This window comes from Gossypium raimondii, chromosome 8 (assembly GCF_025698545.1).
Source record: "Gossypium raimondii isolate GPD5lz chromosome 8, ASM2569854v1, whole genome shotgun sequence".
In the NCBI taxonomy this organism is placed as follows: Eukaryota; Viridiplantae; Streptophyta; class Magnoliopsida; order Malvales; family Malvaceae; genus Gossypium; species Gossypium raimondii.
Genome location: NC_068572.1, coordinates 55301402 through 55372048, shown reverse-complemented (window position 1 = coordinate 55372048; position 70647 = coordinate 55301402). Strand labels below are relative to the sequence as shown.

At 33.0% G+C, this 70647-nt stretch overlaps 9 protein-coding genes across 11 annotated transcripts; 5 read left to right on the top strand and 4 right to left on the bottom strand.

Moving 5' to 3' along the window:
- Positions 1 to 5908: 5908 nt before the first annotated feature.
- Positions 5909 to 7702, bottom strand: LOC105792269 (hypothetical protein). Its single transcript, XM_012620763.2, has 2 exons — positions 7370 to 7702; positions 5909 to 6238 (listed from the first exon to the last, which is right to left on the bottom strand). The coding sequence occupies exons 1-2, from the start codon at positions 7633 to 7635 to the stop codon at positions 6148 to 6150; spliced, it is 357 nt and encodes a 118-aa protein (XP_012476217.1). The 5' UTR covers positions 7636 to 7702; the 3' UTR covers positions 5909 to 6147.
- Positions 7703 to 10358: 2656 nt separating this feature from the next.
- LOC105792268 (germin-like protein subfamily 2 member 1) lies at positions 10359 to 11286 on the top strand. The gene is made up of 2 exons (XM_012620759.2): positions 10359 to 10488; positions 10680 to 11286. Exons 1-2 carry the CDS (start codon positions 10380 to 10382, stop codon positions 11222 to 11224), a joined length of 654 nt encoding a protein of 217 aa, XP_012476213.1. The 5' UTR covers positions 10359 to 10379; the 3' UTR covers positions 11225 to 11286.
- A 6321-nt stretch (positions 11287 to 17607) lies between these two features.
- LOC105792267 (anamorsin homolog) lies at positions 17608 to 20484 on the top strand. 2 transcript variants are annotated; one of them, XM_012620758.2, is made up of 8 exons: positions 17608 to 17753; positions 18045 to 18189; positions 18501 to 18664; positions 18739 to 18828; positions 19481 to 19643; positions 19753 to 19889; positions 19984 to 20058; positions 20228 to 20484. In XM_012620758.2, the coding sequence occupies exons 1-8, from the start codon at positions 17751 to 17753 to the stop codon at positions 20264 to 20266; spliced, it is 816 nt and encodes a 271-aa protein (XP_012476212.1). In that variant the 5' UTR covers positions 17608 to 17750; the 3' UTR covers positions 20267 to 20484. The 2 variants fall into 2 exon arrangements, with proteins under 2 accessions (XP_012476212.1, XP_052490215.1); XM_052634255.1 differs by lacking the exon at positions 20228 to 20484 and having other exon boundaries at positions 19984 to 20160.
- A 1311-nt stretch (positions 20485 to 21795) lies between these two features.
- Positions 21796 to 22939, top strand: LOC105793432 (fatty-acid-binding protein 1). Its single transcript, XM_052634886.1, has 2 exons — positions 21796 to 22221; positions 22669 to 22939. The coding sequence occupies exons 1-2, from the start codon at positions 21944 to 21946 to the stop codon at positions 22937 to 22939; spliced, it is 549 nt and encodes a 182-aa protein (XP_052490846.1). The 5' UTR covers positions 21796 to 21943.
- A 612-nt stretch (positions 22940 to 23551) lies between these two features.
- On the top strand, positions 23552 to 25300 carry LOC105792264 (non-specific lipid transfer protein GPI-anchored 26). Its single transcript, XM_012620754.2, has 3 exons — positions 23552 to 24085; positions 24441 to 24494; positions 25026 to 25300. Exons 1-3 carry the CDS (start codon positions 23755 to 23757, stop codon positions 25160 to 25162), a joined length of 522 nt encoding a protein of 173 aa, XP_012476208.1. The 5' UTR covers positions 23552 to 23754; the 3' UTR covers positions 25163 to 25300.
- A 1645-nt stretch (positions 25301 to 26945) lies between these two features.
- Positions 26946 to 29189, bottom strand: LOC105792263 (hypothetical protein). Of its 2 annotated transcripts, XR_008198561.1 has the most exons (3): positions 28911 to 29189; positions 27247 to 28742; positions 26946 to 27144 (listed from the first exon to the last, which is right to left on the bottom strand). XR_008198561.1 is itself a non-coding variant. In XM_052634462.1 (2 exons), the coding sequence occupies exon 2, from the start codon at positions 28602 to 28604 to the stop codon at positions 28008 to 28010; it is 597 nt and encodes a 198-aa protein (XP_052490422.1). In that variant the 5' UTR covers positions 28605 to 28742; positions 28911 to 29189; the 3' UTR covers positions 26946 to 28007. The 2 variants fall into 2 exon arrangements, 1 of the variants encoding a protein (XP_052490422.1); XM_052634462.1 differs by having other exon boundaries at positions 26946 to 28742.
- A 5908-nt stretch (positions 29190 to 35097) lies between these two features.
- Positions 35098 to 39591, bottom strand: LOC105792262 (F-box protein SKIP17). Its single transcript, XM_012620751.2, has 13 exons — positions 39150 to 39591; positions 38884 to 39059; positions 38383 to 38577; positions 38179 to 38289; positions 37651 to 37736; positions 37455 to 37576; positions 36946 to 37010; positions 36769 to 36841; positions 36621 to 36683; positions 36468 to 36532; positions 36307 to 36381; positions 35882 to 36151; positions 35098 to 35519 (listed from the first exon to the last, which is right to left on the bottom strand). The coding sequence occupies exons 1-12, from the start codon at positions 39516 to 39518 to the stop codon at positions 35935 to 35937; spliced, it is 1617 nt and encodes a 538-aa protein (XP_012476205.1). The 5' UTR covers positions 39519 to 39591; the 3' UTR covers positions 35098 to 35519; positions 35882 to 35934.
- A 2639-nt stretch (positions 39592 to 42230) lies between these two features.
- LOC105792260 (uncharacterized) lies at positions 42231 to 44919 on the bottom strand. The gene is made up of 2 exons (XM_012620748.2): positions 44083 to 44919; positions 42231 to 42747 (listed from the first exon to the last, which is right to left on the bottom strand). Exons 1-2 carry the CDS (start codon positions 44917 to 44919, stop codon positions 42337 to 42339), a joined length of 1248 nt encoding a protein of 415 aa, XP_012476202.1. The 3' UTR covers positions 42231 to 42336.
- Positions 44920 to 45657: 738 nt separating this feature from the next.
- Positions 45658 to 48330, top strand: LOC105792261 (N-terminal acetyltransferase B complex catalytic subunit NAA20). The gene is made up of 6 exons (XM_012620750.2): positions 45658 to 45823; positions 45946 to 46036; positions 46608 to 46740; positions 47686 to 47755; positions 47886 to 47946; positions 48028 to 48330. Exons 1-6 carry the CDS (start codon positions 45746 to 45748, stop codon positions 48123 to 48125), a joined length of 531 nt encoding a protein of 176 aa, XP_012476204.1. The 5' UTR covers positions 45658 to 45745; the 3' UTR covers positions 48126 to 48330.
- The last annotated feature ends 22317 nt before the right edge of the window (positions 48331 to 70647 follow it).

Here is a 70647-nt window from a genome sequence, read left to right as displayed (position 1 = left end):
ATATAATGATGGCAATATATAATATAGAATAGCAAAAGTAATAATCACAATCAACATTTTAATAGGATTAGGGTTAGTTTAGCTCAGAAACACTTTTGGTCGTTCAAGCTGCCGACAATCGGCTCTTCTCCGTCTCTTACCTGATTGTTTTCTCATAAACACCACTGCTTCTCAATGGTCGTTGTCCGTGCACCGTCGTCTTTCGTTCTTTCGACGGTATTCTCCGTTCAAGCTGATGACCGTTCTCCAGTACAAATAAGGGCACCGATCAGTTCTCCTCCCCCTATCTTTTTTAGTATCTAATTTATATTTTTTAGTTATTAACAATTGTTTATTGCTAGTCTTTTTGTGGGTTGTTTCAGTGACGTGGTGTATAGTGAGCTGAGAGTTGATGGTGACTGCTGGGGTGTCTCTCGGTTTAGGGGCCTGATGGTGATGTGGTGTTGGTGGTTCGACAATGAGAAAATGGGTTCAGTATAATGATGTGGTGGCTATGATATTGGAGGTAATGGTTGAAGGTTCTGATGGAGTTTAGTGATAGTAGGGTGGTGGGAATGTTTTGAGGCTTGTCAATTGCTGCGAGAGGGAGTTTGGTTACTCATTGGATAGTTTCTTCAAAAATGAAATCTATTAAAAATATTTAAAGGTTAAGTAAAGAGATTGATTTTATTTTTAAATAATTAAAATGATAATTTTAAAATTTAAAATGAAGTTGGTTAGGTGTTTTAAGTTTTAAGATTGTCTTTTAATGTATTTTGAAATATAGTTTTTAAAACTAAATATCATTAAAAAGAAAAATCAAAAGAAAAAAAATGGGAGAACACCGATGTAATTAAATACAGGCTATGGATAAGTTTGGATGAGCGGTGGGATACGATGCGGTGCGTTTAATTTATTTTTTGTCTCACCCTATAATATTATTATAATATCAAATCTCACTATTACTATTATTTTTATAATAAGATAAATGCGCCTCTCATCCAAAACTTATAACTTACAAGTTGACGCATTTATAGGCTTTGCATGCATAATGCAAAAGCTGAAACTCGAAGCCAACAATCAAACACATCCCCTCATAAATAAAGACAAACGTAGGTGGGAAAAGGGTTAAAATATTTGGAAGGTCCTCGTATTATAATAATTAGATTAAATTAATCTTTTATTATTAAATAAATTAATTTAGTTTCTTTACAATTAAAAATAAGAAATTAAGTTCAAATTATAACATATTTAACATTTATTATATAAAAATGTCATGAAATTTATTTTTCTAATTACAATTTAATTCTAAATAAAATATTTCATTTACAAAATCATAAAAATTTAAAAATAATTAACCATATTAAATAATAAATATTAATTCTAATTTAATTTAATTTAAATTTTTAATAATATAAAAATTGAATTGGCCTTACATCATTCTACCTACGATTGATATGGGGAGCAACTACAATTTGAAGTAGAGTGGGATTAAGGCTTTTACATTGACAAAGCGTGGAAGGTACCAAATTAAGACATGGATTAGATTTTGAAATGATGTCATATTAAAACAGTACTTTGTGACACAAGAATGTTTACTTGTTAAACAAGGCTGTCAGTAAATCACTCAGTGACCAGTACTGAAAAACCAAGCAAGACAGACACAGAGAAAAAGCAAAGCAAGGCACACACTATTTGTCAATGAGGCCGCAAAATATGATATTCGTTGGCGTGGTGACACTGGTGTCACGGTCGTTTATTTATGGAATGTCCATGTGCTGATCTCTTTCACTAACTCTACACTTCTTTCTGTTTGGTCCCTTTGTTGTCTTTTTGGCTACAGTGAAAAGCTTGTTTTCTTTGGTATTGCTGATGGACTTGATTCTGGGTTTCTAAGAATCTTGGGTTCACCCTATCTATGGAAAGAAGGAAAGTGTATGTATCTGCGTATTTGAAAGAAGGTATGGTATAGGAAGATGGTGAGCGAAAGCTAAGCTAAGTCTAAACATAGGGTTAAAAGATATGGAGATAAAAGAAAGCCAACAATCAAGGAAAAGAAACTATAATGTTTTGAGTTGATGTTTGAATTAGATCAGATCAATTAGATGGAGAATTATTGGGACAGTAGATTGGAGAATGATATTAAATTTGTTGAAGCGTGAATCAATACGAATAGTTAAATCGGCTAAAAAACGAATTATCGATGGCTAAAGATCGTCAACAACCAAGCCAAAGGTCATGGCTAAAGTTAATATTACACCTTTCCTTTATTAGATTTAGGTGGGTCTTGATGGGCGGTGAGTAGAGGTGTGCATGAGCCGGGCCAGACTCAACTAAAAATTTAGGCCTGTTTTCTAGGCCCAGGGCCAGCCAGAAAAATAGGCCTAAAATTTAGCCCAAACCCAAACCGAATAAAAATGTTAAAACTCGGGCTCGACCCGGTTGGCCCATATTAATTTTTATATTAATTTTTATATAATTTTAAAAAATAAATAATTTATCAAAAATACTAAAAACATCAAAATAAATATTTCTCAACAAATTGAAAATAAATTTTAAAAAATATGTATACCGAACAATAACAACAAAATAGTAGCAACATAATAGTAAAATGGTAGTAAAATAGTAAAATGAACCTATATTTTTGCCCAAAACCTCCCACATTTTGGGCAGGCCTTCGGGTCGGGACAGGTGGCCCAACTCATGAACAGGTCTAGCGGTGAGGTGCGGTGCAGTGCGTTTAGCTTTCTTTTTGGTCTCACGCTACAGTATCTAATCTCACCACCACCGCTGTTTTTACATTAACCGCAGGTAAACGTACCGCACATCCAAACCCACCCTTAGTAACCCAAATAGATACATATACATTCTCTTCTTTAGTTCCCTTTATTATTAGTAATCCAAATATATAGTTAGACTTGAGTGAATAAACTATGTAGTTAATTTTGTATCGATTACGACCGTGTTGTCAGTGCGCACTATTCTGATAAAAAATAAAAATGTCAAAATCTCTCTTTTACAACGATGAAAAATATGACTTGTACCAATCTCATCGATTTGTTCTACCCAACTACAGTTGTACTAGCTATAATAATTTGCATCAACTTGTACATGAATAAGGTTCAAAAAAAAAATCAATTTTTACCTTTTAAACTTTAAAAATAGGAAAGTGATAAATAAATAAATAAATAAATTCCGACTAATCTTTTATATAATTGATGAGTTTTTTTTTTGTATATGTGAATGATGATATTTTATTTGTGAAATTAAGTCACTGGATATTTTATATAATTTATGGATATTTTATTTTCAAAATTATTCAATCTCATTCATTTGATATTTACAAATATCATCATATATTAAATATTTTTCACACATATTAATAAAATTGAATCAGTACACAAAATAAACAGATATCGATACATACCAATTATTATTATTGTTATTGATGACGATGCATGTTTCTTATCGGGATGGATTAATAAATATGTTTATATAATCTCTTATAACTTCAACAATTATAAAAATATAAATTGTTTTATAACAATTATATTTTAAAAAAGTTTCATTAAGTTAATTTTATTCGTTACCTTGTATGCAGTAAAAATGTTCATGAATCGAGTTAAGTTAATGTCCAATTTTGAAAAATATAATTATATGCTCGAACTCGAACCCAATTTTGCCTTAATAACTCATTTTACTGTTAAAAATAATAAAATAAATTTTATGTAATTTTAATTATAAAAATAATATAATGTTATTTCTAAACAGTAAATCAGGTAGACCGAGTTAGATCAACTCAAAAGTGGAAAATATAAACTCAAATCAGGTATAAAATAAGATAGGCTCACCAGGCCATGGGAGCAACCCAGCCCATTAAGATGTCTAGTATTCATCAATAAATGGACATGTTGAATTAGATGGGAATGAATTTGGGCTGTTAGGCTCATTCTAATGGACCATGTTGTTAGAAACTAGTTCGAACTGAACAAAAAGTATGGTACCGTATGGGAGACTATAAGTAGGGGTGTTTAAACGGTCGGTTCGATTAATGTCTGGACTGAATTACTATTAATCAAATTACTTGAAATGTAAAAGTCTTTAACTGTTAACCAAACTGAAGTATTTTTCAAATACATTAACAAAATCGAAATATTTTGGTTAATTTTGTCAGTTAACCGAATTAATCAAAATTTATATGTTATTGTCTTTAGGTTAAAATAAGTATAAAACATATAAAAAAATACATTACTAATGTTTATTTTCTTTTATTTGATAGTTAAAAAAACTTTAAATGGAGGTGAAAACAACAAATAAGACATTAGAAACACTACGTAAGTCTTGAAAGTTAACAACCAAACACTATATAAGTCTTGAAAACAACAAATATTTCGGTTAATTGGTTAATTCTGTTAATTACCCGGTTTCGAATTGAATTAACCGATAACAGAAGTTTCAAAAAATCATTAACCGATCTCTGACCGAACTAAATTCGACCATCGACCGATTAACCGAATTAGGTTAGTTCGATCAGTTAATTTAGTTTTAACCGAACCATGAACACCCCTAACTATAAGCAAAAAGATGATATAAACAAACATGGTATCGATCAAGGATATTACTAAACTTAAATTTAGCTCAACTGATAGCTTGAACTACTCAAACTCGAACTCGGCTCGATAATTATTAAATCAAGTTCAAGTTTCTTTTCGAATCAAACTTGAGTAGTTTACAAGCATAGGTGTCTCAATTACATCTCGAAGAGATAGTAAATAATAAATTTTAGGCTAATGTACAAAATAAACCCTTTTAACTTTGTAAATTTATTCAAATAAGCCCTTATACATTTGAAAACCAATTAAACTTTAAAAGGCTTAATAGGATGTAATGAAAGTGGAATGGCTTGTTTAAATAAAGTGACAAAAATTTGAAGGACTTATTATATTAACCTAAACTTTAATTAATAATTAAAATTAAAAGAAAAATATAATCCTTCATTAAACTATCCGTTTAAAATGCCGCAATTAAAGGAAATTTCTGCAACTAAGAATTACAGAATTAACAAAAAAGAAAGAAAAAAAAACCTTCATGAAAACGATTGATTCGATTTCTCTAATGCATTTATTAGACCATCAACCGTTCCGAGCCTAATGCTGCACGGTTACTTAAGCTTGCAGCTCGTAACACCTGCCCAATAATTTTAATTATAAAAATTAACATAATATCTTATTTATTTATTTCAAAATAAAAAAATATAAACTCAAAACTAATATAAAATGGGCTAAGCTGACTGGGCCATGCGAACCAGTCAGCCCAGTTTACAGCTAAGTCTTCTATTTATTAATAAATGGACATGATCTATAATTTTGGGTTGTTAAGTCCATTCTTATTGATTCTATTTTTAGAATTTAATTCCAACTGAACAAAGCAAATATACTAGGGGTAGCTTCAAACTATGAAAATGAAAATGTTCAGTTCTGCACACTAGAATTCTTGTTGATATAGCATAATATGAAATAAAAAGCAATGTTAATTCATTTTTGGTGTAAATAAGTAAACAATTTAATTTATTGTTTGGTATGTAAGGTTTTTTCTTCTCAAATTGGTACATAAAATTTAACTTCAAATTTCAATTTGATACTTAGACCAAATGGCATCATAAGCCTAATAAATATTTGTCATCCGAGCTTTTGAAAAAATTAAAAGAAAACTCATGTTAAATTGAAAAAAAATCAAATACCTAAAATATTTCATTAATATAAAATCTAATTCAAATACTGAAAGCTCCATAGATGAATGAAAGGAGTAATAAACACTTTCTTAAACTTTATATATATATATATAGATCAAACACTTTCATAATATAAAAAATGTTAACCCCAATAATTTTGAAAAAAAATTAAAATAAGTTGAAACAAGATGTCCAATCCTCAATCACCTAGATTTTTTTCTTTTTAAATTCATCTAATGCAAAACTGTACAAAGGCAGATTTTATAGGTCAACCAACCATTTACATAAAAATGCATATGCCTATCTTGAAAATTTGACAAGCTATATGCACTACCAAAAAGAAAAAGTTACTGAAACCAATAACATGACGAAAATACATGTTCTCTTTTTCAAGTTAAGTACTAGGTGGCAAGTTCAGATCGGGTTTTTGCTTTGTTTCAGTCAATTTCTTTTGAAGCTTTCTCCTTTTCTGCATCTTCAGTGATTTGCTTATGGCGGCATTCAATGGAGCAAAACGCACGAAAGTCACTGCATTTGTTATGTAAAACAAAATTCAATCCATTACCCAAAATATCACAATGGTGTGTTCATAAATGCCAATAATAATTTACTTAGAAATTTGGAGTCAGGAATAAATAAAAAATTTAGGTATTGATAGACAATTTTTTTTGTGGGAGGGGACTCCACCCTTGTCAAGCTCAATTAAAGAGATACAATTGAGCTACTCAAGCTTGAGCTAGATTAAATTCACTTATTAGTTTTTGTACACAATATCAAAATTGAGCTCAATTCAACTCACATATAACGCATGTATTTAAGTTTGAGCTCGACTTGATAATTAAGCTTAAAGATAATAATATATATTAAAGATAATAATATATATAATATTTATTATATATTAAAAATGAAAAATTGGATAAGGCTTGCAAATCTTTTGAGCTGAGTATTACTAAATTTGAATTCAGCTCGATCGATAGCTTGAACTACTCAAACTCGAGCTTGACTCGATAACTACTAAATCAAGTTCAATTTTTTTTCTGTCGAACTAGAGTAGTTTGCTAGTATCAGTGTCTCAATTACACCTATCTAGAGATGAGTAAAATAATAAATTTTAGGCTAATATACAAAATAAACCCCTGAACTTTGTTAATTTATTCAAATAAGCCCTTACACTTTTGAATACCAATTAAACTTTAAAAGGCTTGATAGGACGTAATCAAAGTATAATGGGTTGTTTAAATAAAGTGACAAACTTGAAGGACTTATTAGCATATTAACCTAAACTTTAATTCTTCATTTTTTAAAAGGGTAAGATGCCTAAAATGGTAAATTATAATTAAAAATTAAAAGAAAAATATACGCCTTCATTAACTATCTGTTTAAAATGCCGCAATTAAAGGATTAACAAACACAGGCATAAGAAGAACTTTCAGCAATTAAGAATTAAAGAATTAACCAAAGAAGAACCTTCATGAAAATGATTGATTCTCAGATAATAAAAGCAAAAAGGAGAAAAGATTCAATTTCCAGCTTTTTATTTTCCTAGCAGCCAATCAAGTATCAGTCAATGGCACCCAACAATTAACTGATTATGAAACTAAAAAGATTATTAGTAACAATAATTAAAAATAAAAAGCGAAGAGCCATAATCGAACATACCCGTACATAAATCTTATATCATTTTGGCGTAGCCCCTTCTTGCAAAGGAAGCAATTATCCAAAAAGTAACTCTCTTGCCAAACAGCCAATTTTGGCGCCGAAACGGCCAGAATCCCCACCTTTGTCATTTCCCGGGCCTTGGGCGGCGCGTGGACGGAGATTACGGTAGCGTTAGCGCGTGTATTCCATTGAAAGCCAAAAGCAGTGGGTGGCGGAGATTTAAGTACTCGGATATTGCCAAAGCTACTGGAGCGTGATCGCTTCATGTTTGATCTTCGAATTTTATTTTTTTTTAGTTTTTTAGGGGATTTTTAGGGTTAATTCGCAGCAAAAGCTAGCTGAGACTGTTTGCTATTTGGCGATGGGTGGGTTTATATAGGGTACTGTGGTCCCAGTTAACGGCCCAACCAGAAAATTTCTTTGATATATATCTTGTTAAAATGCACACAAGTCCCTATACTTTTTCATAATTTAAAATTTTAATCTAATATATATTTATTTCATAATGCCACATTAAAAAATAATTAAATTTTTTAACAAAACTTTACTATTTAGTATTTATTGTACATCAAAGCTAATAATTAAGTTATAAAAGCATTTTAATAATTAACTAATGATTTAATTAATTTTTAAAAAGAATTAATCACTTATAATGTGCAGAAGTCATGTGTAGGTTTTAGTCTAATGTATTGGTTTTGATCTGGATTGTGGTAAATCTTTGTTTGTTTATGTTGTACTAGTTTGATTTTACTTCGTGGTTATTCAGATAGTCCGTTTATAAGAGTTTGATACTTGTGGTTACTTTGATATGCATTTGTACTTTGATTTTATTTTACGTGTTAGTACTCTTCAAAAGATAAAACAAAATTAAAAAAGAAGCATATTCCTAAATTTAACTCTCGACATTTACATATTTTGTCAATTTAGTCATTATTCTTTTCAACTTAAATTTGATCATTGACCTATTAAAAGGTCAAATCACTTTTTCTAAGTAATATTTGCATGGCAACTCGTATAACAATCTACGTGTACTTCATGTTGATATTGCACTAATTAAAATTTATAAAAGATTCAAAAACTAAAATTCAAAATATACATATATAAAAAAATCATTAAAATTAGCATGAAAGTACACCGAATTTGATGTAGGTAAACATGTTTAACTACTTTTGTTTAAAAAAGATAGTAATGATGACCAAATTTAACTTTTTCTAAAAGAATAAATGATAAATTTAACGAAAAAAGAATAAGAGCAAAATTGGTAAAAGAAATATAAAACATTAAGTGTCAATGTCATGCCCCGATTTTATTGTTATCTTTACACATTAATTAATAAATGAGTTTTAGTTTGATTGTTAAGGATTAATGAATTAATTCTTCAAACTTGAGTTCGATTTCCTTCCGTCACATAATTTTTATCTTTTGTAATTTTGCTTTTAACCCTAGTATTTATTGTGCATTTCTTTTTCTTTTTAGCCTCACTTGCTCATCTCTTTGTCGTCCCCCCCTTTCCTCTTCCCTCATTTTCTCAATTATTTCCTCCATCCTCTTCATTGTGCCGCCCCCTAAAACCCTAGTTTTGACCATTGTTGTGCCACCCTTTTTCCTCCCCCTTCCTCCACTTGTGACCATCGTTTCTTCATTGCTTTTCTTCTATTCTCTTTTATTTTATTTTTCTCTCTCTTCTCTATTGGTTGAATCTCCCTTGGTTTTCTCCTTAAGCAAACCATATATCTTTCAATTTTTTTATTATAAGTAAATGTAGGGTAATGTACAAGAATAGTCACCCGACTATTCAGTTTATTTTATTTTAGTCACTTAACTATAAATGTTTTTATTTAAGTTACTCAACTTTTCAAAATTAAATATTTTAGTCACTCTTCCATTACTTGCTTAACGAAAATCTAATGTGGGCTTTGTTTTATTGGCCTAATAACAAAATTGACCTCTAATGTTTATATATTATATCAATTTGGTCCTAAATCTAAAAAATCAACAAATTTAACCCTCAATATTTATAAATTTGGTTATTTCAGCCCTAATTGTAAAAATTATAAAAAAAGTAAAAAGTAAATATAAAAATATTTTCAAGATTTTTGAACTCAAAGTAAAAAAAAGGTTAAATTATGAAATTATTTTTTAAAATAGTAATAATGATATCATCATTAGGACTATTAGTATTATAACCCTAATTTAAAGTGAAACATTAATTATTAATTAAATATACAGACTTCTAACATGTGACATGTTTTGTGTGATAAATAGAAAGAAGGGTAATAAAAGATATCAAAGAGGCCAAAGCCCAAAAACCAAGAAGAAAACCATAATTATCATTTTTTTTAATTTGTCAATGTATTTATTGAAGTGAGTCCAGTAATTAATCCTCCACATTTTGTAGGTCCATTAAGAGGATAGATGCATTTTACAGTTGCTCCATACCCAGGGTGAGGATCGAACCCTCGGCTACTGGTTAAGGTATAAAAGACTATTGTCATCTCATCTAACTCTCGTGGTTAAAACCATAGTCATCATTGCCTAAATGTCTGCAATGGTTACTTAATTTTTAGTTATCTATTACATATTTATATGGTTAGGATCGAATTGATAACGCAAAGACTAAAATAAAAATATTTCATACAGTTTGTTTGAAGTAATTATGGCATGCCCAAAAATAATGCTACAGACAAGTATTCAAACTCAAAATACTCAAAAATCATTCATTAAAAATCTGATTTCCACTTCTTTCTCTCCTTCACCCATTAGTCTTCTAATTATCTCCTTCCTTAACTCTTTCTAATTCGTTGTCCTTTCTATTCTCTTATTTATCCCTTTGTTTTGTTACATTAACCACAACCACAACAACAATAACAATAACAACAACATTCAACATTAGCTCTTTCTAATTCATTGTCCCTTCCGTTCTCTTATTTATTCATTGTCCCTTCCATTCTCTTATTTATTCCTTTGTTTTATTACATTAGCCACAACAACAATAACAATAACAATAAACATGGGGGCTTTTCGATCTATTTTTCTCATAACTTTTGCTTTAGTGTTTGGTTCTTCCCATGCTGATCCAGACTTTCTTCAAGATATATGTGTTGCCGATCTTTCTTCAGGTATTGTCAACTATGCGCTAATATGCTCTTGTATATATATAATTTCTTTTAGACACTCACCATAATAATTAGCTTATTATTTACTTGTAATCTAAAAAACATATAGGCAGCGGGCTTTTGGATACGACATTAGCTCTGTGTTTTTGTTAAATACTTGTATACATAATGATATAATGTGTCAATGTAAATAGGAGTGAAAATGAATGGGTTCCCTTGCAAGAACCCCAAAACTATAGGAGCAGATGACTTCTTCTTTGCTGGATTAGCCCAATCAAGTATCCCAAACAACACTGTGGGGTCGCTTGTCACAGCGGCTAATGTGGAAAAAATTCCAGGTCTCAACACCCTTGGCGTCTCCATGTCTCGCATTGATTATGCCCCTGGTGGGGTCAACCCTCCCCACACCCACCCACGAGCAACAGAGATAGTGTTTGTTTTGGAAGGTGAACTAGAAGTTGGCTTCTTAACTACATCCAACAAGTTGATATCAAAGGTGATTAAAAAGGGTGAAATATTTGTGTTCCCTAAAGGATTGGTGCATTTCCAGAAAAACATTGGGTGGACGCCTGCTGCTGTTGTTACTGCCTTCAATAGCCAATTCCCAGGAACACAATCCATCGCTGCCACTCTATTTGCAGCCTCGCCAACAATTCTTACTGATGTATTGAGCAAAGCGTTCCAAATTAATACCAGCGAAGTTGAGAAAATCAAGTTGAAACTGAAACCTAAAAAATAGATTAACTTAACCTTTATATTTGTTGCCAATGCCAGAAAATTAAACAAGGATCACAAAGTTGTGTTTATATTTGATACTACAAATTTTGTTTTGTTTTCTTTTTTAATAACCAAGAAAATGTTGTTATAAATGGATTTATTTGACTTGATTTGATTGCAAATAAAGGTGTACATGATCGGATCGGGCTCAAATAAAATTTTAGGCCCGACTCAATAGATAGGCCTCAAATTTTGTCCAAGCCTAGCCCAGATAAAATGCCTAAAGCCCTAGCCCGCCCGTATTACTTTTTTTATATAATTTTTAAAAAAATATAATACATCAAAAATACTAAAAACATTAAAATAAATTTTTAAAAAATATATATATACTTAAATAACACTAAGATATGTGTAACTTAACATGCAAATGCCTCTAAAATAGTAATAAAATTAACCATAAAATAAGAGTTATATAATATCCAAATAATAACAACAAAATAATAGCAACATAATTGTGAAATGGTAGCAAAATAGTGAAAAAAATAAGAAAATAGCAACAAAATAATAAAAAACAATAAAAGAACAGAAAAAGGAGCTGTAGTTTTTTTTCATATTCGGGTCGGGCCAGGCCAAGCTCGAGCAAAAAAAGTCTTACCCGAGGCCAGACTCGTTTTCTAAATGGGCCTTATTTTTTGCTTATGGACCTATGTTTTTACACAAACCCTCCCACTTTTCGAGTAGGCCGCCGACCCTTGAACGGATCTAATTGTAAACAAACCATGATGCATTATTGCAATAAATATTACATTTTGGTTGATGAAAAAGAGTAACATACACTATTATAACCAATAAATTTTTTTATTAAATATAATTTAAATAAATTAAATGAGATAAATGGAATTAGTTGTTGAAATATGGAATGTTAATTGAAATAATATGCAAAGGTAATATATTAATTAAGGAAATTTAATATTAATTGAATTAGTTAATGCGATTTACAATTATTTCGTATATTTAATTCACAATTATGAAAATGTTGTTATAAATTATTGCAATAAATGTGACATTTTAGTTGGTATAATTTATAAAGGAGTAGCATATATTATTATATGTTTTTGCCTAAGAAATAAACGGTGTGTCAAAAAAATGTGATTATATATAAATTACATGCTTTGTTTTATTTGTTAATAACACTTATCTGGCTTCAACAACTAATTTTTAGATACTAAATACTAATAAATTAGAGGTTTGCATTGACGTTATTGTAAGTGTAAGAAGGCGTGAGTTTGAATGCATTAAAGCACATCATTTTCCTATTTAAGGGTTGAGGAGGTATTATTGGTAGTACTAAATATTCTATAAAAGAGAGTAAATATAATAAGAACCTATAATGAAATTAATGTCATGCTAAAACAACATAATTTTATGGGCATTACACAATCTACTTTTGCAACTTCATTGTTCTCTTCAATTGTTACATTCATTCATTCTCTCAATATTCTCACTTTACATCAAAGATAATTTCCCCAAAAATGCTTAATTAAAAGAGTGCCAAAGTGTGCAATAAATGTACGGGTGAGCAGAACTCAATTCAACTTGAAAAAATTGAAAAAAAAAATCTCAGTTAATCGAATAGAATTATTTGGTTTCTCAAGTCAACTCAAATAATTAATATGATTTTTCGAGTTCGAGTCAAGTTGAATTTTAGAATTCAAATAACTTGAATAATTCGAATAACTCAAGTAACATGTTGATGTAAATACTCCTTTAGTAGCTGTCAATTTCGAAAATAAGCAAATTAGTCCTAAATTAGAACAAATATCAAAATAATTTTCAAAAATTTTAAAATAATTTTTCGCAATTCAAAATATTTATAAAAATCCAACATTTCATAATTTTTTTATAAAATATAAAATTAAAAATTTTAAAGAATATATAAAAGTTAAAATTAAAAAAATCTAAAACAATAATTTTAAGGACCAAAACAAGTAAATTACTAATTTATATTTATCATACTAAAGTATCTTATCTTTTTTGAAAGAGATTTTAAATATATGTAATTTCAAATTTATGTGCTCTAACATGACATTAGCTATATTGTAACAATATTTTAATTTGACATGTTTAATTTTTAAAATTTAAATTGAATAATTTCACTTGATTCGATTGATCTTGAATTTCATTTCACTTGACTTGATTCAGAAATTTTTTAAATAGATAATACAATAGGATTCATCAACTCAAAAATTTTTCACTCGATTCGAATTGATATGATTAAATATTCACCCCAAAAGCTCAAACCCGAATAAGTTCTATCATTTATGGGTGAACTTCCCTAAACCACCAAGTAGGATTCGTGTTCATTATATTTTTAAATGATTATTGTAAATATTTTATTATTTAGTATGTACCTCGTATGACTTCATTTAATTTTAATTGATGTGTATGAATAAATAATTTAATATTATTTAATTAGTTTCTCATTGAAGTTATAAAAGAATACATATAATTAATTTTTTTTAACAAAGGCTAGACATCTTTATTGAAGCAATATGACAACGTTTTACAAATGAGAAATAAAATTAAAAACAGCCAAATAAAATACAAACCTTAGCACTTAAAAAGAAAACGTGAAAAGAAAAGCATACGTTCTAGCCACACTTGAACTTTGCTCATCTAAAAACTAGAATACCAAGAAACTAAAAAGCTCCTAAATTCACCTCTGTCCACATCCGTTGCTAGTTGCAAACGGTGGCAGAAGCATCCGACAGTAAACAAACCAATGGTAAGCATCCTGACAGTTGAGATCCATTCTAATCCTCCGTCTCCCACCACCATCACCCTCAGGCCTGACCCATCTACCACATCACCTTCGTGGATATCTTTTTTCGTTCATCTTCTACAATAAAAGAACGACCGGGGTCCCCTTCTCTAACTCACATCCTGCGAAAGGGAAGATCCATGCGCATCCAACCGTTGTTTGAGTTGCCCCTTGTGCAAACTGACATTTTCACATTGATACGTACAGAGCTCTATTGATACCACATTTCTCCCGTGACAAATGAATGATGAGAGACCCCGACTCTAGCAAGGTCCACCACCATCTCTTCACCCACAATCTGCCCTCGTTCCGCTCCAATACAATAGCATCCAGCCCGTATCCACTCATTGATACAGTGGCAACATCCTCGGCGATTTGAAGTCCACTCAACCCACCACAGCGCTTAACGACAAGGCTACTCCTGCAACCCATCGCCTGATTTCCTCCTCCGCCTCGCCAGAATCCATATGCCACACGTAACCACTGAATAAATCGTCAAACCGCGATTTTACCCTCTTTCTCCCAAACGCTCAGAAAATCAAAAAAACCATACAGAAACCCAAACTACCGTGCTATAAAAGCAAACATAACCGTTCCATAAAAGCAGACAAAACTGTCGTAAGAAAACTTTAATGGAGAAACGTTACTTCCATGGACGAAAAGTTCATGAAAGCCTAAAAATAAATACGGAAGAAACATATTCTTCATTGGAAAGCGTGTAAAGAAACTATAAACAAAAGGCAGTTAACGGCACCGACAAAAATGCTTATGCTCGCTTCTATGACGGTTAACTCTCCTCCTAATTTCCCCTCTCTGTAATCAAATATTAAATCACAATTTATTTTAAAATGCTACCCTACTTAAACAATAAAGTTAAATATGTAAAATGTGATATTTGAATTTTGATTATTGTAATTATATAAATAAAATTTTGACTTTGATTCAATTAATTACATTTCATCAATTTGTTTTTATGTTTTTTTATTTGAGAAAGAGTATATGTACAACCATACCTGTTACACATGTCACATTCGCCACTAATCACCTTCGTCGAACAATAAGGGCCTTGACTCCTATTGAAAGCACTATTCACTCAGGACCTAGGGAATAAAAAGTTGCACATTAATAAGAAAGTCATCGTATTAACAGGATAGTTATTACCCATCGCTTACACACATTATAATATCACATCGTCCCCTATCTAAGGCTCATGAAAGGATCGCCAACCACTAAAGGATCACCACTGGCTCCATTAGGCTACCCATATAAAACCCTTCTCATTCTTGAAAAACGGGTAATTGACAACATTAGATTTCATCTATCTCCCTCCTTACTAACCAACCTTCTCTTCACTCTCTTTGTCCTTCTTCTTCCTTCATAGACGACTTTTCACTGTTTAGGGTGAATCGACCAATCATATCTATAGCTATCTCATCCAAGTCAGTTGTCAGTATCAACAATACCAATTGACAATTATAGATACAATACATCCAAATGATTACAAATAAAAAAAATCATTGCAAATAATAAGACTCAACATAACTTAGATCAAAATAATTCTAGACAAGACCTACACAAGTTGGGGTTTAAGTCCTAATAAATATAAATGAAGCTTACACATGATTTATATAAGGTGAAACTCGAACACTCAAAGTTTTAGAGCCTCAAACTCGCTAACACAACCAATGCCGCATTAGCATTTTATATTTGATAAATATAATTGTTCATGTATATAATTAGGAAATGTAAAATAGTGTTACATTAATAACGGTGTTAGTAATTTGTAAAAATGCAATAGATATATTTTTATTTATTAATAAAGTAATTACTTATTTTTAAAAGGGATAATATGATTTTTAGCCCCCAAACTTGGCAACTAGGTTCATTTTGGCATTTGTATTTTTTTGGTCCACTTTGACAATTGAACTTGACAACTAAGTCCATTTTGGTCCCTAAACTTGAAAAATATAGAAGCTAATGATGTAGCACTCTGAGATATTTTTTTAATTTTCAAGTAATGATGTGGTACAACCTCAGAGTGTCATTTTCGGTGTTTTAATAATCAGACAGGTGGTTGATAGACCTATTCATAGATCGAACTACCCACTCAGGCTCGAAGGCTCGCTCGAAATTTGAGAGGGTTTGGGTAAAAATATTAAGCTCGAAAAATGGGTTTGGGCTAAAAATTAGGCCCATTAAAATATGGTTGGGAGTGGGCTTGAACATTCAAGGCTCAAGCTTGACCTATTTTTTAAGTTTGTAATGCTTTATATTATGTTATTTTTATATGCTATGTAATTTGTAACACATAAAAAATAAATCTATACTAAATATATAATATTCCTACAATGTAACCATTAAAAAATGTTAAGATGGCTACATAAAATATGTAACAAATAAAAATATATAAAATTATTAACTATTAAATTAAGATAACAAAATATATATATTTTTTATTTTTAAAATAATATGGATGAGTCTAAAATAAGCTTAGGTTAACCATTTACAAATATAGGTGAGTTTGCACAAAATTTTTTAGGCTTGTATTTCAGGTCAGGCTGGGCTTAGGCAAGTATAAAGTGTGCTAATATTATATTTAAGTTCAACCCGAACTCGACCTAACCTGATCCATGAACTCCTTTTGTGGTTGAACATGTCAACTATTAGTTTTCAATTCAACTAGTTTGATCGTTAGACCAACAATTATTAAATAATTAATTCAAAATTCATAAAAATCTAAAAAATAATAAAAATTATTAAACCAATTCAACCTGTTCAATTGTCAAATTTTTCTCAATTTTTAATTTTTACCAATTTCAAACAATTTTCTAGTCAATAGATTCAACCCTTTTTTTTGAACCATTATATTCATTTAGTTCTCGATTTTTTCAATCCAGTTCTGTTCCAGTAACACTAGTCACATCATCACATGTTGACAAAATTTGAGTTCAATAACCAAAATGGGTCTAGTTACCAAGTTTAAGGATCAAAGTGGACAAAAAAATACATTTACCAAAGTAGATCTAGTTGCCAAGTTCAGGGGTCAAGAATTATTTTACTCCTTTCTAAAAATTTAAAAGGGTAAACTACCTAGTTACTCAACCAAATTTTAGGGCGCTTTCATTTTGGGTGACCAAAATAAAATTCTTGCAATTTTGGCACCCAAATTTAAAGCATTTTCAATTTAGTCACCCAAGCATTAATTCTCTAATTGCGGTTGACTGTACACGCTACCTCATGTTTACACTTTCATTTTTGTCACCCAATCAACAATTAAAAAAAAATTGGGTGACCAAAATGAAAGAGACATTGAAGTTGGGTGACAAAATGAAAGTATAAACATAATGTGTTGTGTACAGTTAACCGCCACTAGAAATATAATGATTGGGTGACTAAAATGAAAGCATCCTTAAAATTGGGTGATGAAATTGCAAGAATTTCATTTTTGGTAGCCAAAATGAAAGCTCCTGAAAAGTTGAGTGATCAACTAGGTAGTTTACCCAAATTAAAATGGTCTGTGCTAGTGTGGCTTTTGGGAACTAAGTATACATTTAGATAAAGGCCCAATTCAAAAACCAACCAGCCGTCGGCCCGCCTTTTTCCTTCTTATTTTCCGCCTTGCAAATATAAAAAGTAAAATTAGGCCAAAATAGCCGCCGAAAATTCTATAAGCAAATTCTCTAGGATTTTTATTAATTATTTTTAAAAATTTTGAACCTTGATCGACATGGTGAGTATCATTTTTTGTTTCTTCGATTTTGCTTAATGATTGATCTGCTTTTTTTTTTTTTTTGTGTGTGTGTGTGTGTGTGTTTTAAAATTTCCATCCTTAGTTTTTTCGCTTGAAGTCTCTTTGTTCGTGAAAAGTTACGTTATTTAATTTGTTAATTGCTCGTCTTCCTTGTTCGGAACTGTTCTTTTCTTTTTAAGATCGAAGTTGTGGACTGCATAACATTTTTTTGACGATTTTTTTGCTCTTTTTTTTTTCCGCTTAATTTGAACTATTTCCCCCTCTTTATAGGATTCGAAATCGGAGCGGAGCGCTGTATTGGCGATTACGGATGATACAAGTTACGCTGTTACTGCTTTAAATGCATATTGGGAGTTTGAGAATGAAAACCCCAAACGCTTCGACCCTCTAATTATCTTGCAAGCTTCTTCTTTAGGTATTTCTTTACTAATAATTTTGTAAATTTTGAATTTGATATGATATAGATAAAATGTGCTAAAATATGATACGAATTTAGTAAATTTTTTGACTTTATTTATGTATTATGACTAGATAGAATCTATGATACTACTATGAAGGGAAAATTAAGTAACAAAATCAACCATCATATTTCCGTTGTTCTCGATTGAATTGTTTTTACTACAATATGTTTGTTGTTTAATTTGTTTTTTAACCCCTTTTATTTGATAACTTCATTAGTAATTACTGATGTTTGGATGTATGTTTTGTTATTGGGGGTTTGCTCAGCTCGGTTGCCGCTCGAATCATACAATGTAGACTTGGTCATTTACATCTCTAGGTCAGTTGAATTTCCTTTTGATGAGCTGTATGCTGAAATCTTTAGAGTTTTGGTACCTGGTGGATCGTTGGTGGTTTATGGGTTGCAGTCCGGTACAAAGGAGGCTGATACGGTAAAAATTCGTGGTTTGTGACTTTGATGGGCTTAAGTTGCAATAAGACAACAACTTACTAGTGTTTCTTGCAGGCAATGTCTGCTATCGAGCACAAGTTACTATTGGCAGGATTTTTAGACGGAAAGCGTTTTCACCTAAAATCAGTTGCTCAGTCTTTTGGGGTGAGTTTCTTTTTTACTGCTTTTGTTGAATATTTCTGTTTAGCCTGGTAAATTTAATTTTGCTTTGCTGGCTTTTATCTTAAATAATATAACGAAGAAGCATCTACTGTTGTAGATGGCTGCAAAGTTCATTAAGCTTAACCCTTCCAATTGGTGCATGTATTGCCTAGTGTTCTTGAGCTGGGTTAAAATCCCTACTTCGTCATAAAAGAAATTCTGCTGAATTCTAATTAAATCGTTGTAGTATTATATTACTATGTTTGTTCTTCTCCCTACTTTTGACATGCGTGGAGGGATGCTGTGTTAGGTCATATCTTGCCAGGAACGAAACATACATCTTTATAGTTTTTAGAAGGATTAAATCAAAATTGTCATTTTTTGGGGGCCAAATTATAATTTTACCATTATTTTCTTAAAGTTTTATAAATTTTCAGGGCCTAAGAGCACAGTTTTTCTTTTTTTTCTGGGGGGGGGAGGGTGGGGGGCGCAAGGCCCCTGCCTTACCCCTCCCCTTTCCTTCATCCATGTATCATACATTATGCTATTGAAATAAGGCTTGATATTAATTCTATCGTTCATGTCCAGTTAAGCCTTATATTCCTTTTGCTGAGGATTTTATAAAGATAACTACAGAAATCATTGCCCCATTTAGGTTAAGGCTAAGAAGCCATCTTGGAAGCTTGGATCTTCTTTTGCTATTAAAAAGAAGACCGTGAAAAACCCATTGAAAATTCAGATGGATGACAATTCAGATCTCATTGATGAAGATTCGCTCTTAACTGAAGAGGATTTGAAGAAACCGCAATTACCACCTGGTATGATGGCTAGACTTGACAAGATACATGATTATTGGTTTTTTTATCTTTTATGTGGAAAGTTTTAGGCTACTATATATAACATAATTTAAAACGATTGTTTCTTCAGTTGGTGATTGTGAAGTAGGAAGCACAAGGAAAGCCTGCAAGAACTGCACGTGCGGAAGGGCCGAACAGGAGGAGAAAGTGCAGAAGCTGGAACTGACTATGGATCAAATAAACAACCCTCAATCAGCTTGTGGCAATGTATGCATTGTTAATACTCCTATGCTTTTCCTCACACTTTGAAACAACAGAGTGTGGACTAATACTTTTTTACATTTCGAGGTATCATGAACAGTGCGGACTAGGTGACGCATTTCGTTGCAGTACATGCCCGTATAAGGGTGTTCCACCATTCAAGCTTGGCGAGAAGGTATGTTTCCTCATTTCTTTTCCCTCTGCTTCAGGTATGAATTCTTGTATGTAGACCCTATCACTTTCAGTAACGTTTGGGACACCATACTCTTGTGTAGTACATCACCACATCTTTTAGCATTATATCTTTGAACAAATATGACAATAGAAATGAACTCTTTATCCAGGTATCTCTATCAGGTAACTTTCTTGCGGCCGACATTTGAACTCGAAACAGATGGTTCTTTTGGCCAAAATTTTAGGTTTTTAGATACATTAAAACAGGTTTGTCGAGTTCTTTTTATTGCATTTTATCCATCATTTGCAGATCTTTAGTTTACTAATTCGGTTCCAAAATCTAGATGTATGTAAGCGTTCATTTCGACTACTTCTAAACTGCTACAATATATGTATTTTGCCAATAAAAAAGTACTGTTTCTTTTAATTGGTATGGGAATTTTCTGTGATTATGTCTATACATGTAATTATGTGCATCATATTCGTATTTTTTTTTATTAATGAGAGGTCGGTGTTCTATAGTTTTTTCATTAAATTGTTGTTTTTATGCTTTGGGTTGCTGTTTTGTTCAACAAATTTTGTGTTATTTGTGCGTAGGGATGGCAATTGGGCGGGGCGGGTGCAGAGTGCTCCCCGCACCCATCCCTGCCAAGAATTTTCATCCCTATCCATGCTTTGCAACCCGCAAGATTAAAACCATCCCCTCCCCATCACCCACGTGGGTCCCAGACTCACCTAATCTTTACCATACCGGCCTCGTGACTCACTTAATATAATATATTTATAAGTATCACATAAATAAATATAAACCAAAATTTTTTATGAAAGAAGTATGAAATATCTCACCTCTGTACTTCCACCACATATATGACATTGTTCCAACTGTCACCATTAAAAAAATAAAAGTCGCTGCGACCCTTTAATTGGTAAATAAAATATTACTTCAACACGAGTTAAAAAAATTTAGAAAATAAAGTCCTTACTTAATATCTAAATACAAACAATGTTTCAAATACATTATAAATGTCTTCAAGTGTAAAAATTTCAAAAATCAATCAATACATGTCACTCTTGTTGCTTTTGTATCACATATGAGTAAAGTTAAATAGTCGTGAATGTGAGTTGAGTACTATTATCAAAATTAAAATTTTAAATATACTTATTATATTATGCGAGGCGGGCATGGATGATGCAGAATAGGTGGGGATGAGTCGAGTAAAAATTCATATTCAGGCATGTCTTATCACCCACGGCGGATAAAAAGTCATACTCACGCCTGCCTTACCACTCACATTGGGTCTAATTTTTGTTCCCATTCCCACTCTACCACCCGTAAAGCTTATAGCCATTCCCATCCAATTAGGTATGAAGTGGGGCGGGATATTACAAAACCTGCCCACTTACACCCTTATTTGAGCGAAAAATCTGTAAGGGGAAGTAAAGTGCAAACCTATTCTTGTATACATAAATATACACGTGAACATGTTTTAAGTTTTTATCGAAAAATGTTTTTGAAGGTATTTTTTTTAAAATTTTTATTATATATTTAAAGAACTATATTATATTTTTATATATAGAATAGAAATGTGAGCCTATAGTCTAAATACCAGGTCCACGTGCACATCACGTGATACCTTCTATTCTACAAATAGTCATTTATTAAAAAAATAAATGAAAAAAAAGTGCTTAAATTTAATATGATGAAAACAGTTCTAGGAGAGCTTTGTCTCCCGTTTTAGAGGTCCGGTCTGGCTCTACTTTGGATTTTATCGGAATTCAATACGGGTAGAGGGTCTTATACGAGAGAAAAGAAAAAACTAAATGTAGAATATAGATTGAGCTACCAAAGCAAAACACTTTTTAAGGGTGGAAAATGCAGTTTCTACATGTGGGTAATTTGGTGTTCTTTTGGAGGTGTTTATGCTAATGGGGATGATGCAAAAAAGTTTTTGAGTGAGAAATATGGGAATTTATCTGCTTTTGAACTTAAAAACAGTAAAGATTTTAATAATGATCTGATGGAAGCTGATATATCCATGACTGTTAGACTTCAAATCGTCTACAGCAAATTGAGTATCAAATCCATACGAAGCGCTTACGAAGAATCAGTCGGAAGCAGACTCCAAAAGTTTAGTGGATCAGATAATAAAGAACTACTTCAAAGGTAAACTATGCTTTTAACTGTCAACATTTTACTAATTGGTTGGGGTGGTAGCCGCCTCACCGCCATTCCATAGGAGTAAGAAAATAAGTTCAAACCTCAAGAAGTGCACTTGTTGGTTGAGAGGGCTTTACCTTATTCACTTCTAACTTGAAAGAGATTAGTTTGGAGTCTAATGTGGCTTGAGATATCTTTGATTTACACAAAGAAGGGGAAAATTCAACTATCAACATCTACCTAGTGATTGGGATATTTCGGTTTTGATTCATAACCTGAAATTCATATGTTAAATTAACAGCTTTGTTAAATTTCTGAAGTTGAACACCACAGCATTGCACTAACATCTCATTTCTTCAAAATTTTTGTTTTCCATCTGTTTTGAATCTTGTTCATTGTCCTAGTTTCTGTTTCAAAAATGTTAGCTCGGTGTCTTGTATGGCTCGATTGCAGGTTCACTTCTCAATTCAAAGATGAGTATAAACTACCAAGGGGATCTTTGGTAGAGCTCTCAAAGGAGCCAGGCTATGTAGTTAAGACAATAAGTAAGTTGTTCTTTGCATGTTTTATCTTTAAATTAGACATAAGAAGCTACCTTTTTCCAATTTTCTTGCATTCACTGGAGATTAATTCATCTGGTATTTGCATCAAGTGTCCATTCTTCCTTCTGTTTTTCCTTACACAATGCCTACGAATCTCCATTTCTTCATTTTTGTTGAAATGATTTTAACAAGAAGATAATGATTTTATCTGTTCAATACTTGTAAAAACTATAAATTACAAAATATGGTTTCAATACTTCAGAATTTTACATGAATGTTTGGTGGATTCCAGGTCTAACTTTCCATTTTAAAAATGTGTATTTATTATTAGGTCCTTTAGCCCAAAGACAGCACCAACATTTGTACTTACCATTACATTATTTATTCATGTTTTGTCTCAACTAAATTAATCATATTTAGTTTCAACTAAAATTTAAATTAAAGGGATAACAACATTTAATCTTTAAATTTGGTAGTTTTTTTATAATTTAAATCTTGAATTTTTTGGTTCACATTAATTTTGAAATTTAGTAAAAATTTCAATTTGATTCATGATTCCGTTAAAGTGTCATTACTAATTTTTTAATAAAATTATATAGAATCTAAAAATATAAAAAAAATGATAGTATGACGCAATCTTTAGAGTGTCAAGTTATTATACCTTAATAAAATCCAAGCTACGGACTAAATTGAGAAAATTTATTAATTTCTAAATTATCCCTTATTTAAAACTCATTTTCTAATGTCCCAGAGTTGGGGGTTGTTCACCAAAGAACCTTTTGATATATATATTTTGGGGGTTCATACCAAAGAATCTGTTATACAGTAGGCAAAGTACGTCAACTAAATAAACCCATAATGACCTTTTTTTGTGTCCCAATTTTCCCTTCTATAAACCAAACCCTTTGCCATTTCCCAACATTCAATCGAACCCTCCTTTTCAACATCCAAGTCTTAAAAATTCTCTAAGAGATCAAAACCCCAAAAAGCAAAATCAATGGCCGCCAAAACCATGAATGGAGCAACAATAATTGTAGCAACCTTAATGATTGCAATGTGTCTATGGAAAGGAGCATTGGCACAATCAAGTTGCACCAATGTGCTGACTAGTATGTCTCCATGCTTGGATTACATACTAGGGAACTCGTCGACCCCCTCGTCTTCGTGTTGCTCTCAGCTTGCCAACGTCGTGAGGTCGCAGCCTCAGTGTCTTTGCCAAGTCCTTAACGGCGGTGGCTCGTCGTTAGGTATCAATGTTAATCAGACTCAAGCAATGGCTCTCCCTACTGCTTGCAATGTTGAAACTCCCCCTACTAGCCGATGCAATGGTAAAAATTAACCCCAAATTAAAATATCTTTTCAATCACTATAATTGACCCCAAATTATACTTCCTTTTACATTTAGGCACCTGAATTATTTTTTTTAGTAAAAAAATGTACTTAAATTATTAATTTCGTTCCATTTATCCAAAAAAGTGTATGATGTCCAATAAAAATATGTCAGTGTCATGTTTTTAGTGGTTGGTATTGTGTTTTGAGATAAAGTCGGACGAAATTGATAGTTTAAGTACTGCATTTGATTAAAAAATCTTGCGTTTAAGCTTGAGGGCCAATTTTGCGTTTAAGCCTTATTATTAAACCTTTCCAAATTTAGATTAATTTATTTTATATGTTCATCCACAGCTTCTTCTCCCTCTGGGTCTCCATCAGGAACACCAGATTCAAATTCTCCTTCAGGTACAACTTAGAACTTAGAAGAGAGTTCTTTTAGGTTTAATTTTGGTTTTAATCCTTTTATTATGTTAAATTTTGATATTTAATCTTTCTATTTTATAATGCTATTAATATGTCCAAATTTATATTTTTGCCTTTAAAGTGAATTTTTCTTTTTAATAAATGAGTTTAAGTAAAAATGTTTATGGGTTGGGTGACTCCATCCGTTTTAAGCTAGATTTAAGCTTATGTTTTTTAATTTGGGACTGACCCAACTTAGCCTATTTTACTCTTTAGAAATAAATTAAAATATAAATATAAAATTATATTAATATTAATATTTTTATAATTAAATTTAAATAAATAATTTTATATTTATATTAATATTAATATTTTGTAATTAAATTTAAATAAAATTTATTATTCTTTTGAACAATAAAGCATAATAGGCTTGAGCTTTTTGGAATCAAAGTTGAATATAATAAAAAGGACGAAAACCAGAATTATACCGAGTTTTTATCATTGTTAGCTACTTGATTATTCTTTATATACCAGGCAGTGGTTCTAAGACGGTTCCCACGACCGACGACGGCACATCCGCCGCGAACTCCGCCAAGCTGTCGGTTCCGCTTCTGTATTCCGTGCTTTTCATCGCGTCGTGGAGGGCTTCGAGCTTTGTCGCCGATATCTAAGCAACTCTATCTGCTGCCATTAGAATAGATACATAGGGATTACAGGTTTTTTTTATTTTTTGTTGTTGGTTGTGAATGTGAATATTAAATTATTGGGAGCATTTTTTGGGGGGGAAATTGTATTGGTTTTTTTCCCTTTATTTTCTTCATATTAATTAGAGTAAATTTAAAATCTTAAATTTATTTTATGGAATTAATTTAGACAACACCACAATTTATCTCAATGATGGAATTTAGAAACAAATTTTATATAATTGACACGCGAGGCGTTCCCTAATTGCAAATGAAAAATTATGTCATTTAATTAATATTAATAATTATTATAATTTAAAACCAAAAGATAATTAAGTAATTCAACAATAATATTAATAAATATGCATAATCATCTAAATAAAATAAAATAAATCCAACATGCATAATTATCTAAAAATAATAACAATAATTGTTTTATATATTGAAAACAAAGAAACTTCAATTATTTTACAAAAATATTAGATCATATTTCATAAATAGATAAAATTTAATAACAAAAAATACCGTAAAAAAATTTTAAACTAAAATAAAATGACTTACCAGAAAAAGAACCCAAAATTGTTGATAAATATTATATCATTTTTTTTCTTCTTCTTTTTAATAAGAAACTAAAATTTCGATGAAAAATAAATGAAGATGGCATTTGGGTCTTTTGGTTTACATTGAGGGGAGTGTTGGGTTTTGGCGGGAAGAGTCGATGGGTGTTTGTGGTGGTTGGCAGGTGCGCCCGTGTCGGGGTCTGAAACCGCCATCTTACTTGGCGGTTGCAGCAGTAGAAGAAGGGGGTTTTGGCAGGAAGTGTCGGTGGGTGTCGTGTTGGTTGGGAGGTACGCCCGTGTCTGAGTCTGAAACCGCCACTTGACACGGCGGTCTCAGCGGTTTTGGCGGGAAGAGTCCGTGGGGAGGTGAGCCCGTTTCAGGGCCCGAAACAGCCAGCTGGGACAATCCCTTTCAATCGCATAATTCTTCTCTTATCAGGCAAATTAAACGCTGTCGTTTAGTCTTCCTCTCTTGGCTTTCACTTTCAGGTAGTCCCTTTTTTCCTAAGCTTTAGAATTGGAGCCTTTTTATATATTTTTCTCTACTAACCCATTCTTTTAACAGATACATATTGGCAAATTGCTTGGAATTTCGATCTAATTTCGAAATTAATGAATCCCCTTTCCTTTTGCTGGCTGAAATATGAATTGTATCCAAAGCTGAAGCAATGTTGGGTATTAGGCTATTAGCCATCTTTTTAATAGGAATTTTCTCCTCCTCCATATGGCGCCGTCGAGGCCCAGGTTGGCTCAGCGGAGGGACCTGTGTATGTACATACCCCTTTGATCTTTACCTCTATGCCAGATTTATTATCCTCTGAGGTGACACTTCAGTTAGTTCTGTCTTTTCCTCGAAGGTCAGGCACCTTGCCCGTTTCGGTTTAGTCCCATCCGGTGGAAAAGCAAGGGAGTCATGATGATGGCGAGTTTTACAACTGAACTCATCTGGTCATATATAAATCTATAATACATCGATGGGCTTAACGTGTCGTGCCATGTTTCCCTGCTGCGTTTTGAATGTAAAGATCATGGCTGCAGTGTTCTTCAAAATTGCTTGTGCTTTAGATAAATTTTGGGTACTTGAACAATGTAAATATGGTACATGCTTGAACAACTAGATCATCAAATAGAATGCCACTTGTTTCAGGGCCAAAAAGAACTTGTATTTGCACTCTGAACATTTAACATTCCAGTAATTGATACCCTCGATATTACCAGTAAACAAATGAACATATATTTGCACTTTCATCATCAACATGGTGTCCGAAACAACATAAAGCTACTGCTTACAGAAAATTCATTGAATCGAAAACACACTGATATGGTTCCTACAAAGACTTGCCTTAAAAGATTATACATATCTAGCAGGAAGAGATCCACTTTAACAAATGCCTCCTGTAATACTTACCTCTGAAAAAATATATAGATCATATAGTTAGCAAAAGTTAGCAAAGGTTTTTCTTAAACTAACATAAATAACCTAAAAAACTAAATTTCTTATAAAAGAAATACCTTGTAAGTAGCTTGGCATTGTCAACAATCTCCAAGTAAGGACTTTATGAACACTACAGATCACTAACACCCATTGGACAATCGAGACTAGCATTGGCATGGCGACAATGATACAAGCTTCAAATACAGAAATATAACTGGCTTTACTTCCCCCCCACCCCCAACCCACTTTTTCCTTTTAAAAAACAGAAAAAGATGGTGAGGAGAGAAATCATTACTAAATGAAACAAAAAGAGTATTTTTGAGGATATTTGATTGTTAAGCAGCCAATTCAGGCAATGACGGACAAAGGGAAAAGAGTTTACAAGCAAAGACCATATAGGCAAACTAAGTGAGGCTAAATCAAAGTTTGGCTTTTAGAAATAACGGACACTGATTGGGGATCAAGGAACACAAGGAGAAAAGCCTAAGAGAAAGCAATTTACCAGAGATTCTGCAAACATTATATATATACATAGTATCTGATGCTAAAAGAAGAAACTTTGATTCTAGTGTAAAGCTTCTTACAGCTTCCCGTATGGCTCGAGTCATCTTCCATTCCACCCCAAGCTTACAAAAGTCACAAAATACATATACCTTGAAGGCATCTTGTTAACGAAAAGTTATAACCAGCACAATATTCTAGCAAAGGATTGGTTCATAAAGCAAAACCTGGAGATTGTCCCTACCATTGCCAATTCTGCCATCTTTGATCCATATCACCAACCAAGTTATTCAATCTATATATACAATCTAAAACTAACTCAAAATTTGCTAACAACTTATTTACAAACACTCTTTGCTCTTTTTGAATCATCGGTGTTGTCGAGATTGAGAATGCGACGTAAAGATTTAGTCGCAGAATCTACACTAAGAAAAAGTTCCATAACAGAAGGGTCAAGTTCCCTAGTAGGAGATGCGGGTGCGGACTTAGCAGTCGGGTGAAGATCAACAACAGGGACAGCGGCAGGCAAATCAAGGGACATGGACCTCTTCGAGCAAAGTGAGAATTTGGGTATAGGCAAAGAGCTCGGTGGTGGCGAATTGGAATAGGCAGGTCCAGCCCAAAGCTCCGAGTACATAAAACCATCACCAGAGATCTCATCAAAAGACTTATCATTTCTAGGGGTTCTGTTGTTGCTATTGATAGGAATGGCAGAGCTTTTCCGGATAGTTTTTGATGGCTGTTTGGTTATAGGGATAGAACTATACTTAAACGGGGTTGGGAGTAATCCTGCTCCAGATTCAAAAGCCCTACAATTAATCCCATTGAAATTTGTAGATGGTGAAGAAGAAGACCCAAACCTAGCTAGCCCATGTGACTTCACCCTATTACAGTACTGGTTCCTATGATCAACCACCACAACAAGAGTCTCCATATTAACCCCCTTTCCACTGATTCAATGATTCAACTCAGTCTTAAGATAACCCAACTTCTAAATCCACTAAACCCTAAAGGTGACAACTTTGAGACAACCAAATATCATACCCGAAACGAAGCCGTGTAAACCCCAGACCTTCGCCATCGTAGATCCAACAAGATTCAAAGGAAAAAAAATAATCAGGTTAATAATACAAAAAACCATTACTCTTCTTAAATCAAAATCATCAAACAGTACCCAAAACCAAAAGGAAAAAAAACAGTGAACCCTAAATTAAGGAACTTGGGAAAGTGAGGAAACTACCTGGGGAAAAAAGGAAAAAGTTTGCACTTCGAGAAATAGTAAGAATGAAGTGATATGATATTTGTTAGGATCTGAAGACTGAGAGTTCTTCCTTCTTTAAACGATGGGTTTTACTTGGGGTTTTTTTTTCTTTCGATTTTGGATTTATGGAATTCTTTTGGGGAAAATTTTTGGGTTTAATTTTTGGGTTCCGCCATGAAAATGAGAGACCTTGAAGAGGGTGTAAGAGAGAGAAAAACAGAGAGAAAGGAAAAGGAACCAGAATCCCACGGATCTGATGTGACTTCCTCACAGTTGTATTTTTATATTGTTTCTTTATGTACTTCGTTTACTGTATTTTTTAGGCTTAATTTGCGATTCGACCCCTAAAGTATAACCGTTTTCCTATTTTGTATCTAATTTTTTTTGCCTCAATTTGGTACATAAAGTATGTGTTCCTTATATTTTTAGTCCATTTTTTTACTGAAGTTAAAAAAATTTCTTATAGTCAATCATAAAGTGTGTAATATCCCAAAATTACTATTGTAATACCCTAAAAATTACTACAGAAGAAAGTAGGTATCCTTGATATAGTAAAATAAGGAAATAAAGTGACAAAAAGGAAATTTTGAGTTAATGCAACATTGGAAAGTATAGTATGATATATTAATTCAAGAAAGGATTAAATTGCAAAAGTGAAAAAGTTTTGTTGATCAAAAGTAAATACTCAAAATTTGAGAGGATAAAGTGTAAATATAAAAACTTGAAGAACCAATAGTACAAATATTTTAAGGGTGGAATAATCTAGAAACTAAGAAAAATTGATGAATTAGGACCAAATTGAAAAGGTGAAGAATTTTAAGAGACTAAATCATAATTTTACCAAATTAAGTGATGACTTAAGGATGAATTTTTAAAGATTACGAAGGGCAAAATGGTCAATTAGAGAGAGAAATCTAGAAGGCAATGATGATGTTGGTGATATTTTAGATTAATTAATTAAATAAATATTAGTTTATTAATATTTTAATGAGATATTTTATTATTTTATTATTATTGTATTTAATATATAAGGAGAGAAAGATGAAGAATTATCATCATCTTTCCCATGCACCAACATGAGAAGACGAAGAAAGAATGAAAATTTTCTTTTCTTTACAATTTGGTTCTTTCCCAAATATTCACTATTTTCACTTAGAAATTAAAATAAAAATTCATATCCATCAAGAGAGAAAGATAACAAGTAGACTATGGGGAGTTAGAAGATCAAGTTAGATTCAACAAATAGAAGCTAGAGGAGAGAGAAAATCAAGTTAAAGTTTGAAACTAATAGGACAAGATAAGAACATCAAGATTTTAATATATTTTTAAGTTTGATATTATTGAAAAAACATAAAATGATGTTATAGTAGAGTTTTCTTATATAAGGTCTTATGTTTTGATATATTAGTGACGGAAATAAGTGAAAGTGATGGGAAATATTGTAGAGAAATGGAATAAGGAGTTATAAATTTAGTAATCAACATCTTGCACTAAAACAGTTTTAGGCAGTAGGTTAATTTTGAAAAATCACCATAAATCGTGAAAATCGAATTAGAGAATGAACAAAATATGGAATTAAATACTATTGAGTCTAGCTTCTCATAGAAGAAACAGTGTAAGTAATGAAATTTTAAATCATGAGATATAATAAATTTTGTGAGACAAGTTCAGAATGAATTCAAGTTCCCCTGTTCTGACTTTGTAAAATCATTAAAAATTGTATAAAAATAATTGTGGGATATAATTTATATGTTTAAAATTCTTAATGAGTCTATTTTCAATAGAAACAAACAGAAACATCATCCAAATCTCGTACGAGGAGATAATTAATTTTTAGTGAAGAAGGGTCGAAACTGTTAGACAGCAGAACATGGATGACTTTAAAGAATAAACTGTACTTATTGGCTAAACCATAAATTCTGAAAATTTTACGGTAAGAAGATACGTGAGTCTAGTTTCATAGAAATTTAGTGGATCTTAATTCGGAGTTCCGTATCTCAAGATATAAATAATTTAGTGACTATGACTCAAGTGGACAGCTTTGAATGAACATATAAATAAATAGTGAAATTATAGATAATGTTACATATAAGCATGTTATATACATTAAGGATGTGGAATGGAGAGGAGGACGAGGAGGAGGAGGAGAAAAATATATGATTATTCAACTAGCATGAGTTTTCATTAAAAATGGCTAATTTGTATGTTTTAGGTTCAGAATTAAATTGAACAAAATAAAATTTTAAGGGTAAATTTGTAAAATGTCAAAAAGTGACCAAATTGCATGAAATGAATTGTTTTATTATTTAAGTTAATAAATTGAATGAAATGTTAATTTAGATCAAGATTGGGTAGAAATTCGAGGAAAATAGAAAATTACCAAAATGTCCCTAAATTTTGGTATTTCTGCGATCTAGCCTGATAAGTTCGTATGAACTATATTCTATATAATTTTAATTAAAGTGAATGTTATTTGATGATGAATATTATATAAATATGTGTTTTATTATTGGAATTGAATTATTATTAGTAATATTTATAATTATTAGATGCATTGAAATGATTATCGGAAGCTCGATTGGGTTGGAAGCTTGTCGGAGATATATCACACTATTCATTGGTTATATCGGTAATTTTGGATGATTTGATTCAGGTTATAATGACATGTATTCGTTAAATTGGCCAACGTTAGCTCATTAATGTTTTGATTTTTATTGGTTATAAGTATGGATGCTTGATAAAATGAAATGTCTGTAAATTAATTTGTAAACTCCGGTAATGCTCTATAACCCTATTCTGGCGATGGATACGGGTTAGGGGTGTTACAAAGCGTCACTTGGTCTCATTATGTAAAAAATAAATATTTTCTTTTATTAAATGTATATACACATTAAAAAAATAAATAATAGAAATAAATATATAAAAAATTCAGAAAAATATATAATCTAGAAAAACATATACTTTATAAAAGTTTATAAATATAAAATTTAAAAATAAGATAATTGAAGAAGAAATAATTTGAAATTAATAATATCATTACAAAAATGTAAAGTTTTTAAAATTATAAAAAAATTGTAAAAATTAAAAAAAGTTTACAAATATTTTTTTATAAAATTCTAAAAAGTATTAAAATTTCAAGTTTTTTCAATTACTTTCACTTTTTAAATTTATAATTATATATTATAGAATTTATAAGAAATTAATTTTGAACTTAAAAATAATATATTATATATTATATATGATTTTTTTTTACTGTTTTAATCAATATAATATATATAATATTAAAAAATTTAAAAAGGACCCGTGAGGCCGTGACGTGTTTTAATAGCGGCACGTGGTTGGTCAATGCTCAGTCAGTGCCAGTCAATAGTTGATCAAAATCAAAAGTGTTTTTAAATATTTAATATTATAATTTTATGCTTTTTAAAATTAAAATTAATATTTTTATTTTAAATAACTTAATTGCCACATGGCATTTTTTAAATGGTCAAAGCATGCTATGCGTAGCTTTTTATTAACCAAAGTTGCCTAACAGGTTTTTTTAACGTCCATTACAAAATGAACCAAAAATAGAGGAAATTAATACTTTAGGTACTAAATTGGAACAAAAAAATTTATGTATCAAAATGGGAAAATTGGTATACTTCAAGGACTAAATCATAAATTAAGCTCTTTTTAAAAGTAAGTTTGGTATTGGTACGTTGCATGTTCCGTTTCAAATTTATTGATATTTTAAAAAATATTTAATATTAATAAATATATAGTAAATGATATTAAATAAATTTTAAATATAAAATATTTATTTATTTATTTATTATTGTAATGGTAAAAAATTAGAAATTTTTTAAGTTTTTTAATATTATTTATATATCAATCGATAGTTATTGATGCACAATGTTCCAGCCAATGCGACTGAATTGAACGGAACAATTCAACACAATTAGTACAGACCAAAATTCGCAAAAAAAAAAAAAGAGAGAGAAAAATTACACCGATTTATTACTAAAACAATGCGACAAATCAAAATCAATGCGAAACCTGAAGCAACTAAAATGCTATTTACTCTTTTGACATTTACAAGGATAAATATACGTTTGAGCTAATATAAATTAAAATCAAAAGTATAACAAATATAATAAACAAAGAATTTCCAAAATTAGAGGAAACTTATCTAATGATAAATGCTATTATTAGAATTAAAATAGGATTAATATATGATTTGATATTTAAGTTGGACTTTAATATTCAATTTAGTACTTGTGTTTTTTATTAGATAATATATATTAAACATCCATTGAGTTATACATTAAAACTAACCTCGAGTACCTAATCGAAATAAAAAAAACTCAAATACCAAAATAAATATTGAAATTAAACTTAATTATCAAATCCAACATATACTTAAAGAATCGGAATAATTGACAGATAGGAGTTATTCCATCAATGTCTGGTTTAATAGAATAATAATAATAATATTATTATTATTATTATTTGGTTTAGAAAGAAAAATTATATGGATCCAAATTGAGGTAGATTGCAATGAAGAAAATTACATAAAATAATTGTTCCTTTAATAGTACTTCACCTAAAATTAGGAATGCTTAATCGATTAACTGATTCGAACTATCATTAATTGAAATAACCGATCCTTTTAAACCTTTAACCGTTAATCAAACTGAAATTTAAAAAAAAAAATTAACCGAACCGAACTTTTTCAGTTAACCGAAATTTATATGTTTTTATTTTTTGTGGTTAAAACAAGTATAAAACATGTAAAAAAAATTAACCGAATTTAATATATGTAAAATGTATATCAAAATATAAATTTTCGATTAATTTGATTAATTAACCAATTTTCAAACTGAATCAAACGTTAACCGAACTTTCAAAAATTTATTAACCGAGGCCCGACTGAATTAATTCGATTAACCAGCTGATTAACCAAATTGAGTAAATTAACCGAATTAACCCTATATTTGGGTGTGTTGGCTTTGAATTAGAATAGAAAATAGAAATCATCATTTATCATTGCTTCGCACATGCTGGTGGGATCCCACGCACGTCACTCTAACCTTATAATATACTACTGGAATAAATTAGGATAAAATTTGCGGTAAGTATTTATATTTTTTAAAATTTGTGTTTTTATGAATTTAATCGAATTCATTTATTGATTTTAAAATTTAAATCCAGTAATTAATACTGTTAAATTTATTAATATTACATCTTGAAATAAAAAGAAAATATTCACTTAAAAACAAATAATAAACCTCAATTTAACAAATCAATTTTAACAGTATTAATATTTAATTTAAAATTAGAGATCTAAAAACGAAACTACTAAATCTTTAAGAATAAAAATATAAAGACTGAATTTTAAATTTACGAAAACTATAAGAACTTGTGGCGTGTTTTAACCAAAATTTCAGATCCGTCCCAATTCAATGTATCCAGTTAGCTCACTTCATTATTTTAAAAGTAATAAAATATTAAAATGTGATTTCATGTTAATATTCTAGGTGAATTACATTATAAGACACTTATTTATGCTTAAGTTTTTGCTTCTATTATAAGCATTCTCCGCCTTCTTTATCCAATTTTGTTAGCGCTAATCATGCAGTGATAATGTAATAGTTTTAAGCTATCACAACAAACTTTTAACTTTTAATAATCACATATAATATTAAATTGATTCTGATTCTATATACATACACCAAATCAAAAGACGATATAATTCTTCTTAATATTAATTTCATTACATATTTTATCATATTTACTCTTTTAATATAATATATCAATTACAACTCAATCTAACAAAACTCTAAATTGTCAATGAAAAATTTAAAATATTAAAAGGAAAGTTTTCAGCACCAAATTAAAATCGATGAAATTACTTTTTTCCGCTTCATCGGATTTTATGAATTAAGTTATAAAAATTTAATATAATTTAAGAATAAAAAATAAATCAATTCAACTCCTATCCAACTGGCCGAATTTTCAAACTTCTAAACAAACTTCAAAAGTAGTTTTAAGTGTTCTGGGTTTAAAATTCTTATTTTAGCAGCATCAAACTCGAAAATATTGATCTCCTTACTACACCCAACAAATGTTCGTGTACAGTACTGAAACTCAGCAGAAGATTGACTTATCAAAGTAAACCCCAAGGTAAATGTTAAATCTGTATACGTTTATAATCGTCGGATTTAACGAATGACCCCCACCCCCCTGAAGATGTAAATTTTCACTGCTTTGGTTTCACCAAAGTCAATCGTGCCTGCCTGCACAGCATACAAGCCTTACAATTGCTACTGGCTATTTTGCCAAAAACCAAATATAATCAGCAAAAACCATTTTCACTACAAAATTACAAATAGCAATAAACTCTTGAACCATTTGGCTGCCACTTTCATGATCTGAAAACATATTAGCTTCTAAGAGTAATGAGAGAATGAGGGAAACAAAAAAAAAGGTGTTCCCCAGAGAAGCTTTTCTTTTTATGATTACAGAGCTCCGTAAGGGCCCCACGGCTGCATCTGCAACGAATTATCAGCTTCAGTTATGGGGAAAAAAAGCCTCCTTCCTGGTTATCTGTGTTGTGAATAAATTGCTTAGTCAGAAACTCCACACCGTGTAAAAACAAAACATTCAATTTGCGAATATCAAATCACTATTTCTATTAGTACCCCGGAAATTCTACCCGAGAATCCGAGATCAACAGAAGGAAACTAGCGGCAATGTTTTGGCAAATATAATCGCCACTACACTTGGAGATAACTGAATTAAATACTTGTCAAGCGTGGCAGTTTCGAATTATAACCTTCCCTTGGTTGTGTATATGTACAGCTATGGATTCGGGTATTTATGAACATAGAAGCGTCAAGCACCCTTCTCAATGCTAAGAAAATACTTGGCCAATCCCAAAATAAAAATTAAGGATGAGATAACAATACCCGATCATTTAGTGGCTGCAAGTTTCAGAACTCGTCAGCTCTGGTAGATTTTTTTAGACGATCAGAAAATCCACCTCATCTGAGCTTTCCTCGTAAATTACAAAACCTGAATCTTGATACTCCTCATTACCGCTACCCTGATCACTATTATAACTGCTCTCTAATGAACTCGTAACCAATGCACCGTCAGAAGTTTGGCCACTCTGCTGGAATGGCAGGCTGAGCTCACTGTTAATATCACTATCAATCATGTGGTCTATGTCAAGGAAGCTGCAAAGCCAAGAAAAACAAGTCAAAATGCGATATACATTTCCCAGAAACTTCCAATTTCTGATCTTAGAATGTTTATTTGAGGAGGGGAAAAAAGGAAACACTAACAACAATGATGCGACTACCAACTAATTAGGTTTAAGAGTAAACTGTACCATCCTTCCGATGGAAACTCAGCTAGCAGACAAATATCAGGTCTTACTTCCAAAACCTGCTGTAAAGGAATCAAACTGCAGAATATACGACCACGTTAGACCTTTGTAAAAAATAAAGCAATCTCGGCAGTATAGCAGAATCTCACGAAGGATTTATTTACCTGGAGTTGTAAGATCTCTGATACCAGTCACCTTCTGAAGCTAAACCTTCCCTATTAGATATGTCCTATGAATAATGGAAATAGTCAATCAAAAGAGGATTCAGAAAAAGATCAAGGACTATGAAATGATATTAACATATCAATTTGACTCACAAGATGTTTAAGGAACTTAAAATCTCCTGCAATAACAGCTGTCAAGAACCGAGCAACTTCCATCTGCATGAGAATTGAGAAGTCGGACTGGAGTGAGAGAGAGACAGAGAAGGCTTTCTCTAGGAGGAAGAGCTGGTTTAGACCTCACCTCTTTGAGATGCATGCAATCCCTTAATATTAAAACCTCTAGTAGACTCCCACCACCGCCATTTCCCAAATTCCTGATCAAAGAGAAAGAAAACTACTGAGTAATGCATAAAAGCGTTGAAAAAAAACACGACTTTAAAGGATTCTCGTAGGCATGGTTGACATGGGCTGCATGGACCTCAAAAAGGTTCCAGTGATCGAGTATGACGTTGAAAAATCAGCATATTCAAGTTTACGGAATCCCTGCAAGTGATCAGACCACCACTCAGTGCAGTATATTAAAGAGAATCACCATTCTTCCAGCATACAACAAAATATTTACGCAAATCCACCCTTCCTAATATTTTCAAACCATCGATACTATGTTTCAACCATTGAATCTTATCAAGTAACCAATTCAGAATTTCTGATTTTATTAGGAGAGGCTGAATTTGTCTGTCAAAAACTACTAAAAAATTTGCGATATTAATTGAATGCAAGCAAAAAATTTCAAGAATAAGATATTTTCAAGAAAAAAATGTTAGCAGCAAAGACCATGAATATATAGTAATATGAAACGCAGTTCATCCACTATCAATTTATTCATGAGATTTTAAATGTTTGGCAAGATTTCAATCCATTAAGCATGAACTTGAAGTGCAAACCAAAACAGAGGCTATGTTGAACAAACATTAAATGAGAGCACACCTTAACAAGTATGCGAACTTTATTATCATGCAGTTTAAAACCTCTCAGCGACAAAGATGAAAGATTAGGACAATTGTTCACTAACTCAAAACAAGTTGGCGATTTCAAGCTGTCATCCCTCCCTGCATTATCATAACAGCTTTAAGAATATATTTTGAGCATTTAGAACAGACATACTCATGAAGTGACTCCATACCAGTTTTGGAAGACTCAAAGAATAATCGCTCTATGAAGCGACAATGAGAGCTCACTGACATCAAAGTTTGCCTCAGCTCAACATGACTGCATCAAGAAAGAGAGTGAACAAACAACTTAGAAGGTTAAACAGAAAAAAAAAAATCAGCTACTCTGCTAAAGCAATTACTATCTATATCAGTATCATCATCATAAATTGCACATTAGGCTGGGTTAAAAACTAACAAAATTGAATGGTTCGGACAACAGCAAAGTGCTTCTTTAATTAATGCCATAATGATATATTTACTATTCCCTCAGCTCAACTCTTTATGAGTCTACTGATTATTGACCGTGCATTAGCAAATCAATCTCTCTGTGAATTTTTGTTATATGATTAATCATTCCATGCTTATAAACAACTTTAAATTTTTGAGCTTTTACCGCTTATTATATCATCCAGCTGCTGTAGCTTAAGGCAAGTTCAAGCAGACAGAAACAAAAGACAAAAAGATAAGTACTGAAAACCAGCTTGAATAAGGAAACTCACAGGCCAACAATCTCCAAATCAAGTAAAGAAGGGCATGCTGCTAATGCCACACAAAGTGATGCATTGTCCATTCTTTCGATATTGTAAAGATGCAACCTCCTCAGAAGAATTCTTACAATAGGAAAAAAGACAACTAATAAGAACAAAAAGAACTTGTTCCACATCATTGATTCTAAAAAAAGAAGCTAATGCATTGAACCATACCCAGTGGCACCATTGTCCCCACTTAATGGATATAAGCAGGACCTTGTAAGAATGGATGATTCCTTTCCTTGCCTCGTCCTTTTCTCGTTCCACGAAAAGCTCGATACATCTCCAGAGTTCCTGATGGTATACACCAATGGTTGACAGGAACCAGGAGACCCGGTCGGGCCAGGTACTATACCAAGCTTAAGAGATCTAAATAATCATTCAAAAGATAGTAACTAAAAAGAAACTACAAATTAGAAAAAAAAACCATATGCAAATATAATTCAATACTAAATCACACTAATCTTTTCTCTAAAAGATATAGTAATATAAACGAACCGGCTAAAACAACCTAAATGTGTGTGTGTGTGTGTGTGTGTCAAGAGAGCTTGTTACCGATAGTTATATCACGCGAAAGACAAATCAAGCACTGAAAAAAGTTCGGATTGGGCTAATATTACTAAAATTAAATGCTGAACTGTGATGGAAAAAGGAAAATAAGAAGGCGAATCTTACTGGAGTGATTTGCCAGCTCGTTGGATCATGGTGGAAACAACGGCATTATTAACCTTAGGCACGATAGTAGTAAGGTCAATATTGGCATAGCACAAAGGATCCATAGCACACTTGTTAAACATCGAACACGTCGCCGCTGCGTAGCAAAGACTCTGCGAATCCAGCATCGAAAACACCTGCAATAATAATTTTTAAAAAAATCAGAAAGAAAGAACAAAATCACAGCCGTAGATCAAAAAACAGAGTTGAAGGCTTGAAACATTTACCTTGATAGTGAGATCAGGCGGGAGGACCCAAGCAACGGAGTTATGAATCGAAGCACGTTTCCGAGCGGAACGATTGGCAGCACGCAGGAGGAGGCAACCTAGCCGGTGAGCACGATCGATGAGGATAGATTGATCGGCGTCGGAAGGGGAGGAATCGAGAAGGCGGTCAAAGGAAAGGTCAAGGGAAATAGGAGGAGATGAATCGGGGAAAGAAAGGAAAGAGTGGAGGAGATGGTCCATTTGAGAGAAGTGAGGAGGAAGCCTAGGGTTTTGAGATGAAGAAGAAGAGCAAGGGCGTTTGGCCATGGAAGTTGAGGAACTACTCGGCGGAGGAGTGGGGCGGTGGTGGTGGTGGTGGAGGGTATCCATAGCCTGTGGTGGAGCTAGACGAGAGAGATAGATAGAGAGAGTAGCGTTAGTGAATTTTTATTTTATTTTGTGTTTTTTTTGTACGGAATGTAAATTGATGAAACGTGGCATGCACGTGGAAGAATTTCTGGGTTTTAACGTTTTTTTATTATCAAGGTCGATGATGACGTGATGTATTATTGTGTTGTGTCTTTATTAGGCGGAATTTTAATGATTGCTTAATATTTTTATTATGTTTAAATACAAAAATTATATTAAGGTTAAAATATACACTAAGTCCCTGTATTTTAACACATTTAAGATTCAGTCTATCCTAGTCTCTTAACGTCATATCGTCGAATTTAATAGAAAAATCTTAGCTGGGATAATAATTGGACTTGCTTTTTTTAATCTGAAAAGTAAAATGATTACTTTTCTTAAAATAAAAGGACCAAATTTTAAACATACAAATAGTGTAAGGATCAGCTTAGAATCTAACCATAGATTAAAGATATATGATGAAATTAATCCAAAATTAAAGATTATATTAGATATGAGTTTAATATTTTTTTTTCTAATGTGGTACTTGTGTTTAGGGGTGTGTAAATTTCGGGTAAAATCAAATTAATTCGGTTAACCGACCGAATTCGGTTAATTGGTAAGTTAACCGAATTAATTCGGTCGGGGGTTGGTTAATAATTTTTTGGAAGTTCAGTTAATGGTTAATTTGGTTCGAAATTGATTAATTAACCAAAAATTTATATTTTTTATATACATTTTACATATATTAAATTCGGTTAATTTTTTATATGTTTTAACCAAAAAAACATAAAAATTTTGGTTAATTCTGTTAACCGACTAAATTAACAGGAAAAAGTTCGGTTCGATTCGGTTAACGGTTAAGAGTTTAAAATGGTCGGTTAACGATAGTTCAAGTCGGATAACCGATTGAACATCCCTACTTGTGTTATATTTTGGCCCAATGTGGTACCTATATTTAACAAAAGTTATACATTTTGATACTTGAAGCTAGTGTTGTTAACTTTTTAGTGTTCAATTCGATTTTGGGAGCTAATTTGATGAAAAATCCTAATTAGCTAATAATATTAACAATTATCTTTCATCAAGTCAACCCTAAACCCCTAATTAATTCACATTCTTCACACAAATTAAACATAGAATCCAATAAATGGGTAAATTACATAGATAGTCACCTAACTATAGAAATTTTTTATTTTAGGCACTCAAAATAAAAAGTTTACAATTTAAGCATTCATGTTATATAGTTCAGCCATTTTGGTCACTCCCGCTAAAATCACAAACGACAAGCTATCGTGGTAGTTAAAAAATTGGTATAATAACAAATTAAGCCATTAACTTTTACATATTATATAGATTTAGTCATAATTTAAAAAATTAACCCTCAAAATTTACAAATATTCTCAATTTGATCCTAATTCTAAAAAATTCAAAGAAATATATAAGAATACATAAATATTTTCAAAAAAATATAATAATAAATTTAAATATTATATTTATATTAATAATTAAAATTATAATAATATTAAAATTTCATTTTAGGAATAATATTTGTAAATTTTGAGGCCGAATTTTTTTTAAATTATGACCAAATCGATATAATATGTAAAAATTAAGGGCTAAATTTGTTATTATAGCAATTTTTTAACTACCGCGTCAGCTTGTCGTTTGTGATCTTAGCGGGAGTGACCAAAATAACCAAACTATGTAACATAGATGTTTAAATTGTAAAATTCTTATTTTGGGTGGCTAAACTGAAAAAAAAATTATAATTGGGTAATTATCTGTGTAGTTTACCCTAAATAAATTCACAATTAACACTAATTTTATTCTATTAACAAAATCATGAAAAACTCAAACCTAATAATATTAGCAATTAACTTTCATCAAATAAACTTTAAAACTCAATTAAATACTAAAAATTAACACTGTTACTTTCAAGTACCAAAATATATAACTTTTATCAAATATATATACCACATTTGATAAAGAACAATATAAATATCATATTAGAAAAGTGTGTCAAATTTATATTAAGTCATTTTATTATCATTCATTTAAATAGTATCAATTTTCTCTTAAATTAAAAAAATGAAGAGAAAATTTTTGTTGGGAGGGTGCATTTGTATTGATTGGAAGCTTGAATATAGAATCTTGTATATATCAACATATATATATATATAAAATAAAGAACAGAAGAGTGGCTGTTTGCATCAGTCACGGGACACTTTGATTGTATTTATTTATTTTTTAAAATTCAGATATTTTGATTTATTGGTGACTTCTTAATTATTCTTTTCTAATTTTATATAATTTTATTTCAATTCGTTGCCACATCATTCATAGATGATATTATTATTATTATTATTATTATTATTTCATTTTTTACATACTAGGGCCAGGATACAATCAATAAATTTTAGTTGGGAATGAACAAAAATTGTGTTAAAAAACTTAATATATTTTTATTTGAATCGATTACTTAGTTTGATTAAATAAAACATTAAAAATTCATAAAAATATTAAAATTCAATTCAAAATGTTTTGATCCATTCCGATTTTTAAATTAATCAATCTAATGCTTTTCTTCGAACCAATATCCAAAAAGTTCCTAACCCAACAAGTTCTAGCGGAGTTTCAAACAACAGAGATAAGCGAAACTTATGAAGCAGCAGATTTGTTTTGGTCAAGACATGAGAACGCAATAATATGGAATTTAAGTTAATATCAATGTCAGTTAAAACATTGGAGTATATAATATAATGTTACATATAACATCAAACATTATGTAAATTGATATCTAGTTTTCCTTTGGAGCAGGCATTAACCTAAGCCTTTCCTCTGAAGAATAACCCCCAGAAAACTTCTCTTCTGCGAGCAGTGACTGTAAGTCACTACCGTTGGCCAAGCTGTTGAACTCGACTGCTTTAGATGGGAGTGTAGGGTAACGGCGTTGACAAAAGGTCATCAATCTTTTGATTGATTGCAAGTATTTCCGAGTTGTCTCGTCATTCATTATGTGTGCAACACTGTTGGTGTAGATCTTCTCACGAGCTGAACGTTCGTGGATACCAACCATAGTGACACCAATTGGCCAGGGTGCATTACCGATAGCCAATTTAATGTACTGGTCCATTGCGGCTAGGTAGTCCCGCTTCATGCAACACTCAACCACCACCAATAATGCTTGACGGATATCATCGGGAAGAACCTGTAATTAGAACATAACAGGCAAATACTTAGTTTCATAAATGCAAAGTTTTTCGAGTGAAGCCTTAAACAAATGAATTTAAACATAGGCACACACACAAAGAGAGGATACCCACAGATATGCTTCGATGTCTCACTTTGTCCCGAGTTAAAGGCCATTTAAAGGTTGTCAACTAAAAATACAGGAATAGCAGATCACTATATCGGTTACCAAGTTAACTAAGGTGCATCTTCCCTAGTTTTCATGCCTAGAGTGGAGAAGACATGGAAAAAGAGTCTCCCGTTTTTACTATTGTGAACTGTTGTAAGAAAAATTATCTAAGGGTGATGAAATAAGTAAACTTCCCGACCATTAACAAAGCATTAAACCACAAGGAACTCTAATGGTTTTGAGTAAAACGACTTCAAACAAGAAAACGGGGATTTAGAGTAACTTCATAACATCTAGCACAGCATCAGAGACAAACTCGTGGCATCATACTGAGGCAGTATTTAAACAGAGCTTCGATTATTGAAGAGAAGATGCAAGTTTGCTTAGTCACTGCAGAGCAACCTATCAAGACAAAAGCTACCGAGCGTACTTTGGCTTTAAATCAAAACTAGAAAGCAGCCAGTCAGAAATAAAAAGATGCGGCTGTTATATATGAAATAGAAAACCTTGATATAAGATGAAGCTCCTATTTGAGTTAAACAAGTTTACACTTGACTGCTATTTAACAAAGATCCCGTGAACAATTCTTCATTATTACTTATCCGAAATCGTCTATTGTTAAACAGGTTCATAACTCTCATAAGTAGAGCCTTGACCTATATTCAGAAAACAAAAAAAAAAAAACACACACACACACATCGCAGATTATCAACATGATTTGGTGTTGCCAGATTCCATTTTTCATATTTTTTTTCTTCCAAGTACCTACCCCTAGCGGCTATGTTGAATGTTGAAATGGCATAAATCTCGAAATAATGGATAGGGTGACTAGTGTTAAGGAATGCAAGCAGGGAAACTTGAACTGAAAATGTATATCAATGAAATACTTTGATGATCTTAAAGGACAAAACGATGATGAATTCAATAACCCTTTACCACTTTGATCACAACAAACAAGAATACCAACTAGAAGATACAAAATACAATGAATATAAGCAAAGAGCAGCCCCAGATCAAGTCATGAACCTCTAATCTTGATGTAATAATTAGTCTAATTCTCATTGATTCCATTTTCATTTCAAGTAAAAGCTTAGATCTTTTAGTTAGAAACCCTATTACTAAAAACGAAAGATCAGAATTGAAAACAATGTAATCATTCAAGTCACAGCATAAAATGGCCTTTACCTTCTTCCTACAAAACTTGAACAAGGGATTCAAATAACGAGCGCACTGCTTAAACGTGGCGACCATGGACTTGCCTTTCGCCGTCCTTTTCTCAGCCTCACCCATCTCATCCAGCTCTTGATTCCACTCATTCAACAACCTCTTGAAAAACACCAGAATCTTATCTTCACCACACAACTCATCGAAATTCGCCTTCATTCTTTTCAAGTCCTTGTCCATATCGACTCCGCTTGATCCACCATCACCACTCAGCTCTTCTTCTCCGCCGCCTCCATCCCCGTCCTCTCCTCCACCACCTTCCTCCCTATCCTTCCTCTTCCTCTCGCTCACGATCCCCGTCTTCTGCCGCTTCCGCAACTCCGCTATGTCTCTCAAGAAATCATTAGTTTGACCCTCGGTCATATCGCTATCGACTTCGAAAAGTCCAGCTTTTAAGACGTACTTCAACCTGTCGAGACGAGCCGCATCGTCTTCCCCAAAAAGAGTGACAGGCTGTTTGAGGAACCGAAGTCGGCGAATGACTTCTTGCTTCGGAAGGTCGAGGTCATCGATATTTCGTTCATCGGTGAGGGATTTGGAAGAACCGGCGGCGGAAGTCGCGGTCGCAGAGACAGTACTGGAAGCGGAAGGATTGGATTTAGCGGAAGCGTCGTTCGCAGCGGAGGAAGAGGCGTTCGATTGACGGCGAGATTTAGCTTCGAGTTCGCGTTTTTCTTGCTCGCGAAGCTTCTGGATTTGCTTCTGCTCAATCTCGGAGCGTTTAAATACGCGCCTGCCGCCGGTTTCCTGAGCTAAGCTTTGCCGCTTCTTGAGAAGCTCTTCTTTGAGAAGATCCATTTAGGGTTTTAAGTTACGGTTATCGCCGAAGCTTGATTTTGAGTTTCGTCAAATACAAAGAACACGACGGGCGACCGCTATCTTTCGATTGTTGACCACCCGGTGAATATTTAAAGGTCAAATTCTAGTTTTGGTCTCTATTATATTAGAGTTTAGAAATTAGTCCACATTTTAATCAAATTACAATCCATTATGGATTAGGGGCGGATGCATATAGATATTCTAGATATCCATTATCCGAATATTTATTGCTTATTCAAATAGCATATGCATATTCGAATTAAGATATCAAAATTCACTAGTTACAGAATGCATTATATATATTTTTTGATAATAGTATTTAATTTTGATTCGAATTTAGATAGTAATTCTTGAATAATTTGTGAATAACAAATTATTTTGGAATTTAAGCAAATTTATGGATTCTAATAAAATATTTATATGTAAGTGAAATATTCTAAAATAATTTTGTATTAACAATTTAATCAGAATAATTAACCATATTTTATAAAATTAGGAGGATCAAATTATGTGATTTTAAAGTACAAGGATAAAATATCAAATTCTAAAATAAGAATTTGACCATATTAAAACCGGACCCGACTAGGCTCCAATTGTCAAATAATTTGGATTTTTCAACTCTAAACCAAATATCATGGGCCTAAATGTCCCAATCTAGTCCACTAAGGCCCGTGATTAGATCCAAAAAACCTTCTTGACTTTGCAGTGTAATAGAGATTTCAAGGATTCAATTTTGCACCACCACTCCGGCAGCCCTGCGTTTCATTAAGCTTCAATTTTCTGACCGGCGATCCGTGACAGAGAGATGACGACGATACGCCGGTTTTGCTGCAACGACCTTCTCCGTTTTGCTTCCGTCAATCTCGACCATTTAACCGAAACCGTAAGCCCTTGAAACTCTTTTTTTTTTCTTTTTTTTTTTTTAATTTTATGAATCTCAAAAGCAAATGCTGGGACGAGTTTTTGAATTTGTTTCTAGTAATGGTAATTGCTTGATTATTGTAGTTTAATATGTCATTCTACATGACGTATTTAGCTCGATGGCCCGATTATTTTCAAGTAGCTGAAGGCCCTGGCAATCGAGTGATGGGTTACAGTAAGCTCTCCGTCCACCTCTTTCCTTTATCTTTTTGGTTAAAATATGCTCTAAGTCCCTTTACTCTTCCTACATTTGCAATTTAATCCTCATACTTTTATTTCAATTTCAAGGAATTTAGTTTTTTTTGTTTTAATTTAAAACTGCAAGTATTGTAAACACTGTTACAATTCTTCTGTGAAATTGATGTTCGTTATAATATCAGTTATTTTTGTTGGATGGCTACCAAATGAATATTTTTTATTTCAAAATGATCACACTAGCGAATTTAACAAAAGGATTCTAACGAAGTTGATAATCGGACTTGGAATTTTGAAATTTGTAGAGGGTTCTAAATTCTAAATTTACAAAGAGTACATGGACTTAAAAGCATATTTTCACCTATCTTTTTTCGAATTAGATTGTTAATCTGAAACTAGAACTCTCATAACCGGTTTCTAATTATCATGTTCATTACAGATTTTTAGAAGTTTGCCATGTTGAAGATTTAAATTTGAAGTGGGATATGCTTCTTATTAGCTATGCTGTTTTGGTACTGTATCTAAATTTAGTACCTTTGAAATTGTTGCAGTTATGGGAAAAGTTGAGGGGCAAGGTGAGTCTTGGCACGGTCACGTAACAGCAGTCACCATTGCACCCGAATATCGCAGGCAGCGGCTTGCTAAGAAACTGATGAACCTTCTTGAAGAAATCAGTGATAAGATGTAAGATTGGTGTGCAATTTATTCTTTGCTTTATCATGAATTTAGAGGGCATTACAAGATTTGAAATCACCAAAGTATTATGTTTTCTAATAGCATTTTAGATATAAGTTTGCACCATGCTTTGCTCGTTGTCTTTGATGAAAATAATACAACTTTCCAAACAAGCTTTAAGTTTTTTGTTGAAATTGTGAAGAGCAAGTACTGACACAAGCATAATCATAAGCTTCATTTGGTACTTTTGTGTAGAACTAGAAAATCTTCCTTTGAAACTAACATGTATTTCATGTATATTTTGGGTTTATTAGAGCAAAGTATTAGCACGCCGTGCATTTCTAGCGTTGAGCTGACTTCAATTAAGTGATGCTTGATAATTTTCTCTTGATAAGTACTTTCTTTGGTAAAAGTACTATAGAGGCCCTTGTACTAGGAGCTAGATTACATTTTGCCCCTCTACTAAAACATGGGCAAATTAGTCCTTATTCGTTTGGTCAAAGAGTAAATTGGCCTTTCTGTTAAAATTTTATCCATTTTTATTGTTAAAAATTGGTCCCTGTACGTCAGCACGAGGTATACGTGACACGCCATGTGTCATTTTTGGTTATACTGTCAACCATGCCAATTTTTAATAGAAAGGATTAGTTTACTCTTTGATCTAATGTGTAGGAACTAATTTGCCCATTTTTTTAGTAGAGAGGGCAAAATTCAATTTGACACCCAGTACAAGGGCCTTTATGGTATTTTTACCTATTTTCTTTTCATTCGGTTTTGATGACATTGTGACATTGATTAGTACATTCTAGTGCTTTTTAAATTGAATAATCTTTTACCTCTAATGGAACCAAAGCATCAATCATCATATTTAAGTTGCGTTCCAAGTAAAAACGTCTCCTGGTGTCTTTACTCTTGTTCTGTCTTCAGTCATCAATAAAGAAGTCTCTTTGGCAGTGACAAGGCATATTTTGTGGATCTTTTTGTGAGGGCTTCTAATACACCAGCTATAAAGATGTATGAAAAGGTAATAGTGTCACATTACACCCTTCTTGCTTTCCCTTCGCAGTTATCCGGATTCTTTTTCTTCTGTTCTCAAAACACAGCTTTCCCTTGTAAAATGTAATTCTGCATGTTTCGTATTTCCTTTTTTACAGCTCGGATACGTAATATACAGAAGGGTACTACGTTATTATTCCGGAGAGGAAGATGGGTTAGGTAAGTGGAATGTTGCATTATCCTTTCTCGTTCCCACACACATACTGTGTCTTATTCGATTTTGTGTTTTTTTTTTTCAAGATATGAGGAAAGCATTATCGAGAGATGTCGAAAAGAAATCAATGATCCCCCTAAAACGGCCGATTAGACCTGATGAATTGGAGTATGATTCGATTTAGATCCACTTTCTCTAACTGTTTACTATGTTCATGTTTTTATCTTGGAAGGGAAAAGTAAGTCGGTTGTTTCTATATGTGGTAGATAGCATTATCTGTCATTTTACCTTGTATTATTTGTAACTATTAAAAGCATGCATCTTTCTTGTCATGATATATTAGAAAAAAAAAGAAGAGTAAAGATTGGTAACGTGGTAGTTTTCCTCAATTTGATCCGAAAACTTAGATTCTATTAAAGTATAATAGTGCGGTACTGTGAGATTGCACTACATTATCATTTGAAATTTTTTTATAACTTTTATAACTTTATTTAGGGTTTGCTTGGATTTTCAGACGTGTTTGGTTAACAGAGTGTAATTATATTATAATTCCTTATATTACGTTTGATGGTATAAATTGTTATTACATGGTTAAATAATTTTATATATATATTTTAGAATAATTATTTTAAAATTTTATTAGTATGATAAAATAATTTCTCAACAAGTAGTAAAATCAAAATCAAATTATCATATTTATTATGTTAGTCTAAAAAATAGTTGATATCACGATTAGTAATAAAATGGCAAGAAAAATAAACATTATATGCAATTTTATTTAATTGTTCTAGCGTTTATTTGTTGGGTTATCCCTCTTCAATATTTAGCATATGTTCATTATCATCATCTATTGGTCCTTAATCAAGTTCTTCATTTGAATTTGAATAATATTATCAATATCTCTTTCTTCCATGTATTCTACTAAGTATGGATCATCTTAATTTTACTTATGATTGAAGTTATGAAATATGCAACATGCTAGTATGATTTAACATTTTTTATATGCTATATTAAGGTGATGTTAATATGGTAAACATATTTTTTTAAACAAATGTTTTTTCAACCACGTTTTGAAGTCTTGAATGTCTCAAATTAAAAAGTTCATGAGCTGTCTACTGTTCTTGTGTTTGTCACCATTCTTTTAAATGGTATCCTACCCCACGATATGGTAGAAGAAAACATTTCTATTTGCATAATTAACATCGATGTTCTAATATTTGAGCTCACAATCTAAATAATTTGTAACTTTAATTATAAAAACTTATATAAACTTATTTTAGAGAAATATTTATACTAGGTTATATTTTTTTCATAATATTTAAAAGTCAAAATTCATATAAAATTTATAATATATAACTTTTATAAAAAAAGGTTTCGTAAATTGTCTAAAAATTCCATAACACTTCTTATAAATAATACATTTTTTATATAAATAAGTTATAGGAAAAAACTATAATTCTTATATGAATAAGTATATTATTCTTATAATACATAGCATGGACGTTATAATTTAGACCTGTCCATGGGCCGGGCCCGGGAAAAAAATTCGGCCCGACTCTTAGGCCTGGGCCCGGCCCGAAATATGGGCCTAAAATTTTGCCCAAGCCCGACCCGGGGAAAAAATAATAAGCCCGAGCCCGGCCTAATTTTTAATAAACACAAAAAAATATTTTAAAAATAAAAAAATAAAAAATATTTTTAAAGTATTTTAAAAATAAAAAATAAAAATAATATATATTTATTATATTCGGGCCGGGCCGGGCCGAGCTCGGGCCAAAAAAGTTGAGCCTGAGCTAGGCCCATTTTTTAAACGGGCCTCGTTTTTTTACCCAAGCCCATATTTCGGGCCTATATTTTTACCCGAACCCTCTCATATTTCGGGCGGGTCGGGCCGCCCGGCCCATGGACAGGTCTATGCTATATTCGCTTTTAACTTTTTATAATTAAATATATTATAATAAATATTTTTATCATAATTTTAGAAATTTTTTAATTTTTAAATAATTTTTTATTATAACTTTATAAAATGCAAAAAAAATATTTTAAAATTTAAGTTTTTAGGATTTATAATATAATAATTTTTTGGTTATAATCATCCTAAACACTCATGCATGTTCTTGCTTATAGTATAATTTTTATAACATATATAAAAATATTTTTTAAAATTGAATTTGGATATAATTATCTGCGTAATTACTTCAATTCTCACCCTCTTTTAAGAATTGGAAAGTGTAATTGAGGTGCTCCAATTACACCTAATTCGGAGTTACCAAAACATACCATTACACTCAAATCCAATTACTAAGTTGCTTTTCAAACACTACCTTAATTTATTTATAAAATTTCCAAGTGATGATTTGGTACAACCATAGTGCTTCATGTAATCACACTTTAATGGAATTCAAGTTTGAGGGCTAAATAGAAAATTTTGTTAAGTTTTAGGGCTAATGTGGGGATCAAGATGAACAAAATTTTAAATTTAATTGCTTTATCTAAAAAAAAGGGCACACGTCTGCAGTTTACCCTGGATTATTTTTAATCTATAAAGTATATATAGAAGGAAAGTCTAGTTTCCTAAGGCCTTCTTTCATGATTAGAAATGGTTAAGCTCGAACCGCCTCAGGGATTTTGAATCAATTTGTTCTGAGTAGAACAATTTTTTTTGTTTGAAAAGTAGATGCGAGATGGGGTGGATTTTCTCTTTTGAATGGTGGGTATCGAATGTCTACGATAATTATTTGCTCCATCTCAACCCGCTTCACTATATAAGACTATCATTTTCTCTTTGTATATATAAACTATTAAAAAGGTAAAAATGTAATGATTTAAATATTTTTTGAAGAATTATATTAAATATTTATTTGAATTTATAAAGATTGAAAATATTAAAGATGAGTAGAAAAAAATTAAATTGAAGCAGAGCAATGTGAGGTGAAGATGGATGCATCTAATATCCACAAAAGTGATAATAATTTTGAAGATTAAATAACCATAGTTGAGCAGGGTGGGTGGCGAAGCAAAACGTCAATTACTTTAGCAATATTCACTCCACCTTACCCCATTGCCATTGTAATACCAATTATTTGCCCGGGCCCACATGTAAAAAATAACAACCCAAAATCCTAATTACCCTAGCCCAACAGACCCAAGCCATTAACCTTGTACAGCCCAAAAATAGGAAACCCTAAGCAGTGGCAGCAAACTGGTGCAGCAACTGTTGCCCCATTGCGTGCCTCCATCTGCACGCACACCTCCGTGAACATCGCACACGTCACACCTGCAGCAACGAACAGAAACAAACAGCAAAAAAGAAGGCATATAAAAACGCAACAATAACAGAAAATAAGGATGCTTTTCGTATTTTGCGGGATTTTTATTTGTTTATCTTTCTTTGTTTTCGGGTATAAAACGGATGGAAAAGATCTGTAAAAGGGGGGACATGAAAAATCACAGATAAAAATCAATAGAGAGCAAATATCAGTTTTGAGGTGATTTTTTAGAAATTTTTCAGTTTTCTTTTATTTTTGTTTTGTTTCTGTGCATACGAAAGTAAAAGAAAGGGGGAAGGACTAACCTTTTTCGCCTAAACCGTCGAAACGGTCCCTCTCCGTCGCGATCGGAGGCTGGGGCGGTGATTGAGCCGTGGGGTTCTTTAACGGCGGCAGAGAGGAAAAGAGAGTGAAACCCTAGCAGAGGGTTTTCACTGCTGTTTGGGGTTTCAAAACCAAAAGGAAAATGAGCTTTTTTTAAGAAAATTTTGATTTTATTGAAAGCGTAAAAGCAGCACCGCTTTTACTGAGACAGACCGTGCAAGTGACCTGACTTCGGAGGGAGGATCCGCGTTCTAACTGAAAGGGAAATGCGCATTTGGCCCTCATTTTTTGTGTTGCATTTCAATTAAAACCTTTTTATTTCTTTTAATTTTGGCCGCATGTTTTATTTTTGTTTCAAATTAGTCCTCATTGCTGCGCAGCGTTGTAGGGAGGCGGATTATTTCCATTTTGACCCCCTCATATAATGTGCCTCGCAATTTAGTCCTTCATTTCGCTTTAATTACATTTATTCTTTTTCTTTTTTCTTTTTACAATTCGTTTTTAATTTTGTTTTTATTTATTATTTCCTTTACTATTATTATTACGTTATTTATCATTATTATTATTATATTTTCTATACATACACATTCACATATTTTTATATCATATCTATGCATATTTTAATATATATATTTTCTAAGTTTTTAAATACGTATACTTTATACCAACATACTTTTTATATTCTTTATTTTACTTTCTTTTTTTATATGCTTTATACTTTATATATATACATATATATGTCTTATAACATGTGCACATTTTAATATATTTATGTACCCGTTTTTCAAAAATCATTATAAATATTTTATTATTTTACATATTCTATTATTTTATATATATTGTACATTTCTTTAACATACCATTTTGAAAATATAGTTTGGTTTTAACCATACATCAAAATCATTTTCTCTTGATTCAAAGGTTTTTTTAAAAAAGTAAAAGTAATATTCAAAGTTTGGGATTTTCAAGGGAAATTGAGCCCTAACATATTGGGTTCTGATTTTCTTTGGTTATCCTAAATAACCTAGAATATTCTTTATTCAAAATTCATGAGCATAAAAATCATTTTTGGGAACTTAACTTGTCGTGCCCTAACGTATTGGGTGTGGTCTGTTACTTTCTCGAAATGAAGATTTTCGCATAAAATAAAAGTGGATATTCAAAGTTCGGGGATAATGAGGAATTGTACCCTAACGTATTGTGACTCGATTTCTTTACATGACTTGAACAATTGGTTATCCTTTTGCAAATTTCATCATTCAAGTTTATTCTAAAATCATTTTAACTTTCGACACTAAGACATCAAATAGTCAATTCGGTAACGATTTTGGGCGTTACGAGGGTGCTAACCCTTCCTCGTGCGTAACTGACTCCCGAACTCGTTTTCTCAAAATTCGTAGGCCAAAATAATTTTTAAGGTAAGCCGATCACACCCTAATAAAGGATCGGTGGCGACTCCATTTCGTTTTTTTAAAGTCGACAACTGAATTTTTGTTTTCAAAAAAACAGTTTCGACAGCTTAGCGACTCCACTAGGGACTTTGAGAGTCGAGCCATAAACTGATTATATTTGTCTTTGTGTCGAAAATCAAAAGTTTTTTTAAAAAAATTTTCATGAGTTCCCTTCGTATTCATTGATTTTTCATTTTGGTATGTTGGCAACTTTGCATTTGCATTTTGCATTTTACCCTTTAAGTGGGAGCAAGAAACTAGTCCTTCGTGAGGTTTTCACTTCCGTGCAGGGTAGTGGACCGCTTCCGGGATACATCCGTACCTATGTCTTCGTGAGATTTTCATCTCCATGCAGCCATAGGGAAATGTATCCCCCTGAACTGAACTCGATCCATATGAGCCTATAATGGGTGAGGATCGAGGAATCTGCTAGTTCGGGTACCCTTACTCTAGAAACTAAACCTCATATAGCGAGCTTTAGGAACTTACCCTAGGTAGAGCTATACCAAACCCTAGAGGGGTCCTGAATAGGTGCTTTTATAATTTCCTGTGTACATTGAATTATGATTTTATGCATGATACTAACTTGTGTGTTTTGTTTTGGTTGCATGACATTTTTGACTGCATGGCATTTCATCATATAAAAGAGATGTTGATTCACGTTTGGTTGTTAATAGAGAACTTGCCAGGGAAAACGGGTTTCTTGATAAGGTGGAGGATAATACGGTTATTCGAGTATAGTCTACGAAAACGTGACACGAAAGGTAATAGCCTAACAAGAGAAGTATACGACTTTGCTGCATGACCTGAGGATCCAAATTGTCAAAGTTTATTCAAAAGTCATCAAAGGTTCCAATCTTTTAAAGAAGCTAATGAACGTGAGTGAGCAAGGAGTTGCGACCTAAATCGAACAAAAAGGAGCTCAAATTCGCGAGATGCATCTTAATATCCGAATGGTCGATATCTTCGCTTGGAGTACGAGGGGGAAGCCGTATATATATCCGCTTTATGTAAAGAGATTTGTTTTCTAGTGAAGATTTCTAGTAAAGAATTGAATATGAATCAACGTCTATTTCCGCATTCATTTCATGCATTTGCATTTTATTACATTATATGCATTAGACACCGTTAAATGATCCTAATTAATTAAAATCACTGCTCAGTTAATCTGGAAACCAACCAACCAACCAAGCACCGTTACGGTACTCGAGCAAAGATTAAGGACATGGATCAGAGATTGGAAAACTCGAAGCGATGTCGAGAGGAGATGCAAGACCGACTTCACTTCTGAGTGCGAGGATCGGTTAGACAAGATGAAACAAGAGATGTCTGAGAAGATGCGAGAATCCCAAGAAGATATAGTGGCAAAGTTAACTCAACTGATAACTAAGGGAAGTGATAAAGGAAAGGGCCTCATGGCAAATGTCGATGAGGGAAATGATGATGAACCTCTCTATCCTCCAGGTTTCACCTCTCCACATATGCGAACTCAAGCTGAATACCCGCGTAAATCTACTGTCACCATCATGCCGCAATAATTTCGAGCTGGTGATTCGAGCTTCTAAGCTGAACCAGGATTTAATCCCGAAAACAATCCTATTAACTCTGTCATTCCTGACTTTGATGAAGTGGTTGAGAAGGAAAGAATGAATGAGGAGTTATCGAAACAGTTAGAGGAAAAGTGTAGGTGGCTCGAGGAAAAGTTCAAGGCGATGGAGGTCACTGAGAGTTATCGATGCATTGACGCCAAAGAGCTGAGTTTAGTGCCAGATTTGGTACTCCCTCGTAAATTTAAGATGCCAGAATTCGAGAAATACAATGGGACAACTTGCCCAGAGGCTCATATCACCATGTTCTGTAGACGAATGGCAGGATATGTTAACAATGACCAGCTCTTGATACATTGTTTCCAAGACAGCCTTATAGGGGCAGCATCCAAATGGTACAATCAGTTGAGTCGTGCCACGATTGGTTCATGGAGGGACTTGGCGCAAGCATTCATGAAACAGTATAGTCATGTGACAGACATGGCTCCTGATAGAATTACCATTCAAAACATGGAGAAGAAGCCGAGCGAAAGCTTTAGGCAGTACGCACAAAGATGGAGGCAAGTCACCGTCCAAGTTCAACCATCACTCTTAGAGAAAGAAATGACGATGCTTTTTATAAATACATTGAAAGCCCCGTTCATTACGCATATGTTAGGGAGTGCCACAAAAAGCTTTTCTGACATAGTTATGAATGGTGAAATGATCGAGAATGCTATAAGAAGCGGGAAAATTGAGGTAGAGGAGAGTAACAAGAGGTCAGTCCCAAGGAGAAGAGAAAATGAGGTGAACAACACAGGTTATTCTAAATCAGTTGCTGTAACTCATCCAGGAAAGGGGGTTGCTAGTCAATAAAGTTCAATGAGACAGGAATCTGGAGTGAAACCAGGTACTGAGAAGCTCCAGTTCACGCCAATTCCGATGTCGTATAAGGAGCTGTACCAAGGCTTATTTGATGCGCACGTTGTTTCCCCTTCCTACTTAAAACCCCCACAACCTCCCTATCCCAAGTGGTATGATGCGAACGCACAGTGTGACTACCATGTGGGAATTACAGGGCACTCAATCGAGAATTGCATTACCTTCAAAAGGCTAGTTGAAAAACTCATCAACATGGGTGTTGTCAAGTTGGGTGACTCATCAAGTGCAGAAAATGTAACACCCCTAACCCGTCTCCGTCGCTGAATTTAGGGTTACGGGGCATTACCGAACAAACACAACCATTTTTAAAACCAATCTGATCACAACATGAAAATTTAATTACTTTTGCATAGCTATTATAATTTACAATCAAAATGTAGTTAACATCGTACTCAAACCTATACATGCCATAAGATTAAGTTCAAATTTTTAACAAAATACCCAAAAGAAGTCGATAGTGTGATGGACTATACTGATGATCCCCGAGCTCAAACGCGTCTCCAAAATCTATAAAATCAAATGAACGAAAACAAACAAAGTAAGCTTTTATAGCTTAGTAAGTCTATAGCATAACAACAAAAATATACATATATATTAACAATTACTTATGGACAAATGCATACATAATTATCAACAATTAAAACCGAATGTATATACACTTTATTACTTGCACACTTTCAATTCACATATGTACTTATCATGTGCATAAAATTTGTCATACTCATATATACCAACCATCTATTATATTCGTTTGTATATATATAGACTCATTTGAATTTATACTGAATACATAGCTAATACGTACATTCGAATATATATATATATACATATTCATCATATACATTTAAATGAGTACATTTATATATATATCCCAATTGCATACATAAGCAATTATCAAACACATAGGCTCAACTTATATGTATTTAACAACCGCATATACCTAATGTACATATGCCTTTATTATTTGTATACACCAAATGCATACAACTATGTTTAACCACAGCATAAACCGAAATGTAGATGTATACTCACCAAGCGTATAAAAACCTAATGTTTATGTATTCATCGATTTCATATAACCAAAATCATAGATATAACAATTGCATATTTTCACATAATTTAAATAGATTCACCGTCACTTAGCCTGCTAGGTTTTAAAACCTGATTCAGTACACCGGCTTTTAGCCTGCTAGACCTATAGTCCGAAATGTATCACCGGCATTAAGCCTGCTAGACGTAAAGTCTGAATTATTTCACCGGCATCAAGCCTGCTAGGCACATAGCCTAAATAACTGAGATGCAAAGTTAATCTTTCATATAAATCTTTATAACACACATAGATCTTTCTCAAAAACTATATCTCGATAAGAATTGTTTTATATTCAACTCTTCATAGCAACCTCACATTGAACCACATATACATAATTCACAACATTAAGTTCAACTCAAGAAACTCAAATCCTATTTTCGATTCACATGTACAATTATATATAATTATTAACATTAGATTCAACTTAAAGAAACTTGTATCTTACATTCTAACCTCTTATATATATATATTTCATATCATTTCATTCAATTCAAAACATTGCATCATTTATTCGAACCACATATACACATACAATTTATATCATTAAATTCAACTTAAAGAATTTGTATTACACATTCGAACAATATCATATATTTATTTAATATATGCTATTAACTTCATCTTATTAAACTCAAGCATGCATGATATAACATATTCAATATTTGTAAAATAAAATTTCAACATTCCAATTTCTACTTGTATATCCAGGCTAACAATATGAAAATAACAAAGCTAATTCAACTTATTAAACTTAAAACATACATTCGGCTAACAAATTTATATAATTCATAAAATCAAATTTAGCTTATAGAACATAAAATTCAGCTTATAGAGCATATATATATTCTAATTTAATGACATACATTTGCTATTAGACTTACCTCGGATATCAGCAGACACGATCGACTATTCGATTACTTTCGTTTTTCCCCGATCCAAATTCGTTTTCTTCGTCTCTTGATCTAAACATAATCAAATTTAACCTTTTTATTCATAAAAACATTCAATTAAGTCCAAAAATACATAAATGGGAAAATTACCATTTTGCCCCTCACATTTGCACTTTTGCAATTTAGCCCTTTTGCACAAAACACAAAATACACAAAATTTGCCCATACTACTCAAGGGCCGAATATTCATGGTTCTCATACAAGTCCACACATTGCATTTATTTCACATTTTAGTCCCTCAAAAATTTATTTTCACAATTTAGCCCTAAACACTCAAATTCATCAAAAATCCCAAGACAAAACATGTTAATCTAAGACATATCTTCCATTATTCATCATCAAACATCACAAAACACAAATATTCATCAATGGCATAACTTAAAATATTCATTAAAATCAGAAATTCAAGCATGGGTCGGGTAGTATTCAAAGCAACGATATCAAAAACGTAAAAATCATCAAAAACCGAAGTAAAAACATACCTTAATTAGACCTAAAGATAGCCGAACTTTGTTGTTCTATTTCCCTTTCTTTTTCTTTTCTATATTCGGCCAAGATGAAGAACATGGCCCTTTTAATTTGTTATATTAAACATATATTAGCTTTATTTTTAATTTACTATATTAACCTTTACATATATATATATATAACATATATAATAAGGTTACATTAGTCCTTTGCCACCCACTAACTTACTTAGTGGATTATTTGCATAATAAAACCTCTAAGTTATAAAGACAACAACAATTAAGTGCTTTTATAATTAACCCCTAAATTTTCATTTTACGCGATTAAGCCCTTTTATTAAATCGGACACTTAAACGACGAAATTAAAACACGAAAATTTCACACAATCAAATGCACACAAAATAAACATACAAAATAATATTAATAATATTTTTCTAATTCAGATTTGTGGTCCCGAAACCACTGTTCCGATTAGGGTTAAAACCGGGTTGTTACAACTCTCCCCCCTTTAGGGATTTTCGTCCCCGAAAATTCTTACCGGTGAATAGGTTTGGATAACGCTCTTTCATCGTATCTTCTGACTCCCAAGTTGCTTCTTCAACTCCGTGTTTATGCCACAATACTTTAACTAACGGAATTTTCTTATTCCGTAATTCTTTGATCTCACGAGCCAGAATGCTAATCGGTTCTTCTTCATATGACATATCAGAGTTAATTTCAATCTCTGTCGGACTAATTACATGTGAAGGGTCAGATCGGTATCTCCTGAGCATCGAAACATGAAATACATTGTGAATCTTTTCTAATTCAGGTGGTAACATCAATCTATAAGCAACCGGTCCGACACGCTCTATAATCTCATACGGTCCAATAAATCTTGGACTCAATTTGCCTTTACGACCGAATCTGAGTATTTTCTTCCACGGTGATACTTTCAAAAACACTTTGTCCCCGATCTGAAATTCTATATCCTTTCTTTTCAAATTCGCATAAGATTTCTGACTGTCCGATGCTGATTTCAGACTATCCCGAATCACTTTCACTTTCTGTTCGGTCTCTTTAATCAAATCAACCCCTTGTATCTTATTTTCACTAAGCTAGGTCCAATACAATGGTGCACGACATTTACGACCGTACAAAGCTTCGTAAGGTGCCATTTTGATACTAGATTGAAAGCTATTATTATAAGCAAATTCAATCAAAGGTAAGTATCGTTCCCACGTACCTTCAAACTCGAGAATGCAACATCTCAGCATGTCCTCAAGTATCTGAATGATTCGCTCAGATTGACCATCCGTTTGCGGATGAAAAGCTGTGCTAAAATGTAGTTTCGTACCTAAAGCATTTTGTAATTTCTTCCAAAACCGCGATGTAAATCTCGAGTCTCTGTCCGAAATAATAGAAATAGGCACTCCGTGCAATCTCACAATCTGAGAAATGTACAATTCAGCAAGTTTATCAAGTGAATAATCAATACGAACCGGAATAAAGTGAGCCGATTTTGTCAATCTATCAACAACAACCCAAATTGCATCTTTCTTGCTGGGTGTTAACGGTAAACCGGATACAAAATCCATCGTAACTCTGTCCCATTTCCATTCAGGTATCATGATCGGCTGAAGCAACCCAGATGGTACCTGATGCTCGGCTTTAACTTGCTGACAAATTAAACATTTCGAAACAAAGTCAGAAATGTCTCGTTTCATACCATGCCACCAATAGTGCTGTTTCAGATCGTTATACATTTTTGTACTTCCCGGATGAACAGAAAATCGGCTATTATGAGCTTCATTCAAAATCATCTGGATTAACTTTGAATTTCTCGAAACACATAATCGATTTCTGAACTCAAACAATCCTCAGCATCAACTAGAAATTCTGAATCAACATTTAAGTCACACTGAGCTCGTTTTGCAAGTAAATCATTATCGACCTTCTGGGCTTCACAAATCTGTTGAACAAATAATGGTTTTGCTTTCAACTCAGCTACTATCGCACCATCATCAGACATAACCATATGTGCGTTCATTGCACTTAAAGCAAACAGTGATTTTCGACTTAGGGCGTCAGCAACAACGTTAGCCTTTCCCGGATGATAGTCAATCACAAGCTCGTAATCTTTCAACAATTCTAACCATCGACGCTGTCTCAAATTCAGATCTTTCTGAGTCATCAAATATTTCAGGCTTTTGTGATCAGAATAAACATGACATCTTTCGCCAAACAGATAGTGACGCCATATTTTTAACGCAAATACAATAGCGGCCAATTCTAGATCATGCGTCGGATAGTTCTTTTCATGCGGCTTTAACTGTCTCGAGGCATAGGCTACAACTTTGCCTTCCTACATCAAAACACAGCCCAAACCATTTAAAGATGCATCACTATAGATAACAAACTCTTTACCCGATTCAGGTTGGACTAGGATTGGAGCTTCGGTCAAAAGAACTTTCAACTGATCAAAGCTTTTCTGACACTTTTCTGACCACTCAAACTTAACGTCTTTTTGTAGTAACTTTGTCATCGGGGTCGCAATCATAGAGAACCCTTTCACAAAATGTCTATAATAGCCAGCAAGCCCCAGAAAGCTTCGAACTTCCGAAATATTCCTCGGAGGTTTCCAATCAAGTATAGCTGAAATTTTACTCGGATCAACCCGTATACCGATCTTGATACAACATGGCCTAAAACCGACTTCACGTAACCAGAACTCACATTTACTAAACTTTGCATACAACTGCTTATCTCGCAAAGTTTGTAACACAAATCTCAGATGTTCGGCATGCTCATTTTCGTCACGAGAGTAGATCAAAATGTCATCAATAAATACTACCACAAACCGATCCAGATACTTCCTAAAGATCCGATTCATCAAATCCATGAAAATAGCAGGTGCATTAGTAAGTCCGAAAGGCATAACAAGAAACTCATAATGTCCGTACCTCGTTCGGAAAGCAGTCTTTGGCACATCAGAGTCTTTAACTCGCAACTGATAGTAGCCTGATCTCAGATCTATCTTCGAAAACACAGTAGCCCCTTTCAACTGATCGAACAAATCATCAATCCGTGGTAACGGATACTTATTCTTTATAGTCACCTTATTGAGTTGTCGGTAATCAATGCACATTCTCATCGTTCCGTCTTTCTTTCTCACAAATAGAACTGGTGCACCCCAAGGAGAGAAACTCGGTCGTGCAAAACCTTTATCAGTCAACTCTTGCAACTGTACTTTCAATTCTTTTAATTCGGTAGGTGCCATACAGTACGGAGCTATCGAGATTGGAGTCGTCCCTGGTACTAACTCAATACCAAACTCTACCTCTCGAATTGGTGGCAAACCCGGTAATTCTTCAGGAAACACGTCTGAATACTCACACACTACTGGTACAGATTCAATCTTCTTTTCGGTCACTTTACTATCAAGAACAAATGCAAGATAAGCTTCACAACCTTTTCTTACATACTTCTGAGCCGACATCGAGGATATTATTGCTGGTAAACCATTCAGATCATTAGATTCAATCCGAATAATCTCATTATTCTGACACCGTAGATCAATAGTTTTCCGTTTGCAGTTTACTATAGCATCATGCAGAGTTAACCAATCCATACCCAGAATTATATCAAACTCGTCGAATGGTAACAACATCAAATCAGCCAGAAAACATAAATCTCGAATCATCAACGGACAATTCTTGCACACTTTGTCAACCAAAACACACCGGCCCAGGGGGTTCGATACTTTAATTACAAACTCAGTAGACTCAACATGCAAAGTCTTACTGAATACTAAAGTCTCACACACATAAGAATGAGTCGAACCAGGATCAATCAATGCAATAACATTAGTATCATAAAGAGTGAAAGCACCAGTAATAACATCTGGAGAAGAAGCCTCCTCCCGAGCACGGATGGCATATGCTCTGGCAGGTGCACGAGCCTCAGATCGATCTGCCATGTCCTTTGTTCCTCTCTGGCTGCCACTTACATTACTCAAATGCCTCGGCGGTCTACCTCGTACTGGCACATTACTCGGTCTGGTATTCTGTACAGTGTTTTGCTCAGCTACCATTGGACACTCTCGAATGAAATGATCCTTTGAACCGCACTTAAAGCAAGACCGATCATGTAATCTGCAATCTCCAGGATGCCATTTCCCACAATGCTTGCACTCTGATCTATTTTGTCGAACACTACCAACGCTTAGCAATCAAGTAGCTCGTGAACTCACGAGGGGTCGATCTCGATCATACTTAGGAGACCTGCAGTAGCTTTAGATCACTATGATCCTCTCGGATTTCCTTGAGGTCGACTGAAATGATTTACTGAATGATCTTTTGCAAGAATCTCGAGCTTCATAGTCAGCTTTCCTCTTCTCTTTCCCGAGCTCCTCAGCTTTACAAGCTCGTTCAACAAGTACTATGAACTCTTTTATCTCAAGTATGCCAACTAACAGTTTAATATCTTCATTCAGCCCATCTTCAAATCTTTTACACATGATAGCTTCAATCGAAATACATTCTCGAGCATATCTACTGAGTCTCACAAATTTCCGTTCATATTCTGTCACTGTCATACGACCCTGTTTCAATTCAAGAAATTCCTTACGCTTCTGATCAATGAATCTCTGGCTGATGTATTTCTTACGGAACTCAATCTGAAAGAATTCCCAGGTCACTCGCTCTTTCGGAACCACCGATACTAGTGTATTCCACCAGTGATATGCAGTGTCCCGTAGCAAAGATATGGCACATTTCAAGCACTCATCAGAGGTGCAAGATAACTCATCAAACACTCGAATAGTATTATCAAGCCAGAATTCAGCTCGCTCAGCATCATCATCATCAGTAGCTCTGAACTCTTCGGCCCCGTGTTTTCGAATTTTGTCAACCGGAGGCTTAAGTAATCTCATCGGATCACTTACTTGGGGTATAACAGGAATCGAAGGTGGATTAGTCGGGGGTGGAGGTTGTTGTGCAACCGGATTAGTTCGGACATATTTAGTAAACCAGTCATTCATCATTTGGTAGAAGGCTTGTTTAGCCTCTCCCTCCTGGTTACTCGAGGTCGGTTGAGAATCTACCGGCTCTGTCCCTTGCGCGGGAGCAGGTGCTATACTCTCAACATCATCGGCTACGGCTCGTTCGGGATCCATTACTATCTGAAAACACATTTTAGATGTCGTGATCATCACACTATCTCAATATAAAAATTATGGCATGTATAGCTAGACTCATACACACTACGTTAGTCCGAGAATCGACTAAACCGTAGCTCTGATACCAATAAAATGTAACACCCTAACCCGCTTCCGTCATTGAATTTAGGGTTACGAGGCATTACCGAACAAACACAACCATTTTAAAACCAATCGATCACAACATGAAAATTTAATTACTTTTGCATAGCTATTATAATTTACAATCAAAATGTAGTTAACATCGTACTCAAACCTATACATGCCATAAGATTAAGTTCAAATTTTAACAAAATACCCAAAAGAAGTCGATAGTGTGATGGACTATACTGATGATCCCCGAGCTCGTAACGCGTCTCCAAAATCTATAAAATCAAATGAACGAAAACAAACAAAGTAAGCTTTTATAGCTTAGTAAGTCTATAGCATAACAACAAAAATATACATATATATTAACAATTACTTATGGACAAATGCATACATAATTATCAACAATTAAAACCGAATGTATATACACTTTATTACTTGCACACTTTCGAATTCACATATGTACTTATCATGTGCATAAAATTTGTCATACTCATATATACCAACCATCTATTATATTCGTTTGTATATATATAGACTCATTTGAATTTATACCGAATACATAGCTAATACGTACATTCGAATATATATATATATACATATTCATCATATACATTTAAATGAGTACATTTATATATATATCCCAATTGCATACATAAGCAATTATCAAACACATAGGCTCAACTTATATGTATTTAACAACCGCATATACCTAATGTACATATGCCTTTATTATTTGTATACACCAAATGCATACAACTATGTTTAACCACAAAGATAAACCGAAATGTAGATGTATACTCACCAAGCGTATAAAAACCTAATGTTTATGTATTCATCGATTTCATATAACCAAAATCATAGATATAACAATTGCATATTTTCACATAATTTAAATAGATTCACCTAAGCACTTAGCACTGCTAGGTTTTAAAACTCGATTCAAGATTACACGGCTTTTAGCACGCTAGACCTATAGTCCGAAATGTATCACCGGCATTAAGCACGCTAGACGTAAAGTCGAATTATTTCACCGGCATCAAGCACGCTAGGCACATAGCTTTGAATAAGCGAGATGCAAAGTTAATCTTTCATATAAATCTTTATAACACACATAGATCTTTCTCAAAACTATATCTCGATAAGAATTGTTTTATATTCAACTCTTCATAGCAACCTCACATTCGAACCACATATACATAATTCACAACATTAAGTTCAACTCAAGAAACTCAAATCCTATTTTCGATTCACATGTACAATTATATATAATTATTAACATTAGATTCAACTTAAAGAAACTTGTATCTTACATTCTAACCTCTTATATATATATATATATATATATATATATATATATATATCATATCATTTCATTCAATTCAAAACATTGCATCATTTATTCGAACCACATATACACATGCAATTTATATCATTAAATTCAACTTAAAGAATTTGTATTACACATTGAACAATATCATATATTTATTTAATATATGCTATTAACTTCATCTTATTAAACTCAAGCATGCATGATATAACATATTCAATATTTGTAAAATAAAATTTCAACATTCCAATTTCTACTTGTATATCCAGGCTAACAATATGAAAATAACAAAGCTAATTCAACTTATTAAACTTAAAACATACATTCGCTAACAAATTTATATAAATCATAAAATCAAATTTAGCTTATAGAACATAAAATTCAGCTTATAGAACATATATATATTCTAATTTAATGACATACATTTGCTATTAGACTTACCTCGGATATCGTGAGAACACGATCGACTATTCGATTACTTTCGTTTTTCCCCAATCCAAATTCGTTTTCTTCGTCTCTTGATCTAAACATAATAAAATTTAACCTTTTTATTCATAAAAACATTCAATTAAGTCCAAAAATACATAAATGGGAAAATTACCATTTTGCCCCTCACATTTTGCACTTTTTGCAATTTAGCCCTTTTTGCACAAAACACAAAATACACAAAATTTGCCCATACTACTCAAGGGCCGAATATTCATGGTTCTCATACAAGTCCACACATTGCATTTATTTCACATTTTAGTCCCTCAAAATTTTATTTTCACAATTTAGCCCTAAACACTCAAATTCATCAAAAATCCCAAGACAAAACATGTTAATCTAAGACATATCTTCCATTATTCATCATCAAACATCACAAAACACAAATATTCATCAATGGCATAACTCAAAATATTCATTAAAATCAGAAATTCAAGCATGGGTCGGGTAGTATTCAAAGCAACGATATCAAAAACGTAAAAATCATCAAAAACCAAAGCAAAAACATACCTTAATTAGACCTAAAGATAGCCGAACTTTGTTGTTCTATTTCCCTTTCTTTTTCTTTTCTATATTCGGCCAAGATGAAGAACATGGCCCTTTTAATTTGTTATATTAAACATATATTAGCTTTATTTTTAATTTACTATATTAACCTTTACATATATATCTATATAACATATATAATAAGGTTACATTAGTCCTTTTCCACCCACTAACTTACTTAGTGGATTATTTGCATAATAAAACCTCTAATTTATAAAGACAACAACAATTAAGTGCTTTTATAATTAACCCCTAAATTTTCATTTTACGCGATTAAGCCCTTTTATTAAATCGGACACTTAAACGACGAAATTAAAACACGAAAATTTCACACAATCAAATGCACACAAAATAAACACGCAAAATAATATTAATAATATTTTTCTAATTCAGATTTGTGGTCCCGAAACTACTGTTCCGATTAGGGTTAAAACTGGGTTGTTACAGAAAATCCGTTACCCAATCATGATTGAGGATGGAGGGACTGCAATGTATGAAGAAGTGGTGAGAAATTTGCACATCAGTGACATATACGAAGAAACAACTGAAGAAGGGACCTTGTCAGATATTCGCCCTTGTAAACCTAGGAATGTTCTAAATAATTGGACCACAGAAGAAACCCTGTAGTATTAGAGCTTGTTAGAATAATGTTCAGAACACACTTGTTGCTTTTAGCCTAGAAGCAATGAGAACTTCTTTGTGAAATAGGCTCACATCTGAACATTATTATTTTAATGAAATACATTATTGCAATCATCTTTGAGCAAATATTCTTTCATTCTTTACGATTTTTTTCATTCTTTTGGATTTTTCTGCCAAACCATTCATTCATTCATTCATTCATATTATTCGTACATTCTTTTGTATATTCTTTGGTACCCACTATGGGTCCCAAATATCAATGACATGAGTGACACTGTTACAGACCCAGAATCTCCTTTTGAGTGAGACATGTGTTTAGAGGGATCTCATAACTTTGAAGATGACATGGATTGTAGCTTATTTCTGGACTTATTAAGGATGGTAGAGCAGGAAGGAAATTTTACCTCATGAGGAGACAATAGAGACTGTGATCTTGAGGGAATATACATGACCGGAAAAAACAAAGCAAGACATTGTTGAGTTACTTCAAGCATTCAAACGTGTCTTCGTATGGTCATACTAGGATGTGCCCAGTTTAAACGCTGTCATTATAATCTGAGCGACAGCACGATGTCAGAAATTTACAGTATGTTCAATGTGAATATCATGAATGGTGCAGTGAAAACTCTACCGGGGCAATGCCAGTCTTTTCAGTTTATCATGATTTTTTTATTGAAGTTGAAATTCTTTCTCTCCTGGTATTGGCTGAGCAAGTTGGATGAAGCAGAATAGATCTGATCACAATGTGATAAATTGAACTTGATAGAAGGAAGGAGATTAAAAGCTATTCATCATGGTCAGATGTACCAGAAATGAATGATGCAAGCCTATAACAAAAGGTTCATCCTAGAGAATTTCACGAGGGTGACCAAATGTTGAAGATCCTCCATCTACAAAAAATATTATGGAGGGAAACGGATGCCAAATTGGGAGGAACCTATGATTATAGAGAAGGTTTTTTTTTCCAAAGGAGCTTTGATTTTGAGCGAGATGGATGATAAACCTGTAAAGTCCTGTAAACTCAGATTCAGTCAGGAAATTTTCCGCTTAGAGAAGGAGAGGACCAAGGTAAAAACCCGCAAAGGGAAGTTTGAGTCCAAAAAAAAAGTGATGTGAAAAATGAAAAGATGAAAATGAAAAATGAAAAAAGAAAATGGAGAGGCTAAGGTGAAAACCCGCAAAGGGCGCCTTAGACCAAAGGGGATTTGAGTTGAAAACCCAAAAAGGGCGGCTCAAATGTTGACCAAAATGGCCCGAAATATAGGAGGGTTCGGGTAAAAATATAGGCCCAAAATATGGGATTGGGCAAAAAAATAAAGCCTATTTAAAAAATGGGCCGGGCTCGGGCTCGGGCTCAACTTTTTTGGCCTGGGTCCGGCCCGGCCTGGCCCGAATATAATAAATATATATTTTTTATTTTTATTTTTTAATTTTAAAATACTTTAAAAAATTTTTATTTTTAAAACATTTTTTTGTGTTTATTAAAAACTAGGCCGGGCTCGGGCTTATTATTTTTTCCCGGGCCAGGCCTGGGCAAAATTTTAGGCCCATATTTCGGGCCGGGCCAGGCCTGGGCCTAAGAGTTGGGCCTAAGGACAGGTCTAGTCTTGCTATACCTGAATCAATAGGAAAGGGTAAGCGACATCTTGGGGCATCGACAAAGTACTGTAGATCTCCTAAACACATGTTAAACTCAGAATGGTCTTCAGAAAGTCTATACAGCAAAGTTCAAGCTGCGATATCTGGGGCACCTAATCCTTATACTATTTTTGTTATTCTTGGAACACTTCATTCATTTCCAAGATATGCATTCCTAAATCAATTTCTTCGTTATCCATCTTTATTATCTTTGATAGCTTATTCATTTTGAGCTATGCTCAGAACCAACTCTATTCTTATCCATGATCTTTTTTGCAAGCATGTTGCATTAGAATAATGATTAATGGACTAATAAAACTTTCTCAAGGGAAGTTTTGCATATTACTCTAGAAGTTTCTGAATAATACAGGAACCTGAAACAGGACTATTGTTTAGAACGCACCAGGTTGGAAATCTGATAAGGAAGAGTCTAAACTAAGACTATCCTTTTGAATTTTCTTGTCTAAAGTATTGATTGAACAAAATGGCAAGATGTCGTGTTGGTGACAAAGCTTCAATGAATAAAGCAAGCAATGTTCACCGAATAATAAGTAAAAGTTGTTATTGGGGAAGAATTCTTCATTTGTGCATGAGCATTCGGTATGACACTTTTGGAATGGTATAGAAGACCAAAGAGTTTCACATCCTGTATCCTTGAATTGTGATAGTAGAGGATTGAGAAAAGATCAAATCTTTTACTCTTAGGTCACAACGGGAGAAAGATGGTACAAATTTTACATCCCAGTGGATCAAACTTGAAGGTTTACAGTGAGGGGCAATCTGGTCAAGTGTTTCTTTAGAGACACCAGCCGAGCAAAATGTGTTATAGCACATTAGTGATGAAACCTTAAAAAACTTGGAGTAATAATAACTCAAGCGTTAAAATATCATTTTCATGACATTCTGCATTCATTCAAATCTTATTCATACATGCCTAGTTAGGAGTATTTGATTTATTTTGATCATGCCATCCTAATCATTAGGCATAATTAGGTTCATTATACAGGTCATGTCCTCCAAAGAACAGATTGGTGAAAATAGTAGATCTTGCCTTCCTGCATTGACAGCGAAGCAGATCGAAGATACCAGCCTTGCCTCCCTCGGTTGTAGTGGAACAGATCAAATATGGCGGATTTTACTTCCCTGTGGTTACAGTGGAGTATATTGAAGCCAGTAATTCTACTTCCACAGGCGCAAGCGAAATAGATTGAATATTTGAGATCTTGTCTCCTAGCGGTAGTGGAGCAGATCAAAGATGGCGAGTTTTACCTTCCGTGGTTACTGATGGAGTACATTGAAGCCGATAATTCTACTTCCCTAGGCGTGATGGAATAGATTGAAGATTTGAGATCTTGTCTCCCTAAGCGAGAGTGAGGCGATCAAAGATGGTGAATTTTACCTTCCTGTGGTTACAGTGGAGTACATTGAAGCCAGTAATTCTACTTCCCTGGGCAGCAGTGGAATAGATTGAAGATTTTAGATCTTGTCTCCCCAAGCAGTAGTGGAGCAGATCAAAGATGACATATTTTACCTCCCTGAGGTTGCAGTGGAGTGCATCGAAGCTAGTAATTCAACTTCCCTGGGCAGCAGTGGAATAGATTGAAGATTTCAGATCTTGTCTCCCCAAGCAGTAGTGGAGCAGATCAAAGATGGTAGATTTTACCTCCCTGAGGTTGCAGTGGAGTACATTGAAGCCAGTAATTCTATCTCCCTGGGCAACAGTGGAATAGATTGAAGATTACAGATCTTATCTCCCTAAGCAGTAGTGGAGCAGATCAAAGATGGCAGATTTTACCTCCCTAAGGTTGCAGTGGAGTATATTGAAGCCAGTAATTCTATCTCCCTGGGCAACAGTGGAATAGACTGAAGATTACAGATCTTATCTCCTAAGCAGTAGTGGAGCAGATCAAAGATGGCAGATTTTACCTCCCTGAGGTTGCAGTGTAGTATATTGAAGCCAGTAATTCTATCTCCCTGGGCAATAGTGGAATAGACTGAAGATTACAGATCTTATCTCCTAAGCAGTAGTGAAGCAGATCAAAGATGGCAGATTTTACCTCCCTGAGGTTGCAGTGGAGTACATTGAAGCCAGTAATTCTACTTCCCTGGGTAGCAGTGGAATAGATTGAAGATTTCAGATCTTGTCTCCCTAAGCAGTAGTGGAGCAGATCCAAGATGGTGAATTTTACCTCCTCGTGGTTACAGTAGAGTACATTGAAGCCAGAAATTCTACTTCCCTGGGCAGCAGTGGAGTAGATTGAAAACCACAAGATCTTATCTAGCTGAAGTTGGAGAGGGCAGATCGCAGCAAGTCTTATCTCCCTGAAGTTGCAGTGGAGTAGACAAAGCCAATAATCCTATCTCCCTGAAGTGGCAGTGGAGCGGATTAAAACCACAGATCTCATTTCTCTAAAGTTACAGTAGAGCAGATCACGTCAAGATTTATCTTTTAGTTGTAGTAGAACAAATTGAAGCTACAAGTCTTATTTCCCTGAAGTTGCAGTGGAACAGATTAAAGATAGCAAATCTTGTTCTTTTGAGAAGCTACAACGCATGAATCCTATCTCCCTGACATTACAGTGGAGAAGATTGAAGCACCAGTTTCTATACCTCTGAAGATGCAGAAGGAAGGAGCGAGGCTACTTGAGGAGGAAGAACGCCAAGGTCCATGCGACCAGGCAAAAAAATTGGTATTTTTTAAGTCTTTGCTTCATTCTCGTTACACGATAACGAGCAAAGAGGGGCAACTGTAATACCAAT

Excerpts from the sequence above, each read along its gene's own strand:
- LOC105792262 (XM_012620751.2), bottom strand. The coding sequence starts at position 39,518 with ATGGATACCCTCCACCACCACCACCACCGCCCCACTCCTCCGCCGAGT. Across the intron at positions 36,382-36,467 it reads CAGAGATCTTACAACTCCAG|TTTGATTCCTTTACAGCAGG; the intron begins GTAAATAAATCC and ends TATATTCTGCAG. Across the intron at positions 36,152-36,306 it reads GAGTTTCCATCGGAAGGATG|CTTCCTTGACATAGACCACA; the intron begins GTACAGTTTACT and ends TTGGCTTTGCAG.
- LOC105792261 (XM_012620750.2), top strand. The coding sequence starts at position 45,746 with ATGACGACGATACGCCGGTTTTGCTGCAACGACCTTCTCCGTTTTGCT. Across the intron at positions 45,824-45,945 it reads TCGACCATTTAACCGAAACC|TTTAATATGTCATTCTACAT; the intron begins GTAAGCCCTTGA and ends TGATTATTGTAG. Across the intron at positions 47,756-47,885 it reads CTATAAAGATGTATGAAAAG|CTCGGATACGTAATATACAG; the intron begins GTAATAGTGTCA and ends CCTTTTTTACAG.
- LOC105792267 (XM_052634255.1), top strand. Across the intron at positions 18,665-18,738 it reads GTACAAAGGAGGCTGATACG|GCAATGTCTGCTATCGAGCA; the intron begins GTAAAAATTCGT and ends TGTTTCTTGCAG. Across the intron at positions 18,829-19,480 it reads CAGTTGCTCAGTCTTTTGGG|GTTAAGGCTAAGAAGCCATC; the intron begins GTGAGTTTCTTT and ends TGCCCCATTTAG.
- LOC105792269 (XM_012620763.2), bottom strand. The coding sequence starts at position 7,635 with ATGAAGCGATCACGCTCCAGTAGCTTTGGCAATATCCGAGTACTTAAA. Across the intron at positions 6,239-7,369 it reads GATATAAGATTTATGTACGG|TGACTTTCGTGCGTTTTGCT; the intron begins GTATGTTCGATT and ends TAACAAATGCAG.
- LOC105793432 (XM_052634886.1), top strand. The coding sequence starts at position 21,944 with ATGTGGGTAATTTGGTGTTCTTTTGGAGGTGTTTATGCTAATGGGGAT. Across the intron at positions 22,222-22,668 it reads AATAAAGAACTACTTCAAAG|GTTCACTTCTCAATTCAAAG; the intron begins GTAAACTATGCT and ends GCTCGATTGCAG.
- LOC105792264 (XM_012620754.2), top strand. The coding sequence starts at position 23,755 with ATGGCCGCCAAAACCATGAATGGAGCAACAATAATTGTAGCAACCTTA. Across the intron at positions 24,086-24,440 it reads CCCTACTAGCCGATGCAATG|CTTCTTCTCCCTCTGGGTCT; the intron begins GTAAAAATTAAC and ends GTTCATCCACAG. Across the intron at positions 24,495-25,025 it reads AGATTCAAATTCTCCTTCAG|GCAGTGGTTCTAAGACGGTT; the intron begins GTACAACTTAGA and ends TTTATATACCAG.
- LOC105792263 (XM_052634462.1), bottom strand. The coding sequence starts at position 28,604 with ATGGAGACTCTTGTTGTGGTGGTTGATCATAGGAACCAGTACTGTAAT.
- LOC105792268 (XM_012620759.2), top strand. The coding sequence starts at position 10,380 with ATGGGGGCTTTTCGATCTATTTTTCTCATAACTTTTGCTTTAGTGTTT. Across the intron at positions 10,489-10,679 it reads TGTTGCCGATCTTTCTTCAG|GAGTGAAAATGAATGGGTTC; the intron begins GTATTGTCAACT and ends CAATGTAAATAG.
- LOC105792260 (XM_012620748.2), bottom strand. The coding sequence starts at position 44,919 with ATGGATCTTCTCAAAGAAGAGCTTCTCAAGAAGCGGCAAAGCTTAGCT. Across the intron at positions 42,748-44,082 it reads TCAAGTTTTGTAGGAAGAAG|GTTCTTCCCGATGATATCCG; the intron begins GTAAAGGCCATT and ends TTCTAATTACAG.